Source organism: Pangasianodon hypophthalmus, chromosome 9, assembly GCF_027358585.1.
Source record: "Pangasianodon hypophthalmus isolate fPanHyp1 chromosome 9, fPanHyp1.pri, whole genome shotgun sequence".
NCBI classification, from domain to species: Eukaryota; Metazoa; Chordata; class Actinopteri; order Siluriformes; family Pangasiidae; genus Pangasianodon; species Pangasianodon hypophthalmus.
The window spans coordinates 25,561,461-25,633,549 of NC_069718.1; the positions used below are offsets into that span (position 1 = coordinate 25,561,461).

The 72,089-nt window shown below is 39.1% G+C and overlaps 2 protein-coding genes across 2 annotated transcripts in view; both read right to left on the reverse strand.

The window, feature by feature from the left end:
* Positions 1 to 12,308: 12,308 nt before the first annotated feature.
* Positions 12,309 to 24,136, reverse strand: LOC113529955 (protein FAM180A). The gene is made up of 3 exons (XM_026919575.3): positions 23,909 to 24,136; positions 19,316 to 19,413; positions 12,309 to 15,606 (listed from the first exon to the last, which is right to left on the reverse strand). The coding sequence occupies exons 1-3, from the start codon at positions 23,988 to 23,990 to the stop codon at positions 15,277 to 15,279; spliced, it is 510 nt and encodes a 169-aa protein (XP_026775376.3). The 5' UTR covers positions 23,991 to 24,136; the 3' UTR covers positions 12,309 to 15,276.
* Positions 24,137 to 53,702: 29,566 nt separating this feature from the next.
* Positions 53,703 to 72,089, reverse strand: part of mtpn (myotrophin) — a 26,568-nt gene continuing 8,181 nt past the window's right edge. Inside the window, exons 3-5 of the mRNA XM_026919617.3 lie at positions 61,547 to 61,660; positions 60,968 to 61,051; positions 53,703 to 54,813 (exon numbers count right to left, since the gene is read on the reverse strand). Of these exons, the coding sequence (XP_026775418.1) occupies positions 54,727 to 54,813; positions 60,968 to 61,051; positions 61,547 to 61,660 (285 nt within the window). The 3' untranslated portion in view covers positions 53,703 to 54,726. The remainder of the gene's footprint in view (positions 54,814 to 60,967; positions 61,052 to 61,546; positions 61,661 to 72,089) is intronic.

Sequence of the window (72,089 nt, forward strand, 5' to 3'; positions counted from 1 at the left end):
TATTGTAATATCTCTTTGCACGTTATTCCACACAAGAACTGTGTACTGGTCGGCGCTGCACTGTCCTTTACTGTGCCTATTGTCCTGTTTAGTAATTGTCGTATTGTCTTGCGCTGTTGCACATGTTTACACACGTACACACATTTATGTAGTATCTGTGTATCTCTGTGTAGTCTTATTTAGTTGTGTGTAGTCTCATGTAGCACTGTATTGTTTAAGTAGCACCATGGTCCTGGAGGAACGTTGTTTCGTTTCACTGTGGGGGTTTCTGTTGTGAGTCAAACAAACACAAGGCCCCCATTTTGTACAGCCTGCTATCGAGCTACAGGTTAATGCCACAGTGTGCCACCTCGGTACCCTGACACAAATTCATGCACCTATTGTCCAATCAGGGAGGAGCATGTCCATATCTAATTTACGTTATGGTAGAGATAGAAAATGAGCTTGCAAGAAATGGCACTGGCACTACTTCAAAAGGGCACTGCTGCAGTGAGTGCACCTCAAATGTAACAGGAACCTTTTCTAAATGATTTACGTGTTGTGTAGAGTGAGCGCACTTTGTATTCCCAGTCAGCTCCTGGTTTCTCACGCTGCAGCTGAGCTCGCTTTATATAATTGGGGAATTTATACGGAGGCCAATAGAAGGCATCCTCTCCAGCCATCCTCATACTGCTTATCACTTCCACCTCTCCCCGTCCCAGGAAATCCACGACATTGGAAAAAGGGCGAGTTCATCTTATGTAATGAAGGAAAGATAAAGCATTGTTAATTAGAATGATTTTTTTTTAATGTTGTACATTTAAAAAGACAAACAATTAAAAGTAGAATAACTTCTGATAAATACTAGCTTGAGTTTTAAACCAGCTTAGATTGGCATCTTGTCTGGATAGATGAGTCAAGTCATTGAGATTTATCTGAGTAGATGGTTTGTAGATGGTTAAAGGCCCAGTGTGTAGGATTTAGGGGGATTTATCGGCAGAAATGGAATATCATATTCATAATTATGTTTTCATTAATGTATAATCACCTGAAAATAAGAATCATTGTGTTTTTGTTACCTTAAAATGAGCCCTTTATATCTACAGAGGGAGTGGGTTTTCTTCCACGGAGTCCGGCATGTTGCACTGCCATGTTTCTACAGAAGCTCAGAACAGACAACCCAACACTGGCTCTGAAAAGGGCCTTTGGCATTTTTTGTGTTTTTAGCTGCCACTGTAGGTTCTCTTACACGATCGGAAGGGGAGGCTGAGGCGAGGGAGAGTCAGTGGCAATCTGCAACCTCACCGCTAGATGCCACTAAATCCTACACACTGGTCCTTTAAGTCAGAAATAGGGAGGACATTCAGGACTTAGCTGAGTGTTTCTAAAACAATATAATGTAGAATTAATCCATTTAAATATTTATTCCATATTTATATACAATCTGTGTACGTTGCAGTCATTTCTGTTTCTCAGTCTATTTAATCATTTTATCTTGTTATTTATTTTTCACAAAATCAGGTGAGGTCCAACATACAGTACAACTGAAAACTGAATCACGTAAATAGCTGCTGCTGAAAAAAAGAAAGAAGCAAAATGCTACTTAAACTTAACTTTGTGTGTAAAAGTGGTCGAGTGAAGTGGTTCTGTGTACAGTGGGGCCAGATCCAAAAACCATCTCAGCAGAATGAAAGTTTCCTCTGTGGTGGTGTCATACAAGATGTTCTCAACCAAGCCACTAATCATCATGCAGTTATCTCCCGTCTTACATTTTATTACAGCATTTTCAAGCGTGGCCCTCTTGTATTGTGTGGCTGAAGCAACATCTGGCACTGTTGGTCCATTTGAGTGCTTTCCAGCAAGTTTAAGTTTATCTGGGTGATAAGTTGATTTCTTCTGTGTGGACTGCCTCTCTCAACATTTGTTATTTGCTGGAGAATGTGTTCTGACTTTCTCTTAAGGTGGTCCAGGAAGTTTTCGAAAAGAAATGCAGACACACGATCTAATGGACCAAACCTTCTCACATCATCTGCCACATGACACAGACCGTGACCATTGTACACCATCTCCTCAATTTACATAATCGCAGTAATGGCCACACAGGGTAGGAGAAAACATCAAATAGATACTGATAGACAATGTAAGGAAGTTAAGATAAAGTGGATTTGGGGGGACTCTTTTCAGTACCAGTGGACCAGTGTACAGAAGAAACTGCCTAAACTCAGTAGCTTTCCAGCGGTCTAATTCTGAGAGCGATCTCGGCCTTCCTGCAAACATCCCTGAAAGTTTTTCTGAGATGGCACTGATCTTAAGGGAGCCCAGTCGATATCTTAGGTCCCCTTTGGTCCAAAATGTGAGCATCTTCCTTGTAACACCAAGGCACCAAACTTAATGTGCTGAGGTTTGAGTGACCTCTGTGATGATCTTCATCAAGCAGCTCTGCAAATCATCTGACTCATCTGTTCTCCGGGTAGCACATGTTTCAGGAAAAGTCATTTTTCCCCCACATCGGATCCCTCCTGAATGCAACAATCACATCCACTATAGCCTCCATGCCATTTTGTTTGTTGTATGAATGCCTGTGCTGGAGCATCACAAATGAAGCAATCCAGGGACAAATGAAACTTCTTCTCAGCTACAGTGAGAGGTTCCAGAGCGGAAACCTCTTCAACAAAGTCATGCAGGTATTGATTGGGATCGCGTGGTTTGCTGTTGCCACAAAAGACACCTATCACACATGGATCCCTTTCAAAAGGGAATTTACCCAAACTTGGCCAAAGTTGTTTTGGAGAACTTTTGAATAATGGCAGTCCATCTACGTTCACCTGCAACGTGACTGTATCAGTTTGTGACAGCAGTCCTTCTTTGTTGTGGAGCAAAATCTTCCCCCTGTCCAGTTTCGGCGAGAATCTTCCTGCTGAAACTTGTTTATTGTTTGTGTGTGTGCGCTAGTGATGGGTCGTTCATGAACAATTCGTTCATTTTGAATCTTTTATATGACTCGGGAATAACGAGTCATATTTATACCCTAGAGTATACAACAGAGCAACAACAGAGTTGCTGCACTGTAAAACATGATAGCCTCATTAAGTTATGTGAACTTACTTCTTCTCTTTAACTCCGATTGTCATAACAAGTTTTGGATATTGATCTCAAGTTTATAAGTTTTCTGTATTCATTCTCTAGCTCGCTCTATCACAACCGCTATCTCTCTCTCTCTCTCTCTCTCTCTCTCTCTCTTTACCAAAGCTGCTCTCGTTCTCTGTCTGGCACCAAAAAAACAAACAAAAAACAAACAAACAAAAAAACAAGTGGACAGTAAAGATGAAGATAAAAATGAAAATAGTTATGCTTTTGTCTGAAGCAGCCTCAGCACCCTGCACTACTTATTTTCTTAGTTTTCAGGCGAGAAAAATGTTGTCCCCTTTATGGGCCCTCACCAGTTTTCATCCCTGCATTAAATATTGTAAAGTGTGTTTGACAATGATGTTATTTCAACTTCTAGTACTATTCAAAATGGGGCTGCAAGCAAGGATTAATTTTGTTTTCATTTAATCTGGAGGTTATTGAATAGTTTGTTCTTTAAAAAGTCAGAAAATAGCTCAATCTCAATCGCGGCTTTCTGAAGCCCAAGGTGACACCCTCACATTTCTTATCACCAAGCCCAAAGAGATGAAGTTCACCGTCACATTGAACAAAACAATGTAGCAAATTTTCTTAATTTGGAAGCTCAAACAAGGGAATGTGTGACATTTTTTTTTCTTGAAAATGACTCAATTATTAATATAGTAGCATTTATTGTCTGTCTAACTTATCTATTTGTCCACTAATTTTTCAGATCTAATCCATGATTTTTTAAAATGTTGTAATTGGTTTTTCATTGCCCTTTGTAGAGATGGTTAATAACTTAAATGCAGTTTTGAGTGGAAAGACACTTAAAATATCGTTCACTCTCACTGTCTATATAATAAGACCATGCAGATAGATTTAAGAAAATTTTACTCACCTACATTTTGAGGATATGCAATTCATGTTTTTTTTTTTTCTTGACAGATTTCTTCAAGCATGTTCCTTTCATGAAGTGGAAATGTAAGTTTTGTGCATTCCATACTAATGGCCAAGGAAGAATACTACAGCACTACAAAGAGTGTCATGGGCCTCATCAGAAGTGTTCGGGCCTCATCTGTATTCACAAAGACTGTTTGAAAACGTCTCAAACCCAAGCAGAACTTAAAAATCATTTGAAAGAACATATAAAAGAAGCTTATAAGATTGTAAGCAAATGATCCTGTGATTTGTGTACATTCTCAGAGCCTAGTAACATGAACAAACCCTTCACTCATCTGAAGACTCATCTGAGAAATGGAGAAGTTGTTAAATGTCCCTTTGCAGGTTGCTTTTTCAAGTCTAGTGTGCTGTCGACTTTTACTGCTCATAGAAGTCGCAATCATAAGCCTTCGAAAATTTCAGACCAGAGCTTTTGGCACAGCACACACTTTCTGTGCCTGTAATAGCAGAGGATTTTGTTTCACTGAAGATATACTTGGATCTGATTTTGTATCTGAGGCTGAATCTGGCCTTGAAAATGGAAAGGCCATTCAACATCAATTGGGATATTTCTCCGCATACAAACACTTTTTTTTGTATCAAATTCAGTAGAGGAAATAATGGATGAGTTTTTTGACATTGGAGAATTTGCTCATCAAAATATAAAGACGATCATTATTAATTTTTGAAAGACAGTAATTGCATAGATGATGCCTCTGTTGTAGCTTCACTGACTGATGAATTACAAACTTTAAACCCACTCAAACTGCTCTTGGCACAGAGCGCAGAAGACAGTCATTTTATAGAAAGCACTTTACTGTTATTGAACGAGTTGTGTATGTGTTAAATACGCGAGAAAAAAAGCATACTTTTGTTTATGTTCCTATTTTAGATTTGCTCAGAAAACTGTTGGAAAGAAATGAGATACTTCAGACACTAGAGAGAGCCAGTCACCCTGAAGGTCATTACAGTTTATTTCAAGATGGACAATACTTTAAAGAAAACAAAATTCTCTCTGAAGATTTAGGCATAGCTCTTGGACTATATATATATTGATGATTTTGAACTTTGTAATCCGTTAGGTACTTCAAAAAGAAGCACAAAGTTTGTGGTATATATTGGGTGATTGCCAATTTACCCATAAGACTTTGATCAACATTGTCATCAATTTATCTAGTTGTGTTGTGCAAAACTGTACACATAAAAGAATATGGTTATAGCAAGGTTTAGAGCCTCTGATTGGGGATCTTGAGCTCCTCGAGAGAGAAGGTGTGTTTGTTCAGAGTCTCAGCTCTAATGTTAAAGGGCCAACGTGGATGCACACTCACTTGCTGGATTTCAAGAGTCTTTCAATGTTGACAAGTTTTGCAGATTTAGTTTGGCAAATCGTGTAGATATTCATGGTGTCAGAAGTGGGGTTTTTACGTTGAGAACACCAGAATCGTTTGATGAAGCTGTTAATGTGCTTAAGCAAAGTGATGTGTCTTGTATTGATGGTGTAAAGCAAGACTGTCTCTTAAACAGACTGGCCCACTTTCATGCTGCAAAAGGATTTCCACCTGATTTTCTACACGATGCTTTAGAAGGAACTCTGCATATGCCTCTCAGATATGATTGCTAAGAAGTACTTTACATGGATTGACTTTAATGATAGAATAACAACATTCTCCTTTCAATTCTATGACAAAACTAACAGATCCCAGACAATACAAACAATCTTTAAAAAAAAATGGAGCTATAGGTGGTGATGGACATGAGAACCGGGCATTTCTGAGATTTCTTCCACTGTTGGTTGGCCACCACATTCCAGAGGGTGAAAAAACATGGCATATAATTCTTGAATTAAAAGACATTGTTGAGTTGTTATCCAGCCCCTCATTCACATCAGAAACCCTGTGCTACCTACAAAATCTACAAAATCTGTGCTACCTACAAAATCTCTGACCACCGACAGTTTTCCCTGTACTAATTTGCCCCCTAAACATCATTATCTGGAACATGTATATAGGATAACATATTATCCTATGCTAATAAAAAAAAATTGGTCCCCAAATTGAATTTTGGACAATAAGATTTGAGGCTAAACATTCTTTCTTTAAAAAGGTGGTTCATGATGCTGGTAACTTCAAAAACATTCTACACACTTTGGCCACAAGACATCAACTAATGTTGACATATTATTTGGAGATGCCTAGTTTTTTTAAGCCAAGAATTGAAACTGGGCAGCTGTCTGTTGTATCTGTGGGCATCTTAGATGCTACTATCAGTGTGGCGTTTAAAGGTCTGGACTCTGTTTCACTCACCTCCACTGTTTATTTAAATGGGACAAAATATTCCAAAGGAATGGTGCTCTCAGTTGGGCACACAAGTGAACTACCAGATTTTGAGAGATCTGTTTAGTGGATGGCTGCATAGTTTTCATTTTTGAACTGTTCACAGCTGGCTTCTTGGAGCTTCTTAGGTGTTACCAGCTAGCCAAAAAAGACTCTGCAGTAACTGTGGTTGTCCATCCTGAGCAGCTGTGAACAGTTCAATAATGAAAAATATGCAGCCATCCATTAAACAGATCTCGAGCACTCTCCCAAAATCTGGTAGTTCACTTGTGTGTTAGAATAAGGTATAGTAAACACACCCTTGCTCATTTTTAAAACCTTTTATTTTCACTGTTTTTACTTGTTAACTCACTGCTGCTGTAGTGCAATCACACAACGCATTTACTGCAGACCGTACAGTTCTTTACTCATATAGTACAATTTCATGGGCTTAGGCTATGCTGCTTCTACTGCTTTCAGCTTTTTGTGTGTGTGTGTGTGTGTGTGTGTGTGTGTGTGTGTCACTCTGTTGCAGCTGTTGGTGCCTCCAAGATGCTTCTCAGAGTTATTGTGTCACCCTAGAGAGTGTTCCTGAGTCAGTCAAGGAGATATGTGAAGCACTGCGCACCAATCTGGGCTTGCGAGGGAACTTCATTCTACAGTTTGAAGATCCAGACATTGGAAATGAGCTCTGCAATTTGACAGATGCACTCCTGATGGAGTAGGACTCTCTCTGTGCCTTAAATCAGGCCTACAAGGACTTCTTCTTGCCGTCTCACACACACAAGGCTAAATAACAAGAAGCAGATGTGCTAGAGTTCTGATTGCCAACATAAATGTGTGACTACAGAATATTATGAAAGACTAACTAATGATAGTAAGAAATAACTAATAGATAAATGATTAACATATTAATAAAAGTATGAAATTAAATCATTTATTATAGCTGGACCTGTCTGTAGAGTTGCTGGATGTCTGTCACTGTAAATGATCTACCAACTGATCGAGCAACAGTGAAAGTTTTGTTCACGTTTTCTGATTCAGTTTCTGACTCAACATTAGATACTGCAAGCTTGGGTTCTCCATCTAGTGCTTCATCAGTGGAAAGGCCTGGTCCTTTTGTTATTCCTGATTTCTCCCATGATGCTGAACTTCAGCTGAGTGCAGCAAATGATGCCTATGCCAGGGATGGAACAGTGATGGTCGTCTCCAAGGGCGTTAAGAGAGAAATACTGGACAAACTAGCAGATATGATATCCAAAATCACTCCATATCCAAGTAAGGATCATTCTCAAAAAGTGTAGCTACAGCTCTTGTAGCAAAGCACCTTTGTCTCCGAGAGCCAGCTTCTGCCAAAGGATGGTATTGCTGGTATTCAGCTTGAAATTCAAGATGGACAATTACCATCAGAAGTTGATGGCAGCTGGCTGCCCTGAAGTTCTTGTAAATAAGAGAAAGAGGGGACAGACAAGCAGCATGGTAATGAAGAAGTCAGAGAAGGGAGAGATCCACTCCTTGCCAGATCCACCTGAAGGACACAGTGCAGTTACATCAGAGGAGAATCAGAAGACCATGCTTTTAGAGGTGCAGAATTGTGATCCAGACCTGCAGCTACTGGAAGAACTGATGACTGCAACATTCTCTCAGGGAAGAAAGGAAATCGTTGGTGACGAGCCTCTCATCTCTGTAGTCATGGACAGATGGCCTGCATTTATAATGAGAGACAGGTAACCAGTGCCAACTCAGACATCCACATGATGATAGAGAAACGCTTACTTAAGCATTAATGTTATGAGATAGCGTGTAAACTGCATATGTCATAATCATTCTCATCGGTACTTGATACCACACTACTCTCTCCTCCTCTTTTTATCCCCTCTTATTACCCCTCATCTCTGCTGTCTTATGTTGCAGATAAGTGCAGAGTTCAGCAGAATAGTCACCACGGTGACTGCTGCAGTCATTCCTGGATGGACTAGATGCCTTGGTGCCAAGCCTCTTAAAGCAGGAGGTTGACCCTGCAGTGCCTTCATAAGGAGTTATGAACAAAAATGAACGTACTAACATAAGGATTCTAGTTTAAGCATTGCATTCAATCTTGTTTATAATTGTATGTAGGACACAAATCAGAACAGAAGAACAGCTGCCTTTCTTGGTCTGCCGTGCTTCTTTTCAGAGGATACTTCTGAGATAATCAACATATGTGATGTAAGAAAATATATTTACACTTAAGATGATACTGGATTCACTGGTATTCATTTTAAACTGAATTAAACATTTTCCATATCAATTTTCTTGCCAATATCACAGAACCTTTTTCATTAAAAGCTTAGTACGTAATTCAAATCCTACTATCAGTTCAAAAGGTTTACCATAACTAGTGATGGCTAATTTTTTAAGAGAGTTTATGATAATCCAGATTGCTGAAAGGGCATCTGATTGGAACTGTACTTCAGCAGTAATATAATTATTCACGATGAATACATGATTGATTATCAGGTGTAATTGGTTATACCGCCACAATTTTAAGCCTCTTCTGGTCAGTTTTTTTTTTAGTTTAATCTTTGCTTGCAGCCTGCCCCTCAGCACCTGTGATCTTTAATAAAAAATAAGCAGGCAGTGAGTTCACCCAGCTTAAGGATAGACATAGGAGTTGAAATACTGTAGGTTCAGCATTTGTCTGAGCCAAGATTGTCTACAAGAGGGACAATTGGCCTTTCTAAATTTTTTAAAGGGCAGAGGGGGTCACTGGTCCATCCAGAAGGGACAAATAATTCTGTGAAAACAATACACCTGTTGAATGGTAATGGTACACAATAATATACAAATTATGTGAGCTGATATCGTACATGTTTTTTTTTCTCCTTGCACTCCAACTTTTGAGTAATAAGCTTTGGCACCAACTTGGCACTGGTCCATTTGAACTCTTTCCAAAGTCATTTTAGTGTCCATATCTTGACCAGCTGTATAGCATGTTATTTATTAGAATTACGTGCAATGTTAGGACTAAATCTGTCCATTTGTTTTAGGTTCATGGTGTAACCCTGGATGTTATCATGTAGGGAATGCATACGGGACTTCTCATCGGAAATGAAGGTGTCCTGCACGATGCTTTTCCTCTTGAAATCTTCAATGTGGCCACGGTGGTAGAGGAGACAATTCTTCATGACCTCAGAGATGTGCTCATTGGTTTTGCCATGCTAATGGGCCCCGTCTACTGCCTTAATCTGGAGAACCCTCGCAATATGAAGTACTCATTTGAATTCCTACAGAGTCATCATGAAGATAAAACCTGACCACTGTTCTGCTAAGATACCGGGACTGCTGAGGTGTCGTTTATAGACTGATCTCAAGCCTTAACTCGAGGAAGCTGGAGGAAACTCTTGTGTTGAACATTGCTTCCACAGAGATAGTAATGTATGGACTGAATGTTGAAAAACAGAGGTGAAAAACTATATAGACTTGTTCTGAAAGCAAGTTTGAATGCTGGTACATCTGAAGCCTTTGGAGGACACTTTAGTTACTTGGCCCTGTTCAAAACTGATCTTACAGATCATGCCAAGCGAAACCCAAGTACTGATGAAAATTGTCCGAAGCATAAATGTTTGGATTTGTTTTTATAACAGGTAGTTAATTGTTAGTAAAAATTACTTTGTGAAGTCTTTGCTAAGAGGAAATGTGTTAATGTTAACCTGCAGCATATTGATAACAGTCAATGACCAAGTATCATTCAAACCATTCAAAGGTCAAAAATTTAGGTGAACTTGTTCATATAGAGCACACCTTAAGCTTTAACGAAACTGACAAGCAGTTATGACATTTTGTATCATTGTACACGATCTATCCCTCCTTATCACTCTCTCTGTCTCCTTCTCTCCCACCAGATCTCCCTCTCACTCATTCCATTTCTATTTGTCTTACTTTTTTCTTTCTCCATCTCCCCTTTCTTACTCTTTCTATCGCTCTCACTAATACCATCTCTGTTTGCTTCACTTTTCTCTCTTTCTCCATCTCACTCTTGAGCTCCTTCTTTCACACTCATTCCATCTCCAGTTGCCTCTCTTTCTCCTTCTCCCCTCTCTTACTTTTTCTGTACCTCTCTGTCACTCTTTTCTACCTTTCTTCCAGTTCTGTAAAACACTGGAGAAACCTGGATATTATTTTGATAAAATGGATGTTATTCTTAAACAACTTTTTTTTTTTTTAGAACCGGTTTCCCTACTAGGAATGCATTCCCGAGCCAATGTTAAAGCTTGCGTAATTGTGTAAATTTTATATTTTTGAGCAGTTGTAAGTTGTAAGTTGATTCAGTGTGAATAATTAAACTGGGAAACATGCCATTGTTAGTCAAGATGAGAAATAAATCGAAGTAGAAACAATTTAAAAACATCAGTGCTCTTAACTTAAAATGGCAAGTTAAGATATATATGAATGTGAATATACAGTTAAGACCAGAAGTATTTGGACAATGACAGAGTTTTTGTGATTTTGCCTTTATACACCACCACAATGGATTTGAAATAAAACAATCAAGATGTGATGGACTTTCAGCTTAATTTTAAGAGGTTCCACAAAAACATGGCATTTACCATTTAGGAATTACAGCCATTTTCAACAAAGTGCCTCCATTTTCAGGGGCTCAAAGGTATTTGGACAAAGTGACATAATTGTAAATATAACCATAATTTTAATACTTGGATGAAAATCCTTTGCAGTCAATGACTCAAATCAAAACTCAAATGCTGAGTTTCCTCCCTGGAGATGCTTTGCCAGGTCTTCACTGTAGCCACCTTCAGTTGCTGCTTGTTTGTGGGTCTTTCTGCCTTCAGTCTTGTCTTCAGTAAGTGAAAAGCATGCTCTATTGGGTTGAGATCAGGTAACTGACTTGGCCATTGCAGAATATTCCATTTCTTTACCTTCAAAAAGTCTTGAGTTGCTTTCACAGTATGTTTAGGGTCATTATCCACCTGCACTGTGAAGCGGCGTCCTATCAGTTTTGTAGCATTTGGCTGAATGTGAGCAGAGTATAGCCCTATACACCTCAGAATTCATCTTGCTACTTCTGTCAGCAGTCACATCATCAATAAGCACCAGTGAGCCCGTTCCATTGGCAGCCATACATGCCCATGCCATAACACTGCCTCCACCATGTTTGACACATGATGTGGTATACTTTGGATCATGAGCTGTTCCTTTCTTTCGCCATACTTTTCTCTTCCCATCATTCTGGTACAAGTTAATCTTGGTTTCATCAGTCCAAAGAATCTTATTCCAGAACATGGGAGGCTTTTTTAGATGTTTTCTGGCAAAGTCTAATCTGGCTTTCCTGTTCTTGAATGTTACCAGAGGTTTGCACCTTGTTATAAACCCTCTGTATTTACATTCATGAAGGCGTCTCTTGATTGTAGATTTTGACAGCGACACGCCTACCTTCTCCAGAGTATTCTTCACTTCTGTTGATGTTGTGAAGGGGATTTTCTTCAGCAAGGAAAGGATTCTGCGATCATCCACTTTAGTTGTCTTCCGTGGTCTTCCAGGCCTTTTGATGTTGTTGAGCTCACAACTGCTTTCTTTCTTTTTAAGAATGTACCCAATTGTTGATTTGGCCACACCTAAGGTTTTTGCTGTCTTTCTTATAGATTTATGTTGTTTTTTCATCCTAATGTTGGCCTCCTTCACTTGCATTGAGATCTCCTTGGACTTTGTATTGGTAGCTCCGGTCGAACAGCTGCCAAATGCCAACTCAATACCTGATATCAACTCCAGACCTTTTATCTGCTTCATTTTATTGAAGTAACGAGGGAATGGACCGCACCTGGTCAATTAACTTCTTGTTAGTCAGTTGTCCAAATACCATTGAGCCCCTGAAAATGGAAGTAAAATTGCTTAAAATGGCTGAAATTCCTAAATGGTAAATGCCATGTTTTTGTGGAATCTCTTAAAATAAAGCTGAAAGTCTACACTTCGATCACATCTTGATTGTTTTATTTCAAGTCCATTGTGGTGGTGTATAAAGGCAAAATCACAAAAACACTGTCATTTTCCAAATACTTCCGGACCTGACTGTAGTTGAAGTTATCTTAACTTCAAAGCGTGAGTTATTTTACAGTGAGGAATTATGTGTTTATTTGACCAGATAATGTGAGTTTTCTTGAATTGATCATGTTATATAGTAAGTTGTTTTAACTCAATGTATCAAGTTGAAACAACAAATGATCATTAATTAAACAACTTGTAACACGTAACTTTTTGAGTTGAAACAAAGATTATCTGCAAGTTGAGTTTACTCATGTTTTTAAGGCAGCAAGTGAACTTTCATTTCTAAGTTTAACCAGCTTGAAATGTTTTACAGTGTGGGGACTAAGAGCAAATAAAAAAAGAAGTTTGCATTTATTTAAAATATTCCTTTGGGGTGTCAATAATTGTGGAACATATAGCCCTATTTTTAGAGAGAAAATATTACAATTTAAAAAAAAAATTTTTTTAAGTAGTTCTAGTGAAAATGATTCTTTGGTAGAACAAAGATAAATACTTTCTCTTATTCGAATTAGGTATGTGTTTAATGTTTATTTTATATACAATGATTTTTCTCATTTTTTGTGAAAGGTGCCAATAATGGCTGCTGTGTTATTTGTAACAGTTTCTTATCAGTTTAGATGTTTTGTAATTACAGTTAAAATACAGAAATACCAGATTTATAATAATAATTGATTATAACAACAGAAAAACACACATTTCTTTAAAAAAAATATTACGATAAATCTAGACGTTCTCAAAGATTTGAAAAGCAGTGTACTACTTCTGTCAAAAAATTGATTTCGGAGACAGGAGGAACATTATAACAGCAAAACAAGTGCATTAAGTGATACATGTGCACAAGCAGTGCAATATACTGTATATTATAATGTAATCAAACACGGGAAAAATGATAAAGTGGTTTTTAGCACTGGACAGAGGTGTAGTGTAGAACATCCAAAGCAGAATGCATGCACCATAAGAGGTTTTCTAATGGAATAAATGTGCAGGTTTCGGAGTGTTGTGGTTTAAGTTACTTGTTCTGGATTTTGATGAGAGTGAAAGGAGCTCTAGAGTCCAGAGTCACAGAATCACAAGGGAAAACAGCTGTTTATGAACCTCTGGTGGCTCAGGAGCCTTAAAGTTACTGCTTTCTACCACTTACAGCTAGAAAAGATTGGAGTCACTAATAGGAGTGGGGCAATATGGGAGAAAAAAAAAATCATATTGTGATTCTTGAAGACATTTTTTAGGATACATTTAGGACATATTGTGGTATGTATCACACTATATAGGTTTGTATGGAGCCCATGAAGGGACCTTTGCACACAAAAAAAAAATTTAGTGAAAACAGAAAATGATCTTTTGAAAATTTGTTGAAAATGAGAAAGTAAGTGAAGGAAAAAGAAAGTAGGTGAGCATGCAATAATTAACCTAAAAAACCCATTACACCATGTTCTTTTATTTCAGAAAAAAAAAATAAAATACATGGTGCGATGCTTTTTAGGTAATTACACATGCTCACTTTCTTTTTCTTTCACTTACTTTCAAGTTTTCTTTAAGAAAAGAAAATAATTTTTTTTTTTGCAAGAGCCTGTTAGCAAACTGCTAGCAAAAAAAAATCTTGTTTGACTTGTTTATATCTACAAAAATATTTTTTTATATTTAAAAAGTATCATCTTGTTCATAATAAAATTGTAAAAAAAAATACTGAAAAGGAGAAAAAAGTCTGTAAAAAATGTAAAAATTTTACAAATTTAAAGATTATGTACATCATGTCAGCTTCTTCTAGTCAGTTTGTAATTTTTAAAAAATGTTATGTTATATAAATGTTATATGATGTGAACATTAACTGAAACTCTTGACCGCTGCATGTTTTTGTTCTGCTGCCACATGATTGGCTGATTGGATAACTGCAGAAATGTGCAGCTGTTCCTACTAATGTGGTCAGTGAGTGTAGATCGAGCATCTAATCAAGACATCTGGACATCCAGAGATGAACATTTCAGTAGGTAGAGGATCAAGAGTGTAGATTTCATCTTATTAATTTTCATCTTATTAATAATTGTGTATAAAAAGGAGAAAACAGAATATTGCCATCTAGATTTGCTTAAAAATTTACAAAAGAAAAAACAACAACAATAACTCTCAGTGGAGGAAGTCAGAGTAGGTTGATTCGGTCGAAGTAGTTGATTAATTGTGGAATAAAAGATGTCTTGGGTGGTTATTGTTTTTTTTTTTTGAATCTGTTGCTCCCTAAAGACTTGGTGATGCACAGTTAAGCTTGTTTTTCTCCATCTATGTTCAAACTTACAACCTGCTGCTTTTAGAGTTCAGAATCAGTAAGTAAGTGAGAAGGATAGTGACAAAATGTCCCACTATTAGTTTTTACAGGTTTAGTTAGTAGACTGGTATACAATGTTAGTACAGTATTATAGGGGTATAATATTTTGACATATAATTTTGTACACTCCTGGGGAAAAAAATGGGAATGCCAAAATGGCAAAATATGAAGCTTTTAATGGTCTTAACAACAAATCATTGGTCAGGAAATGAGCAAGAATGAAACGAATAGATAAAGGAAGTTAGTATGCGAGAGCTTTTCCCTTTGATTTCTTTAAATGTTTAAGTCCTGTGGCTCTTGATGGGCTGCATCAGGTGCGGCAGAGAACCAAATAATCACTAATCTTTTAAGAAAAAAAACACCCCAGCAAAAGGAAACCAGCGAATGGAGGCACAGGAGCTCTCAGGAGTGCATCTGTTTCATTCCTGCTCATTTTCTTACCAATGATTTGTTATTAAGACCATTAAAAGCTTCATATTTGCCATTTTGGGCTTGGCCCATTTTTTTTTTTTGCCCAGGAGTGTATTTTAGTGTGCTGTTTCAGAGTGTGACTGTTACTGTGCTGTTTCGAGAGTGTCATCACTCTGCTCCGAGATCTTTTTTAATACTTTTATACAGCTGAAGCAGTGCATCAGCCCACAGCTCCCTCTGATGGCCCATGCTGCTGTGTGCTACTCGCTGAGCCGTGTACACCATAGTAAGCACGGTCCGCTCAAAGTCCTCCTTGCTCAAGTGAGCCCGGCGCTGTTCCAGATTATGGCAGAGGCGGCGGATATCTGACAGCGTTCTCGGGAGAACGTCCTCACACACTACCTCCAGAGGCTGCAGTCTCCGGAGAGAAGCAAGTTCCTCATCAGCCACGCGGAGCACGCTCTTCTCTTCTTCTACATATAGCCCAGACCACACCACCTGACACACACACACACACACACACACAAGAAGACATCAGTTATATAGGGAAGAAGATGGCGCCATCGAGTAAGCAGCACACTTGGATGAGCTCGGAATAATTCAATAATTTAAAAGCCATCAATTTTGGCAAAATCTTATTTGTTTTACAATGAGTCTGCTTGATTATTCCATAAAATCATCTGATAATATGGTCAAAACAAGAAAGAACTCTCCCAAAACTGCCTCCACAGAGAATCAGGATGGTGATGCTAATGCTGAAAGTGCTAGCAAAACTGCTGTTACTGAACCTGCTTTCCTAGAAACAATACAGAAATTGACAAACATCAGTTATCACCTGTCATAACTGCCATTCATAAATGTGTTTCTCCTAATCTCCTTTCCTTTTGTAATTTTGCATAAGATCAATATTTACCAAGTTATTGATATTTACTAGGCAGTGCAGCAGGCATGTGGTTAAACTTAAATTCTTAATCTTTGCATCAAGTTCAGCAGATAAGCATTGATTTTAAGCAGCTCTGCAGTCCTGTGAAGGGAAAAGCCCATGTGTGCTGTACAGTGGCTCATGCAGAACGCAGGTGGTTGCTATGCTACGGATCTGGTGTGAATTATAGATAGTGTCGCGGGTACTATGACAAGTTCACCAGGACTGAATGAAACATAGCAGCGGGCCATACTAGACCAACTCTATATAACAATGTACACTATATGACCAAATGTTTGTGGATCTGACCATAACACCCACATGTGCTTGTTGAACATCTCATTCCAGATTTATTCCCCGTGTGTTTGCTGTTATAATGAGCTCCACTCTTCTGGGAAGCTTTCCACTAGATGTTGGAGCGTGGCTGTGGGGATTTGTGTTCATTCAGCTACAAGAGCATTAGTGAGGTCAGGCGCTGATGTTGGGATGTCGAGGAGGTCTGGGGTTCAGTTGGTGTTCCAGTTCATCCCAAAGGTGTTCAGTGGGGTTGAGGTCAGGGCTCTGTGCAGGACACTCGAGTTCTTCCACTCCAACCTTCACACACCATGTCTTCATGGAGCTCGCTTTGTGCACAGGGGCATTGTCACGCTGGAGCAGGTTTGGACCTCTTAGTTCCAGTTTGGAGAAGAACTACATATGGGTGTGATGGTCAGGTGTCCACATACCTTTGGCCTTATATTGTATATTTACATTACTCCAAAAATGTTGCGGTTATAACAACCTGTCAGACTTAAAGTTAAGATCAGAATAGTTTGTAGTTAATTCTGAGATTTTTTAACTACATCCGGGTAAGCATTGCATCACACAGACTTCAACAAGAATGCTTTATAAAACTGTAAAATTTTTCTAGTATTAGGAATAAAGTAAATAATAATAATTGAATAATAATCTTTTAGCATATTTCAGGGCTTGATGTTATTACATCAACCAGTGCAGTATAACTTTAAGACTATTTCAAATTGCTTATTGATAGAACTACAGAGTAGGACTATTACTGGGTGTTTAAAAAAACAACTATACACCCAAGATGACCTGGACCTTCGGAATCTTCAGAGTCCTCACAATCTATAAACCTCAACAAGTTTGTTTTCTATCTGTTTACATCCACTGCCTGTTTTCATGAAACACATAAACAGTACTGGATGCTGCAGTGAGTAGTCTGCTAAAAAACTAGTTCGCCCGTTGCTTCAACAATCTTTCACATGTTTACAACTTTTCTATCACCATCAACTCCTTTAACAACTAAATGCTTAGACTGTATTTAGGAAAGTTTTATGCGATTTTAATGAAGGTGTCTAATAAATTAACATAACTGTGAAAACATTTAATTAAAAGAGAAGAAACTGCATTTACTGGTGAATCTTTTACTGCACTTCGGTATGCAAACTAATCTATTTGCCTCAAAGAAGTAAGTGGATTTTGCGTGTATATAAAAAACTACATGGCTATGTTTGTTACTCAGATCCTTGCAGCAGTGCTTAGCTCTCCAAACAGCAGTGCCTAGCCCTAACAGGGGAAAAGTTAACTGGCAATGTTTAAAATAGCACTTGATTCAGCACATCCTATTTTTTCTCCACAATGAACTAGACATATCCCTGCAGAAAGCATCGAGAAAAATACTGTTACTACTATAGAGTGCTGAAGAAAGTAAGTGGACAGGACATGAAAAATATTTCTTTTCTTTTTTTATAACATGCATTGTGTGCACAACTTAATGTCAGTCTCTTCACTATGCCCCTATCTCAGTCTGTTCAGAAATAACAGCATGGTGGAATCCAGATACTTTTACTGTGAGCAAAAAAACAAGCCAATGAGAATAAACTTTCATAGCACTGGTGATGGGGATTGAGTTTGACGCAGAATTAGCAACGTTTCTCCTTTGCAGGTATGTAAATGCACTCTCTGTATATAGTTGAACTGGTTGAAAGGCTTTATATAACAAATCAAGTCAATACATTTATTTATTGCTTGGTAAAAACTAGGTAATGTAATGGTAGCTAATTACCATGCAGATAATGATGCTAACTAACACAGGTAGTGATGCTCAGCTGAAAAACTCATGCAAGCTCATTACAAAGACAAACAGGACAGCAAACTGCAAATTAGCGTGAGCTGAATTTCATGTGTTTTTTAGTGATATAACTTGGCTATCAAGGTCGCAGGTCAGGCTAAAATGCTAACGCCATTACCACACTTGATTTATGCTATAACCCACTATCAAATGCATTTTTAGAGTAACTCCATAATAGGCCATTGAGAGTTTACTACACACAGTCATCCAGCATATGGTCTAGCAGCTCAATTTGAGCAGTTTTAGATGTACAGAATCTTTGTTTAACTGTGTTCAAGGAAAGGATTTCTAGCAAAATTCAGCAAAATTTCCAGCCCAACTCAAACCACACACAAAATACCTGAAACAAAAAAATTGGGCAATGGGCATACTTGTTTCACATGCATTTCTGATGAATGGACATTATCCACTCCGTCATCCTCCCTTTCCCTCTCCCATTATTTACTATATCTTACAAAAGAAATGGTTCTGTACATCATAGACACACTGTCTGCACTTACACTTGGCTATTTTGCAGAAATGTATTAGATTTAATACAGATTCCTTGCTATAAACCAGCATCTTGGTGGCTTCAAAGTATGTTTAAACTAGCCCAATCTGGCAACCCTATCATTAACTGTCTTATCCGCTGCTCCTCTTCCACTGAAAAGTGAGTGAGGGGCAGCGAGTATCCTTGTCCCAATGGGCCCCAATGGGCCTCTATTCCCACTTGTTGCAGTTCTCATTTTTGACCACTAGGTGGAATAATAAGTCTGTAGAAGCTAAATGGGGCAGTGAGCTCCTTGCCCTGTGATTGCGTAACATGTAGAAAAGTGAGCAAATCAATGGAAGATTGGCTTATATCTGTTAAATAGAGACACTTTTTTAAATCACTGGTCAATCAAAAGAGGTAATTAGGAATTAAACGGAGTTTAAAATGTATGAAGTTGAGAATAAAAATGAACATTTGTTAAAAGGCTGATATAAATGATGGGCTTATGGTGTGTTTGTGAACGAGCCGCCGCTGAAATACACCCTCGTTATACCCTACTGTTGTCATGCTACAAATGCCGACTCATATCGTCATAGATGTTGTGTGTTGAGTAAAAAAAAAAGTAGTGAAAAACAGGGCATGTCAAACACGTTTGATGGAGAGAGTGCAGGATGAAGAGTACCTCATAGAGCAGGTTGGCGTCCTCCACTGATTTCTGAACTGAGGGATTAAGCAGAGCTGGAGTTCCTCTCTTCACTCTAAAGGCAGATGGGTACAATACTGAGGAGGAGAAGAGAGCAGAAGATCATAAGTCATTACAAGTCTTTCTTCTCTTTCAGCCGAGATACACCTCAAACCTGAACACTTAAACCATCTGCTGCGAGCCGGTGGAATGGCTGCAGGGAATATACATAACAGCTTGTGGTTGGCGGCAACCAGGTTTTACTAGGAGACGCCTCATCTGCTCCCAGGTCACAACATGCTCCTCATGTTTCACAGATGAGTCCACTATAAGATTTCAAAGCAAACAGGCATCTGTGTGGCAGACTTCGAAGAGCTGTGTCTGCTCCTCATCAAAGGCACTGATGTTCCCACAGCTTTAGATGCTAGAACATACATTGTTATATACTTATCTCGAATGGTTTCCTATTCCATATATACAGTACACTAAATAGTGTATAATGTAATGGCTTCTCCACACTGTGTAGTGTATTATACTATCCAATAGAGAGCCATTTATGATTTCTTTTTTTCTGTCAACTGAACAATTAACATTCAAAATATCATTTCCAAATTGAAAGGATTATTAATGAAAGTTATTTGAAAACCAATCTGGTGGCCATTCATTTTCAAACCTTTGTACTTATTTTCCACTTTATTGGTGTTCATGACTGTTTGATCCAATTATGTAATATCAAATCAGTCTTTATGTATTAATCTATTAGTTACACAATATATCTCATGATGCAGTCTTTAACAGGAAGATTGAAAGCAATGCTACAACACTGCTCTAGTCTGAATTGTTACACTTCAGTGATTTAACATCAGCGAATGAAATAAAACTTAGAAATACTTAGTACACGCTAATTATGCTTGCTTTGAACATTCTCACAGACACAAACTTATAAACAAATATTTGACATTCTTGTAACTCAGTGGGCGGTCAGATTCAGCACTATGATTCAGACGCATTATTCACTCCTCTTCCATGCAACAGTGATAGGAAGCCACATAGGCCATTCACCCTGCAACTCTCTTAAAGTCATAAGCAGCATTTTTATGGCTGTTTGTAAATAGTAGTTTTTTTATTTTGAAATAAGTAAACAAGACAATTTTCATTTACAAGACAAGAGCTCTCTATTTTAGGAGCCACAGTGGCTTAATGGTTAGCAAAGCCCTGTGTGCTTGGAGTTTGCATGCTCTCCCTGTGCTTCGGGGGTTTCCTCCGGGTGCTCCGGTTTCCTCCCCAAGTCCAGAGACATGCGTTGTAGGCTGACTGGCATCTCTAAATTGTCCATGGTGTGTGAGTGTGTGTGCGGTTGTGCCCTGTGATGGGTTGGCACCCTGTCCAGGGTGTCCCCTGCCTTCTGCCCTGAGTCACCCTGGGAGAAGATCCAGGCTCCCTGCGACCCTGTGTAGGATAAGTGGTACAGAGAATGGATGGGATGGATGAACCGCTTTATTTTCCCCTGATTTCTGGCTAATTTAATTTAAATCTTGTCAAATTCCCACCCACCAGTTAGGTCTTCCCTATCATACATCACCAGTCTGGGAGGGTGAAGGCTATCACATGCTTCCTCCAAAACATGTGAAGTCAACCAACCAGATCTTTTTAAACTGCTGCGTAAACTGTTGCTTCAGATGGAGGAAAGCTCTCTCCACTGCCTTCTGCATGCATGAGCTCACAGACGCCCATGATTGGCTGGTGTGATTGGCTAGTACACAACCCCTCTCTCTCTCTCTCTCTCTCTCTCTCTCTCTTTCTCTCTCTCTCTGAAAGCATGGCCAGTTTTGCTTTTTTTTTTGCTGTGGCATCATCAGGAGCCAAAGCTTCGCTCTCCAGACACTTGGGGTGAACGCTTTTCTGTTGTGCCACTTGGGGGCCCCAAGACCTCACTATTAAAATGTTCTATCTGAGTAAAGATTGAACTGCAAAGATTTAATGACTTTATAAGACTAATGGTGTCAGTAATGAGTTCTGCCTCACGTGAAAATGAGTATAAGTGTATACCTTAGCGTAATATATAACACCTTGAAATGATGGTTACCGACTCCTGGTTCTTAAGTCCTGTGTAAGTAGTTTTTAAGTTGGGTTTTACTGTAAAGTATGATGGATTACTGATGAATATGAGCTCTTTGGCAAGAGCTCGAGATTGTCTTCACACAAAATTTCCTTTCAGAGTTTAATATCCAGCAAGCAAATCTGTGCCTTACCATGGGTTATTGCCAAATGTCACACTCAGGCCAGCTCATTAAAACTACTTGGAGTGCCAACTCAATGAAGACATGAAGACACTGACACTGTGCCCTAGCAGTGAAATGGATAGAAAGCAGTTCTGTCTAATGTAATGATATATCGTGCTACGTATACAGGGGTCAATCCATAGCCAGTGAATCTCAGCCTGAATGGAGAAGGTTCAGCTGCATTTTAGTGAGCAGCAGCATGCAATGTTGAGTGAAGACAGATTTTTTACTATCGTCACATCTGTATATCAAATACAGTGAATATGAGACAATGATGTACATCAACTACCTAAAGAATAACGTGCAAAACGATAGTTTCTGCAAGGACATGCATTATAAATGGGTTAGCAGCGCTAAGCCTCGCTGACTTTCAAAGATAAAACACGGTGATACCAAAATCAGATTAGTTGCTGTAAACAAATGGTGATTTTTGGAATTTTGTGGAACCAAGCACTACAGCAACACCAATGGTCATAAGAAAAATTATCTTCCAAGAAGTGCAATTCAACCTTTCTAAGTGCAATAAATGTGAATAACTATTGTATTCTACCCCCTATATTACACATACATTGTGCAGTACTTTATACTACACTTACATTTACACCTGTGTACATTTATTTATTTATTTATTTACTTATTTATTTATTTGTTTGTTTGTTTGTTTGATATCTCTCTACAACCTAGCACATGCACTTTTGTACCTCATTATACTTTCTACTTTATTTCTACTGACATTTGAATAAGTTTGTATATTTGAATAAGTCTTTATTTGCATCCTTTATTTATATCTATTGTCTTACCCTTTACTCTAATGGCATCTGCTGGCTTGCTCCAAACAATATCTCATTGGACATGTACAATTACATAAAGGTATGCCTTATCTTATCTTATCTTATCTTATCAGTATGGTATGAAGAAGTGATGCTGGGGCTGACTCTGCATAGCCCAGAGAGCAGATTCATGCAGTTGTGTGAGGTAATGAATGAGAATTAGGTGGATCATTTACTCTATTCATCTTTTTTTCACAAAAAAAAAAAAAAAAAAAATTTGAGGAGAAACTAAAAGTCGATAGAGTAGATACGCACACATTGTCCAATCAAAGGATGGAAGTTACAGAACCGTAAGTTTAGTGTTTTTTTGGTTTGCATGAAACACTTGAAAAAATATATCCATTGATGAGACATAATGACTGTTATATAATGCATTGCTCTGCCCTAATTATCTGAGTTATTGATATTAGATTTCAGCGCTCCCATCTAATAAACCCACGGAACATTTACAGCATCTGGCAGACGCCCTTATCCAGAGCGACTTACAATCATCTCATTTATACAACTGAGCAGTTGAGGGTTAAGGGCCTTGCTCAAGGGCCCAGCAGTGGCAGCTTGGTGGTGCTGGGAGTTGAACTCCCAACCTTCCAATCAGAAATCCTACATCTTAACCACTGAGCTACCACTTCCCACTGGACCAGTACAACAATAAAATTTACAGGACAGTATGTGTAATGGAAATCTGTATTGGTGTGTCCCTATACTGTTACTTTAAACACACACACATTGAGTTATTCATGTCATACACAAACCTGTGTAGGCTGAATAATAAAACTCACTAATAACCTGAAAAAAGAAAAGTATTTACAGATACTTTTTGCACATATATAACAATTCTATAACATTTCTATAACATGTGTGTCCATTTCCAGTTTAGAACCATCAGCACAGCAGTGATGCTTTCCACTGCAATTAAAAAAATGCACACTGCTTTGTTTGTTTATTACCCATTTACATATTTGACAATTCCACAGAAATCAAGTGGTGTTCCACATGCCTCATCCTTCCTACCAACCATTTACAGGCACAGGAGATTAGATTGGCTCAGGACACCGTGGATGTGTTTATGCGGGACGTTGTTTCATTTATTAAAGCAGTCTGGATTCCAAAGAAGCAGCAAGACTTTATTTGTGAGCCAGGCTTAACAAAACAATTCAAAGGTCTGGTCATGATGAAAAGAAAAAAAAGAAAAGAAGCAGCCAGAAGCAGATCTGTTTTCACATCTGATTAAAACCAACAGTGATTTTTTTTTTTCAATTCAGAGTTTCAATATTAAATACCTACAAAACTATTTCCTGTAGACATGATCTACTTTTAATAAGTTGGATGCTCAGACAAATAAAGTCCATGCTCATGCTTGTATATAAAGACACACAAATAGTTAATTCATTTTAGTCACAATATGGTTTTCTGCATTAATCTTATACTTTAGGTTTCTTCTATCATTTGTATTCTTATTAAATCTGTTTATTTGTATTTACCTCTCCTCCAGTGCAGTGCAGCAGAGATTGACAGATGACAGAGGACCAAGGACAAAATCACCAGGGCCAAGGTGGTCTCCATGCTCTCCTTCGTCTCTAAGGTTTTCTCTTACTGTCACTAACTTAGAGCACTAGGGCCTGAACCCAGAATATCAACACTATAATGCCTGCACATTACTCTCTCTCTCTCTCTCTCTCTCACACACACACACACACACACACACTCACACACACTCACACACCAAACTGCTAACTTTATCCTCCTCCTCCTGGCTCACTCTCCTCCTCTCCTCTCTCTCTCGCTCTCTCTTTCTATGTGAAATTTATGTTATGCAGAGATCAGACGGAGGGCGACGTTCATCTGGAAGTCATCATGACATTGAGACGGTCTGCTTACTTTTCTAATTGACTGACAAGGCACATCACAACAATTAACTCCAGGTCTTTTTCTGACTTCAGCCTTGTTACATGTACATTTATCCAAAGTGAAAGTGAAGTACACAAACAAAGTACTTGCTCAAGAGCCCAAGAATCTGCCAACATCTAAACCCCGTGAGCTATCCGACTGCCCCATTATCCATTTCAGTGTTATAATAAAATGCATTAAAGACCAAAATGAGAACGTTTCGATTTTCCATTATATTTTTTTAATGATTTTACCTTCAGCACAACAGAGGCTGCGGTAGCATTCCCCCATTGAGTAACTCCATGCACCTGCCAGAGTCACTGCAACAAATATGATAAAAACATTAGTTGGGTTCCAGATAACTATCACTATTTCCAGCAAACTTGCAGAGGTGAACCACTGTTGGCTTACTGAAGTCTAAGAACAGACAGGGCTTCAAGAATTCAAAGTTCTGTATTTTCATTGGCTCAGTCATAGTGAGAAGGAACTCAGAGTTCCACAGAAACAGGATGTAAAATACACACACACACACACACACACACACACACACACAAAATCAGCAGCAATAACTGAAAATACCTAAGCATATCCTTTGCAGTCAAAGACATACAAAGATAAATCGGCATAAAAACGACTTGGATACTATGATGACGTCTGTTTATTATCCAATCAACAGCTCAGTATGGCACAAGATGACAATAGAACAGTTTGAGGACTCTTAATTCAGAAATAGTCATATGGCAGGTGGTGAATAAATGAATATTAAGAAAGGAAGTGGAGGCACAAACACAGGAAAATAATTGGCCTCTAGTGCCACGCACTTCAGACATGCCTAAGTCAGAATGCAGCATTCGGTCTCTTTCACTTCAAGCTCTAATATTCTGTCATTGGTGCTCAAGCAGAACAGATGTTTGTAAAAAACACTCCAAAAAGCCATATGGGTTGCAAGTGGCACTGGCCTTGTAGTTTGCAACACAAGTGAGGACAAGAGAGGCTCTGTTGGCTCTGAGACCAGTTTTCTACACAATCAGTTCTGATATTTACCCAGAGGAGCCTGGCCAGGTTGTTGGCCCCCACTGCCTGCTGTCATGGAGTAACTGATTTCTAGCACATGGACACCAAACTTCTGGAATTTAGCAAGTAAAATGGTGAAGGGAAGAATCTGTCATTTTTGTGTCTTGTGCAGTTTTCATGGACCCTCAACCAGTGCATGTAGTTGTTCTATGTTCTACTGTAACTCACAGCACATGATGGACTGTTGAATTTCTCCAACTCAGGCAATAACAAAAGGGTACAATCAGACAAACTGGTCTTTTTAGGTAGCCTCGTACTTACTAAGCTCATACAACAAAGGCAGCATCAAGGCACGTCCATTTTTGTTTATTATACTCCACACATGATTTAAGAGCACCTCTCTTCATGACTACCATATACCAAAGCAGACTTCTGTGATTTTCTATGGCAATCTATAAAAGCCTGAAGGAGCACCTGGCGTCTGAGATCACCTACAACTACACCAGAGTACTCTAACCTGAGATCCATGCCACATATTGCTCAGAGTTTATCAAGCACTGTACAACCTGCCTCAGATGTGTAGGGCATACTGATGTGAAAACATGGAACAGAACTGCCTAGAGTTCCTGTCAACATAGATTGGTCTGCACAGCTTGTACTGTGCTCACATTCAGGATAGTCGGCGGGGATGTTTAGTGCCAGATAACTATTTGCTTCCCCACGCTTTCTGCTTCTGTCCATTTTTGCCAACAGGTGGCACTGGTAGCCCACATTTCTGTCTTTTCTCTGGCACCTCGCCACCCCAGCTCTGTTTGCACTGGATTCATTTTTGAGCTCTGCACCGAATATAGAAAAAACTCTCTAATGAAACTATGCAAAGCACTTTCCATGTTGTGTGAATTTAAATGCAGGTGGGCCCCCTTGTAAAGCCCCTCCATGTAATTGCCTGGGTAAACCTCAGATATGTAAATGGTCTTAGATTGCTGGCTTTGTGCGTTTGAATAGCCCTAATTGCTACATCGTGAGGCTGCATATCAAAGCAATGCTTTATCTGCTTTTAAAAGGAAAGAAAGACAGAAACACGGTAAACAGTGTCTAGCCTTCTAACTCTACCTGCAAAAGGGCTTCAGTCCGTGACCCTGAAGTCATGACTAGTCTACAGCTCTCTCTTTCTATAGTTCACACTCTATTTCTGAACCACAAGCTACAATTTCTGTACCCAGTATGGCACAAAGTAAAAAGTCCCTCTGCTGCAGTGTCAGTCTCAGCTGAAGCAGTCTGTAACGGAGATTCCTCATTGCTTGTAGCATTGGCAACTCAGCATAGTTAATTACTGACTGTTAGAGACCAGGGCTGTGACCAGGATCAGGCTTTAGATAAGGTCCACAATGTGAATAATCACAGGTAAATGTGTACTGCACTAATTTCCTGTACCTGTTTCCCACCACTGCTACTGCTACTCCCTTCTTCTTTAAGCATGGAACACAAATTCAATTATATACCCAGTTCTTGTTTGCACATTTTGTATCCCTCTATTTTTCCATTAACATCTAATTATTTAATCAGTTCAAAAGCGTTAATGCATCAGCATCTGGAACATCCTCTAAGCTAAAAACAACATACAGTGAAGGGAAACAAGTATTCAGACACTTTGTTTTTTGTTATTATTATCCTTCCAGTGCATTAATCTTTCAAATTTATACAGATGATGTCTTTTGACTTTGTACTTATAAATATTAACAACAAAATATGTATTCATGAACATAAACTAAGATATTTAAAACAACAACAAACCAAAATTGATAGGGAAAAAAGTATGACAGCTTATACTTTCTTGCAAAGCTGTTGTTGGCAATTACAACTTTGAGACATCTACAGTAAGAAGTAATAAGCTTCATGCAGAATTGTGGCTCAATTTTTATCCCATTCCTCAAATCATCTTCAATTCCCCAAGGTTACAAGGGTCCCTCTGATGGAGTTTCAAAACTCCTCCATAAATTTTCATGGAATTCAAGTTTACATGTAACAGCATGGATGCTGCAGACACAGAGTAACTAATAACCTTATAACCTTAACGAGGTTAATCCAGAAACTCATAGTTGTGAGTTTCAGGGCAGGATGATGAGCTTGTTTGAGGCTTGAACATTTGCTACAGGCATGCATAGACCGTTGCCCTAACTGGAGCATGAGGCCATTAGCAATGCACAAGGTGTGCCTCACAGTCTGTGGAAATACTGCTGGCTATTCAGCACCTTCCTCTGGCACTGCACTGCTGCGGTGAGGAGAGGAGTGAGCGGCAGTGTTAAATTGGCACAAAAAGAAACGGCCACAAGGTTGAGAAGTCAGTTAGAAGAGTGATTTTACTGCATTGGAGTTAGAATGCAGAGTGCAGGAGCTGGCAGTGGGCGTGGTCCAAATGCGAAAACTGTTAGTGGCAATGCAACAGCTCAGTGATGGGCAGAACTTAGGGGAGCTAAGTAGCCCATATCCACCTCACATACAGAGACAGACCCTGATGCATTTTCAGTGGCTCCATCTCATTCTATAAGCCCACTTTAGCAGATACAATGTACATAAAAAGTCTACACACCCTTCATAAAATGGCAGTTTTTGTGAAGTAAAAAAATGAAACTAAGATAAATCATGTCAGATCTTTTCCCAATGAGAAATTGCCAAGTATACAAATAAAGTGAAAAATGATCAGAAACTCTTTTAGGGAAAAAAGAAAAATAGAAAACTTACAATAACCTAGTTGCATAAGTGTGCACACCCCTAAACTAATACTTTGTTGAAGCACCTTTTGATTTTATTACACCACTCAGTCTTTATGGGTAAGAGTCTATCAGTGTGGTACAACTTGACTTGGCAATATTTTCCCACTCTTTCTTGCAAAAACATTCTAGATCCATCAAATTGTAAGAGCATCTCCTGTGCACAGCTCGCTTCAGGTCACCCCACAGATTTTTAGTTGGAATCAGGTCTTAGCTCTGGCTCGGCCATTCAGAAACATTGATCTTCTTATGGTTAAGCCGTTCCTTTGTTGATTTGGATGTATGCTTTGGTTCACTGTCTTGCTGAAAGGTGAAATTTCTTTTCATCTTCAGCTTACTAGCAGACACTTGAATGTTTTGCACTAAAATCAACTGGTATTTGTAGATATTCATGATTCATTCAACCTTGATAAAAGCCTCAGTTCTGGCTGAAGAAAAGCAGCAGTATGATGATGCTGCCACCACCATGCTTCACCATGGGGATGGTGTTCTTTTGGTGATGTGCTTCTTATATACATATCTTACGGAATTATTATACCATTTAGAATTGTTCTCATCAGACCAGAACACATTTTGCCACATGGTTTAGGGTGAATAGTTGAGCTTGGATGTTTTTTGTGTGAAAACCCCATAGCCCAGACATGTAAAGAATACGAGAGATTGCTGTCACATGCAGAGAGTAATCAGTACTTGTCAGATATTCCTGCAGCTCCTTTAATGTTGCTGTAGGTCTCTTGGCAGCTTCCCTGGTTAGTTTTTGTCTTGTCCTTTTGTAATTTTTAGAGGGACGATCTGTTCTTGGTAATATCACTGTGGTGCTCCATTTTCTCCATTTGTTGATGATGGCCTTCACAGTGTTCCATGGTACATCTAATGTTTTGGAAATTCTTTTATACCTCTCCCTCCTGATTGATAACTTTCAACAAGTGAGATACCATACAGGCTTTGTCAGCTCTTTGCGGACCATGGCTTCATCAGTCAGATGAAACCAAGAAGATGTGAAGAAAATCCTACAGAAACAGCTGGTCTTTATTTGGGGTTAATCAGAATATTTTCATCAATGACAGGTGTATGATAATTACTTTTGAACATGAGATTGAATGTAATTGATTCATTCTGAACACAGTCACATTCCAAATTATAAAAGGGTATGCTTACTTATGCAAGCAGGTTATTTTAACTTTTTTATTTTTCCTGTTTTTCCCTAAAATGTTTTTGACCAGAGTCACAAAGAGCATGGCAGAGATATTCTTATTAGGGGGCCAAACACTGAAGGTGCATAGGCACCCTATTGTTATTCTATGTTTTCTTCTTCTTCTTCTTCTTCTACTGGCTAGGGTATCTATAGCAGCCCATAGAACTGTCATGTAAAAAGTTGTGAAATTTGGCACTCTGACTGTGGACGGTCTGAGGAATATTCTGACCAAATTTGGGCCAAGTGCTGCCAACACTCTAGTGCCACCATGGGGTCAAATTTGGGCCTAATTTGGAAGTACATTTATGGCTATAACTTTTGAACCGTGTCTCCAAATTTTAAAAGCTAGGCATCCCTGGATTCCCGGGGCCGCGATTAGTTCAATGCACCATATGACATCAATTTCCACCTAATTAGATTTTCTGCCATCTTGAATTTTGTCAAAAACAGTTTTTTCGCTACTTCATCTGAAAGTCTCCTGAAACTATGGAGAGAAGTGAGGTGGTGGCAAAGAGAGATGAGTTAGGAGGTGAGTACTCAAAAACTTCCAATCCCACTCTGATCCCAGTTGGAGACCAGTTCCAGAAAGCAGAGGTTGCAAAAGTGCAAGACAATTTTACAGATGTCTCCTACCCTGGTGCACTGAACTCACAGAAAACATAAAAACACATAAACACTGCCCCTGGCATAGTTATGAACAGCCAGCCATATTGTACATAAAAATGGTTCAAAACAAACTGGGGTAAATGCTAGTGATGGGAGTAATCGAGGAGTCACACAGTGACAAACAGCCCCATTGTGCTTGTATCCAAGGCAGATGGGGTGGTATGATTCTGCGTGGACTTTTGCAACGTGAATGCTAGCTGTGGTTCATTTTTATTTAACCCTGGGTTTTACGAAGTGCTGCTGGCAGATTCCCTTATCACCAAAGTCCAAGGCTTACTTCACCCTGTTCACCGTTTTCCACTTTGTGTGTCTTCCTTATGGGTTTTTTAGAGCACTGACTACAATACAATAGCCAGTGGATTAGGTGTTATGGCCCCACAGTGCATATGACTTTGCTACTTTAGATGACATAAAAATCTATAGCAGTGACTGCCAGTGGGATCTACAGCATGTAAGAGCAGTCCTAAACTTAAGCCGGTTTTTTCAAAGTGTCCAGTGGTCAAAGAAATGCCAGCGGCCCTTTGTGATTGTTAAAGCAGCTGTCTGTGGAGCCCACCTGCTGCCCTCCGCTGACTTTTCTCTACATTTTGTGTTGAAGAATGAAGCATTAGACAGAGGACTGGAGGCTGTTCTATCCCAGATGGTGGAGGATGAAGCTCGCAGTGTGACATTCACAGTACAGCACCACTGAAAAGGAGTGTTTAACCATCAAGTGGGCAAGTTGTCATTATCTGGTACTACTTTTTGGGGCATCCTTTCACCCTTGGTTAAGGACCATGATCCCCTGCAGTGGCTCCACTGCATGAAGGATGCCAACTTGTGGATCACTCATGGGTTTAAGGCATTATAGCCTTTTAAGCTTGCAGTGGTTCATAGGCCAGGGGGCACAGAGAGTTGTGGATGATTTTCTCTCTCACTGATTGAGAGAGGTTGAGATGGTTGCAGGCCTGTGTTTGGCAGTGGGGGTATGTATCAGGAGGGGATGTGGTTTAGCATGAGTCTGCACTGAGAGGGAAGTGTTTGGGGAAGAGCTAGAGGGATACCTAAGCCCTGGATCTGCTGTGTTCTCTGAGCAACATACTGCTCAGATTGTTACATTACACTTAAAAATAGATATATTCAATATATCAGCATTTTAAGTTTGTAAACCTAAAAAATCCAGAAAGATCCTTACAGGGTTAAGCACACATTTAGAAGACAAACTGCTGAATTGATGGCCAATGAATTATTCTCTCCTTACTGAGAATAACACCAGGTAAGTTTTTGTGGATTTTTTGATCACAGAACCAGAACCTAATCCAATAGTGTTTGAGACATGGACAACTGATAACAGAGTAAACAAACATTTGCTCCCCTATGGCACTCAGTTGGTAAAAACCCACAGTCAACTGAATATGACCTTCACTTAATTAAGCACTTATTCCAGTCATCCTGACATTTGCTAGTTTTTATATAACCATTTGTAAGCAAAGTAATGTGTGTCTGTCTCTGCCAATGTCTTTGAGACTTGTTTACCATAGATTTCCTGGCTCCTAATGCTGCATGCTGTTTGCATTCATTAGCTCCATTAGGGATTTCATTACTGGGGCAATCGAAAAGCGCCTCACACTCTAGCAATTGCACCCACTCATATAGACACAAACAAAACTCCGAATGCAAGCATGGGTACTCTCACTCACAAAGAAACAGTTTAAGGCAAGACCATGATTCCCAATAGTTTTGCCATTTCTGACCACACTGTATATGACTGAACTAATGCTGCAACATCATAATACTGTAGAGATGTTTAAAAACATTTGAACTATTTGAATGTGTGCATCTGGTAAAATACTGTTTGAAGTGAAGTGACTTGTGGTGACCCATACTCGGAATTTGTGCTATGCATTTAACCCATCCAAGTGCACACACACAGTAGTGAACACACACCCGGAGCAGTGGGCAGCCTTTTTTTTTGCTGCGGTGCCCAGGGAGCAGTTGGGGGTTCAGTGCCTTGCTCAAGGGTCTCACCTCAGTCATGGTATTGAGGGTGGAAGAGAGCACTGGTCATTCACTCCCCCCACCTACAATCCCTGCCGGACCTGAGACTCGAACCCACGACCTTCAGGTTCACCTTCGGGTTGCAAGTCCGACTCTCAAGCCATTAGGCCACGACAATGGATAGACAATGGATAGACAATGGATAGACAATGGATAGACAATGGATAGACAATGGATAGAGTTTGGATACTGTTTGTAGGTTCATGGACTGAAATACATTAAGCCTAGCAACAAGCCAATAACGTCCTGGGTTTTGAGTGTGAAAATATTGTTAGTGTTTTCCTGCTTTAATGTGTGCACCTTGACTGAGGAAGAGTTTGTTAATCACCCGATTACTTGGATCAGGTGTGCAAAGCAAATACACAGGACTAGGGCAACTCAGCAACTAGCTCCATCCTGATCCTGTAGCTTTAAATCTGAATCTCTGATGTAGCTTGTGCATATTTTACTTAGTTCTTTGGGGACAACCTGTATAAGAAATTAAGAAGGGCATGTAATTAGGCATGTAATCAACACTGATGAGTACAAAAGTGTACAGTGTAAGCGGCGCAGGCTGGGGAGAGTTGTAGTTCGAGCATTCATGGTTCTATATCCAACATGGCACTTGCTCATACAGCAAACTGCTGAGCTGTTTGCTGTGTAATCAGTACGTTCTGCTGGAGGCCTGACCACTATCTGATGGCTGATAAATCTCTCCTCCTGTGATGCGAAGGGCATGCTCAGGCCTCTCTGAAGTGCAGGAAAAATTGGTGGTAGCTGAGTCATCTGTAGATTTGAGGGTCAGCCACTGTGTTATCTTACCAGAAAGAATGAGTGAGAAAGATATAAATAAAGAGGCCCTGTAGGCTCTCACCTCTCTCTCTCTCACCTCTCTCTCTCTCACCTCTCTCTCACCTCTCTCTCTCTTTCTCTCTCTCTCTCTCCATATATATAGATATGTATGTATGTATATATTAAGTATATATCAATTGTGACCATGAGCTTGGGTAAGGGCTCTGGCCACTGTTCCACACAGTCATTTTTCATTGCTGGTTGGTTTAGACATGAAGAGTGTGTAAATGGAAATATGACAGCGATGGATTTTATAAATTTTTTCATCTTGTTCTATGACTTGGTGCAAGGAAACAGCTGATTAGACTTTATAAAGCACAAACATGAACACACATCTATGATCTATAATTTTACACTTGCTATGAGTGTGAATACCCAGTCAAACACACTCATCTATATAGGTTTTATTATCTTTGTAAAAAAAAACAACCTGACTTTACTATTACCATATAACATATTGTTAATATAATGATGATTTAATATGATGATTTGCCTTCTACCAAACCTCTACCTCTACAAAGCCTTGAGATTTTTAAGAAGTTTATTTTCTCAAATTAAAGCTGCATTTTTGTTAACAAAATGACTTTACTCGTGAAGACCAACCAACTGCAATTATACATTATTCCTATCATTACAGGGATAATTGGCTACTTGTATTCAGTGCTATGACGCACTGCTGGTTTGAAATAGTGCGGCCCTTGCATTTCCGACAGCACTGTTTACATTCATTACTATAATGAGACAGCCTTTCAGGTTTTTCTAACTAGCATTCCTATATTTATATAAGGTGTTTATGCATTATATATAAAATAGGCATTTTCTTAACCACTTACCTGTGTATGAATGAAGTCGCAGACAGTTTGAAGCCTTTCTTATCTGATGAATGTCACTGACGTTCATCTTCAGGAGCTTTTGCACACACTGACTGCAAAATACTGTTATGGTGAGAAGAAGGCTGAGCTGTTTGTGCAAAGGTTTAGTGAAACATTCCCAAACACATATGCACACATATTGGTTCCACTATTGTGTGTATTACATCTAACAACTAAAAGCAAAAGGAAGTATTTTATTTTCCTCCATCCTTATGAGGAAGTTTGATCCTCACAAAGAGCGAAAGATGCCCAGATGAAAAGATGCACAATTAGATCGATACTGGGCTTTGAAAGCTCAAAAAGCTTCGTCACAGTCAAATCAGACTAGCAATGCAAAAGTTACACAGCTCAGCTCTACATGACTGCACTGGAGGATCTGATGAAAGAGTTGCAAAAGCAGTGCAACATCAGTGCACCCAAGGGTTAGTTCTGTCGTCCTCTCGATTCCGAAAACAGAATTACTGCTAGATATTTAATTCAACATGAATATATAATTGCTGTCTTTGTTTCCTGTTTAGAAAAAAAAGAGCCATAATATTATATAGCAAGGGTAGCCTGCTGGTGCAGTGGGTAGCATCGCTGCCTTATAGCTCCAGAGTTTGAGCTTGGGTAACTGTCTGCGTGGAGTTTCTGTGCATATGTTCTTCCTGGGTTTGTGTGGGTTTCCTCCGGTTCTCCAGTTTCCTCCCACTGTTTAAAAACCTGCAGGAAGGTGGCTGGGCTGCGCTGAATTGTCCCCACGGTGCCCTGTGAGGGACTGGCATCCTATCCTAGGGCATGTTTCAATATACAGATGACTTTCATGTGGATCTTCATTATTCATTGCCCACGGTAATGGGGCTTTAAGTGCAAACACTTTCTCAGACCCTGTGAGGAGTTTTGTTAGCAAGGTGTCAGACTCCCACTGCTTGTGCTTAATCAACCACAAGTTCCTGTCTGAAGATGCAGAGTTCTAATTGCACTTGACTAATCATCCTGCTGGTCAACATCCTCATAAACATATACCTTTCACCGCCTATATATAAAAATGTTGTTAATATGCTGAAACTTTGTGTTTGGTCCATAATATTTTGTATTTATAAATATTTAATAGTTATATTGAAAGCATCACAGTGTGGTCCGGCGCTGTCTCAGATCAGAAAGCCCTCCAGCAGGTGGTGAAAACTGCCCAATACATCACTGGTGTCCAGCTACTTTCCATCAAAAACAATCATCACAAACTCTGCTGAGAAGTATAATCAAAGACACCTCTCACCCCAACCATGGTCTGTTTACTGCTCTAGCATCTGGGAAACGCTACAGGGGTCTTCGCTATCGCACTAGCAGACTCAGGAACAGTTTCTTCCCATCAGCTGTCAGCCTTCTGAATTCTGAACTCAGGTGCTGAAGTGTACACTCCTATTCTGACCCATGTTATATATAAAAAAAACTGCACTGTACAATATTAATGCTTAAATACCACCTGCATCTTGTCATTTGGACTACCATGGTAACTTGCGCTTACACCCCTTTACATTACACCTCTGAACTTGCCTCCTTACACATTACTGACTAATTACTACATGCACCTTCTGTATTTGCACTGAGCTGGTCTCTACTTTCTCTACCAGATAAATATATACCTCATATCTCTATATCTCTGTACAATGCACCTTGTATATTTGTACTCCTTGTCATTTGCACTGAGCTGGTCTCTATTTTCTCTACCTCATACCTTGCACTTGTGTCACACACACACACACACACACACACACATATATATACACACACATAATGCTATTTGCACTTGGTTAGATGCTAACTGCATTTCATTGGCTATGTACTTGTACTCTGCACAATAACAATAAAGTTGAATTTAATCTATCTAATCTAATAACAACAATAACAATAATATTTGCAGTAAACTCTAACAGATTTGTCCACAATGCCATTTTTTTGCATCCACCTATAAGTGTTTTCATCCTTGTGAAATAATTGACCGAAAGATCCCCATTATGCCAAACCATTCCATCCATCATATTAGAGCGATCCTCCCTTTTTTCTGGCAATAAGCGATCTAGTCTTAACCCAGTGGTTTGCCGAGTTGCCCTAGTCCTGCGTATTTGCTTTGCGGACCTGAACCAAGTAATCGGGTAATTAATAAACTCTTCCTGAGTCAAGGTGCACATGTTAAAGCAGGAAAACACTAACAATATTTTCACATTCAAAACCCAGGAGGTTATCGGCGTACCTTTGTTGCTAGTAATGTTTGGGCTTCATGTATTTCATTCCATGAACCTACAAACAGTATTTTACCAGATGCACACATTCACATTTTCTATAAAATGTCTTGTTACACACAATAGGTTTGAGTAAATTTACATTTCAAACACTTGAAATTATTTATCACCTGCGTCTTAGACCACGCTCTCAAAGACTCACTTATAAGTGATGCATGCTGGTCTGTGCCATTCATTTGATGAATAATTTCACCCTCTGCACAAATGGCCAACAGCTCTTTCACTGACTCGCTCCAATTTTTTTTTACACAATTCTCCTGTTCTGCTTCTTTGTTGGCTTTAGGCTTTTTCTCCTGTTATCTCTTTCGCAGTGCTGACTTTTATATCACATGGGCCCTCCTGATAATTTTTCTAAGAATTGTACTTGGTCTCTTTCTGCTTGATTGCCGTGTCAAGCTCTTTCTTGCATTCAACTCTTTCTTGCATTCACACTTAACCCCGTCCCTGTTAATGACCACCAAATTCCCGCATAAAAGTGCATGTGTAAAAGAGGCTGAGCATGCACAGAAAATTTCTAAAGCACTTCAGGATTACGAACTACTGCATTGAAAAAAATTGACACTGATGTATTCACAAATTAGAATTTACTGTATTTGCATACTCAGGCACATTTTTTTTTTTTTACCAAAGTTAGTTTACTATTAATTCCACAGAGGGCTAAACAGCTATCTGGCTTTTAATACTTTCATAAATATTTCAAGCCATTGCAGGAGGTTGAAAAGCCAGCGAAATTTGCTGAAACGCTTGATGCCGATTTGCACCATGCTGGTTTGAGGGATGTCAGAGTTAGAGCTCTAGAAAAAATATTAGGTATAGAAAGCTGTAGCTGAGGATTCTTTAAAATAACCTGAGCATGGTTGCGTATTATTAGGAAATGGTGGAATTGATAGAGCGCAAGAATCCCTGCCTGGATTAACTGCCTGAAAATCAAAGCCATAGTAAGCTTCAAACCAGAAAACATTTTAGGAGACATAGTGGCAATGAACATAAGTAAGTACTAAACAAGTACAATGCTTTCCATTGCACTAATCTTAAAAGCCTATCCTTGTGAACTGGAATTCACAGGGAGGAAAACAATAAAAATGGCACTTCGGGAAAAAAAACAAAAAAAACAAAAATAAAACCAAAACATATTGAATGATCTTAATAGAAAAACTGTCCACCTTGAAATCACCAATCATTAACCGCTTACAATCTTCTTTACTGTTGTTATTACATTACATTATTTCTAAACCTGAAAGTAATGTCCTATCTCCAAAGACAGGCTCAGCTCAGGATTGATGGTGATGTCGATTTCCAAAACTTATTCCCTAGCACACTAAAAAGCAATCTAAAGTGAGTAATGCATCAGCGAGTGCATGGAGCATTTGTTCATTTAGATGTGACCCTGAGAAGCTGCTTATGTGATTTTGTGCATGGCATCTCTGTAAACAGAAAAACAAATAAAAAGTCTATCAGGCAGTAAAGAAGTCACTTTCTTTAAGCATGATGAACACTGAGCTGCACTAAAACCACACTCGCCTGAACTGAAGCTCTGTAGCTCAGGCTTTTTTTCTTTTCTTCTCTTTTTTTTTTTAATAAATATGTTCTCTTCTGCCCTTATTTTAACTCATGAGTTGCCCAGCGGATAGTTAGTGTCCCTGATTTGTGCCGAAGCACACCTCAGAGGATCGGGCTAATAAAGCTCGGATGCTAATTGAGAAGTAAACAGAGACAAGCACTCTATGAGCTGCAGGTCTCTAGAGTTATTAGTCTCTTGCATGATGAAAGAGCTACACAAAAACAAATTCCTCCTTCTGGACTATGGGAAACCATAGAGCAGGGGAAAAAAAGAGCTCATAAAAGAACACACACTACTATAAATCGAGCAGTTTTATCCAGAATTTCATTTATACAAGAATAGCCGTATAAACCATATTTAGAGACACAAAACTCTTACACATGCCTTTGTTGGGACTGAAAATTGGAGCCGGATGCAGCTGCAGTAAACTTCTTATTTACAAGGAACAGTCAACGCATTTATTTCACCTTGTTAGTCTGAAGTTAAAACTGATCCCTAAATAATATCTGCAATATAAACAGCATTTTAGTGACCAACTGACTGAAGCATAATGGGATTAAGTCTGCATTTATTCACAGAGGGCAAACTCGCCTCATTCAAAATGAATATATCTCTGTGAGTGAGTTTTCCCAGAGGCTGACTGGATGCCACAGTGCTCACCTTGCTGCTCTTTTCTTCACACACACACACACACACACACACACACCACTCTTTAAATTCTGATTAACATTCTGAATCCATTTGGACCCCGGATATATTAATTCATTGGCCTTTCCTTTAATAAGGGATGATTAGCTTCACAATGACTTTATAATCTCTAGGCTGGTTCTGTCGGGAGCCGTTAATACAGACCCCGCAATCTACAGGCCGCACATCGCGCCATCAAAAGTGTCGGAAAGCCAAGCAACCCCTGTGCCTCTCTGTACCTACTTGTATGGTGTCATCAGCCCTTGATGTCCAGCAGTGATGGCTTTAAGCCACAGGGATAACATGGAAATAATGAAAGCAATAATGAGAAGCCTATGTCATCGTTTCAGGTTATAGCACAGGACAGACTGGTAGAGGAAAAGAAAAAAACAATAGAGATATATTTATATTCTGCTTTGTTTCAGAACTGAAACTGATTTTATTGTTAATTTACTCTCGTACTGAAATATGAGTGCAGACCCTTCAAACATATGAAATGAGAATAAATGTTTCATTTAGTCCACAATTCATATTCTATGCCACCATCCTGTCTCTCTGCTATGAAACTAATCATCAGTTAGCTTCATAGACTCTTAGAGATGAACAGTACAGCTCTATATGAATACTTAACCCCCCTGCAACACATAATAGGCCAATCTGTATCCTGCATAATGACATTAATTAATTAGTATGCTGACTACTGCAATCTTAATATATGCATTTAATGTTAGGATTATTTTTGTCCTTTCTTTTTCAATTTTATAACAAACAGAAAACATGGAAAAGAGAGCAAAGAGGCTCGCTGCCTGATTCAAAAATTTCACCCATAAACTGCGAAAAAAAATTGAATTTCCTGTAATAAGATTACAATAAGCCACATGAGAGTATTAAACGTATTTCTACAAATTTCAATGATTCAATGCAGGATTCTAGCTGCTGCGATCACGGTTTGGGGTGTAATGCCTTAAAAGCTCAACCAAATACTGAGAGGCCAAACCATGCAACGTCTTGTACATGAGCATGAAGATTTTAAAATCAACACAAACCTGACAGGGAGCCGCTGCAAGGACATGAAACCAGGAGTGATGTGATCACGTGTCCTGGACCTAGTCAGGATTCTAGCTGCTGAATTTTTCACATACTGCAGTTTATTTATCGTAGACTTAGAGACTCCAGCAAGGAGCACATTGCAATAATCAATGCGAGAAAAAACAAAAGTATTGATCAGCTTTTCAGCCACAGAGAAAGATAACATAGGGCGCAATCTTGCAATATTTCCTGAATATAGTCTAATGATTTATGTATTTCCTATTATATGATGACAATAAACCAAATATAAGATTATTAAACTTATTTCTAAACATCTTTAATAGTTTCACTATTACTTTAAATGTTCTTGTCTTATTGGCAGATAGGTTTGCTTATTTCTAGAAATAAATGTTTAAAAGGAAAATAGAATCAAGTCAAGTCAAGTGGAGTTTATTGTCATTTCAACCATATACAGCCAGTTAGTACATAAAGTGCACAAGTGCAGACGTGTGCAGACATCACAAGACAGTACAGTGACTACTGGGATAGACAATGGGCACAGTAAGTCCCAGTGCAGCGCCGACCAGTACACAGTTCTTTTAGAAAGTGAATCCAGTGACAATAGTGCAAAGAGTACAAGAGTACAGTACAAGTAGCTGAAATAGTGTAAACATAAGAGTAGCAGCCTATGTACAGTATAATAAATAGTGTAGCAGCATAATGTAATGTGCAAAAACTTGCAAAAAAATGCAGAGAGGATGGAGGATGATCAGTTGTGTGTGTATATATGTATGTATGTGTATGTGTGTGTGTGTGTGTGTGTGTGTTCCTTCAGTCCAGTTTCTGAGTATTGAGGAGTCTGATAGCATGGGGGAAGAAACTATGGCACAGTCTGGTCGTGAGGGCCCGAATGCTTCGGTAACATTTAAATAATTTCTGAATTTTGAATAAGAACATTAAGAATAAGAATAAGAATTTTGAATAAGAACATTTAAAGTAGTAGTAGGAGGAGTAAATCTAGTAAAGATGTTCAGTAATAAGTTTATAATCTTACATTCGGTTTATTGTAATTGTATAACAGGGAGTACTAGATACATATGACTATATTCAAGATATTTTGTTTTACTTGCTGAGATGTAATTTTTTGCAGTGTATAACTGAGCCAGTGAGAAACGTCTCAGGACAAGCCAGATCAGACTTATTTATTTTCCACAGACTTATCTAATTCACCGCAGTCTGTGGGTGTCTCTGGCCACCTGGCATTTCCTCTCATAGGTCAGTGTAGCAGGCATTGAACAGAAAAGCGCACTTCTCTTGCTCTTTCTTTCATTTGCTAATTTTTCAATAACTGCAGCCAATTCTGTGCCATGTGTATCTCTGTTTTTCCGTGTTGTCTATAAGCTCTTTGCGAACAGGCAGTTCAGCATCAGTGTCATACTGTCTTATATCTGTGCATATAGTATGATTTAAATGTTTCCTGGCTTGAGTGCACCCAGATGAACTCCTCGTCTTAATAATCAAGCCCTTGACAAAAACTTAAATTGTGTGTGCAGTGTGGCACTCGTCCGGGGCTCGGAGCGAAGCACAGAGATGATGAAATGCATCAAAAAAAACCCAGCACTTCGTTCATTAACAGATTTGAATAATAATAGTGTGCGGTGTGGCGTGTTCAGTGATAGGCGTCCTTGTAAGGAACAGCCATATGCTATAAACGTATTGGAGCCTGCTTTCCATTTCTAAGTTACTTCATCCAGTATGTTCTCAAGAGAAACACACATGTTAGCAGTTCAGGCTTGGTAAAGGACAATTAGACTCAGACTGAAATGGCTGATGAGTGTGAGGGGGAGATAAATATCTGCTTCTTGTTTTGTCTTTCAGTGTCATCTGCTTTCCAACCCTCTTCTGCTACTGGCTCTTCTTATATCCATTATATCCTTTACTCGTGTCCTCTTCCCTTCTTGCCTTTTCTTTTGGGCAAAATTTGGCTCTCAAATTTAATTACAGACATCATTTTGTAATTCAAGACCTTGGAATCTCACCATTTTTGGCAAAAAAAAGGGGAGGGGGTTTAATGTAACATATGTTATCAACATGCTGCTAATTGCAGTATTTAGCTGAGCTTTTAACCCATTACACCCCAAACCGTGATCTCTGCTCCTCCAGTTCTGGTCTTTTAACTGTCCCTCAGACTCGTTTATGTACTTTGGGTGAATAGAGCATTTTCTTCCTCTGCTCCAAAACTGTGGGACTCGCTACCATCTGATCTTAGAGAAGCCCTGGCTTTTAGTGTATTTAAATCTCCTCTCAAAACTTATTTCTTTAGGATAGCTTTTACTTGATGACTTTAAAAAAAATTATTTTTACTATTATTGTTATTATTAATGAATTGTATTGCGTTATTAGCTGTTTTTGATACAATGCTTATGTACTTTGTTTTATGCTATGCACTTCTAATTTTTTCCTCTATGTAAAATGCCTTGAGAGACCTTTTTTTTATAGTTTTATTATTATTATTATTATTATTAGTAGTAGTAGTAGTAGTACCACCCTCTCTGTGGACTGTTTCATAATAAAGACGAAAAGCTTTTAATCAAAAATGAGTATTTTTTTTAAAAAAAGTTTATAAAAAATACATCTATTGGCACATGCAGAAAAAAAAAACAGGTCCTTCATGGGATTGCAGCTTTCTGAAAGAGTTCTGCTAGGAACCTTTGCTGAAAGGGAATCGCCCGGTTGTAGGGTTCTATACTGAACCTTTCACGGTTCTCCCAAAGCGACAAAAAGAAAAGAATGCTTAAATATATTAGCTTGAACTTTTTTTCCACTAAGAGTATAGATTCGATCATATGAATGAGTTCCTGCTTTAGACACTATTAAAGCTGCTTTATTTTAATTAATGAAATGAAATGATCAGAGTAACATGGTGCTGCCTCAGGCGGTGTTGTTGCTTTAAAGCTCCAGCGTTTGCGCTTGAGCTCTGAGAAGTGTCTCTGCAGAGTTTTACAGCTTTTTTTCCTCCACGTCCCAATAACATGCCGGTAGGTGAATTGAATGATTGAACAGTTTTCTCACAGCATGCCTCAAAACTACTCCCTTCAACAAATTAACTAATAAACTATACAGAGGGTCTTATAGAAACACACTAATCCACAATCAGACATAATTATCTAGTGTCCTAAAGGTTTTGCTATTGATACTACTCAATTCAGAGAGTCCTTAGGATCAGCGCTTGTGTTATGTTTGTGGATGAGAACATGGCTGCATGTATTTAAAAGACATTTAACTTCTGCAGTTGGTAGAAATAATGCCACTGCCCTGAAACCAGACCTTTTGGGGTGGCCAAGTTAGATCCAATGAATTTATTGGAGTGGGAAGCGAGGGTGGGACACAATACTAATCCACATCCATAGAAAATAAAATCTGTGTATGGCCTGAGTAGGATCTCCATTGGACATAGAAGTCTCACACCTAAACAACTTTTATTTTTTTATCTAGCAAGCTACAGTACAAAAAAGTCTTAGCTAACATAACATTAGGCTACATCTTAAGACGTATGCTAGTGTTACGAATTCCATATATCTAGCTAACTGAAAAAAAAATCAGATGTTTTGCTTCCAAGTCATGAACATATAAAAGGTTCGATGAATGTTTGCTCACCCGTATGTTCGTAGAGATCAGTGGGAATAGGGAGTACTTCGCTTCTGCGTGTGTTAGCTAGCTAAACGTGCTTGTTCCTGCATGACGTCACACTTTTTGACAATCCTTCCCATTGATGTACAGTGATGATACATCAAATATTCCAGATAGGTTACATTATTATTCAAACTAGCCTATCACAGTGAGATTTACCAAGTCGTTCAGTTTCAGGTCATGTGACATGTAACTACCTGTCAGTGTAATTGACTGCATTGTCTCCAGCGAAAATTACCGTCACACACCCACACCAGCACAAATGCCTTGCTGGTGAAAAGCTTGTGATCCAGGGCTACGCTGATATAAACCTACAACCTGGAGAGAGGAGAAAAAAAAGCAGAGACCATTTCAAGTGGAGCGTGGTTCACAGTGTGCTCCTGATTGACTCTATTTAAATCCCTGTGAAGGATTAATTGGAGATGTGTGTTCCTGCAGAGACAGAGCAAAGCCAACCTCAGATATAGACCAAAAACAAACCACTACAGTCCTACAATATGAGCAGTAAACTCATATATATATATATATATTACTCAAAATGTTTTAAAAAGAGGCCTTCTGTTTATTATTATGCCAGAAATTACATTTTGGTGTTAGGGGAAGGGGAAGGAAAATTGTCTGCTGGATGCTGATTGCGCTGAAGATTAGATTAATTAGTGGAGCTCCTGAGAGAGGCTGACCATCATGGAGATGACGCAGGAGCTGTAATGTTTACCGATTTCTCCTATTATCTCTGTAGACAAAATCACTGAAGACTGTTAAAAGATGCAGAAGGCAGGAGCCCCTATCTCCAAGTACTGAAATCTAACTCGTGTTGTGATAATAAAATTTACGCCCAAGGTCTCACGTCTCACTAGACTCTCACCAGTTAGCTTTCTTGTTTTTTTTTAAGCACAAAAAAAGTATAATGACTGTATAACAAAGTTATACTTGCTACACTTTATGAAGAATTCAAGACCATTGAGAATGGAGAATAGTTTCCCGAAAAGCAGTGAAGTTTGGGTTTTTCTTTCTGCTCTTAGCCAGAACAAAACAGGGATGGTTTTTTTCCATCCTGCTCCAGTTTGCAATGAGCAGCAGATGTTGGAACAGAAACTCCGTTTTTTTTGTCTGGCTACCAGGACAATAGTAACATCAATTACGGTTATGTTCAATGACAGACGTACTGCATGACTTGCAGTCATCTGAGCACAAGTGAATTCATACGATAAATGCGGTTTAGAGGAGTGACAGGATTAGGTGATAAATAAAAGTGCGTGCTTGATGAGGTGATTGACAGTTTTGGACATGACAGTCGAGCCTCATGAAAGCACACACACTTTCCAACACACTCTGTAGCAAAGCCATGTCTTGCTCTGCTGTAAACTGTTATAAGACCCTCAGTGAGGAGTTCTCTGCAGATTTGCCAGTATGTAGCTCATTTTGAAGTTTAAGCTAGCTCATCGTACTGATATTATAACTAGCACACTAACGTGAATAAATTAAATCACGATATAAACCAAGGCAGCTAACACTAGCTAAATTTCATAACAATTTATCGATTGTATGATCTTAGTGAACAGCCGGAGCATAAAAGAGCACTTCTCCATTCAGATGTGAAACTTACTGCAGGTGCCAGAACGAGATGAACATCACGGAGAGCTGCAATTTTTTTCCCTCAGAAATACTTTGTGTTGAGTGTAAATGTTGACTACTGTTTATATTTTCAGTTGGTACATTACATTAGCTACTTGTACTTACATTACTTTGATTAACATGATGGCTTAGCTAACGTCAGGTGCAAAGTCTCAGTCAGTCATGACTCTCTAAAATGACGATCTAAAATCTTTTCCTGACAACGGTAAAATCAATATACTTACACAAATGATACAACTAGAATTTACCAATTATTAATTATAACAATTATAAACAATTATTAACTAATAATGCTGTACTTGCCACTTTGAGATAGTACTCAATGTGTCATTTTAATTTGCACTTGGTGGCTCCAATTTTGACCTACTGTGCAAACTCAGTCAAAGATGATGACTTTCAATTCAACAGGAATAAATGGTGTGATGATGACCACTCATATGTACACTCCTGGAGAAAAAAAAAGGCCAAATATGAAGCTTTTAATGGTCTTAACAACAAATCATTGGTCAGGAAATGAGCAAGAATGAAACGAATAGATAAAGGAAGTTAGTATGCGAGAGCTTTTCCCTTTAATTTCTTTAAATGTTTAAGTCTTGTGGCTCTTGATGAGCTGCATCAGGTGCGGCAGAGAACCAAATAATCACTAATCTTTTAAGAAAAAAAACATCCCAGAAGATATTTTTGGAAAATGTTGTACACCCATGTGACGTGTTAGTTTGAATTTTACATCAAACATTTTAATCATCATCATGATTTTACCTTTGTGTACAAGAAGACTATAGAAGTGAATTTCCCTGTTTCTAGATTTTCCCCAAACAAACAGTTCACTGCAGCAAAAGGAAACCAGCAAATGGAGGCACAGGAGCTCTCAGGAGTGCATCTGTTTCATTCCTGCTCATTTTCTCACCAGTGGTTTGTTGTTAAGACCATTAAAAGCTTCATATTTGCCTTTATGGGCTTGGTCCATTGAGTGCCCAGGAGTGTACAGTCTTCGGGTAGAAAGCATTAGGAAGGTTATATAGGAGCATTTTGAAGTCAGACACGTTATTTAGTATGTGTGTGTAGCACTTTATTTAAATCCCAAGTCAGCTCTCTGGCCACAAATACATTCGTCTTTTTATTTACAAAGATTGTAAAAATATTGTGATGGAAACTGAGTGAGACATATGGACCATGTGTAGAGAACTCGAACTGGACAGAGTTGAGAAGCTAAAGCGCACAGCTATCGAAGGCAGTATGTATGAATGAAGGATCGATATTGACCTTCGCTCAGGAACTCAAGGCTGTCAGATGTGCTTACTACACTAATAAAGTCTCCATCAAACACCTTGGCAGCTCCCAATCAGGCTGTGGTCCTTGCATGTTTCCGCATGCTGTTTAGGAGTGTTGCTGTGGGGCTGTTATTCCTCTCAACAATCCTTGAACTTTAGAAAGTGCCATAAACGTTTGTGGTTATTGATTAAGCATTGCACCCAAGGGAGCATTTGTAGTGGCAGCTGTAGAGCTGAACTGAGAGTGAAATACACACTCGGGCCACCGCTAATGGACTAATGGATGGACAGTCAGCTAGCACTGATTTTTGTTTTTAATCAATGTAACAGAAAGGTATCACTGAGGCATCATCAGAGCTGTCAGAGAGCTGGTGTTGCTTATCCGATGTGGGTCCCAGCTATTCAATCGCTGACCTGATCCCACAAATTAAAGGCTTGATGGCTAAGATGATGTTTACTGCATACACAATTTAGTGTCTTCTTTGGCAGGGTCGAAAGTTCGGAGGCTTTCATGCAGAAGACTATGTCTATTTTCAATCTAGCAGCTGTTTCTATGTCTCCATCATTTTTTTTTTTCTTTCATAAAAGGCCATGCACTACCTATTGAAAGAAAGTAAATCAATAGAGAGTGGAGAGAAAATCGCAGGAATCTGTCAAACCACATAGGTTGCTGTCTGAAAGGCAGCAGTGAACATACAGGCTGGTTTTTATCACCCAGACATGTTGGTCTTAAAGAGCGCTTGGCCCGAGTTTCAATTACTCCCTGAGGAAAACAAAGAGGTCAAGTGCTAAGCTCACTCCTGAAACGGCAAAGCTTTTCATGTCTGGGGAAGTGTAGGAGGACACGGAGGCTTTTAGCAAGGCACGACTGTATCAATTTAATGTTACAAGAAAAAGTGTACAGGTGGAATTTTCACTAACTCACACTATTCAGCTTTTTTTCCACAGCACTATTATTATTATTATTATTATTATTATTAGTCTGGATCTTGCCAGTTTTGCTCCCACTCCACAGTTAATGCACTTCATTATACTCTACTAGTGAACATTCAGGTTTTTTTCCCCCGTCTGGTCAAAGCGAGATGGCTGTCAGAATTTCCCTTTTATTGCAGACACACTGGGGAAATTCCCCATAAAGTTCTCCACATTACCCAATTAGTATTATCAGTTCCTTATTCTCTCTCTCTCTCTGTCACACACACACACACACATTTATGTTGTAAATGATTGTCCATAATTGTGGATTCATTATTTCATGAGATCAGTGAAAGTCACATTGTCATATCTTTTCTTCCACATTATAAAATCCTGACTGGATTCTTTTTTTTTATGCATAAATTATTTTAAAACATATCCAGATTCTTTCCATTTTAACTTATAACTGCATTAAATCACTTATATTAAAAATTAAGTGGATTGTCCATGTTTAAGAAGAGCATGCATAGAAAAAGGATTAAACCTTTTACATGAAATTTGCTCATGAACAACAACAAAAAAAAACATTCAGGGCTAAAATAACATGTCAATTACCAAAATTAGAGAAAATATCATTTTGTAAATAAAATATAGCAACATCACTAGGGCTGTTACATGATGCAGCTGATTTGTGAAGTTAAAACAATAACAAAAAATCTTTGATTAAAAAAAACACCTAATTAAAAATATAAAAGCTAAGGTGTTTATTGGAGTTCTTTTGACTTAATTTGAGATTTTGTGTAGAATGTTTTTAAAGAGAAACCAGCACTGAGTATGGCAAATAATCCAGAGCGCAGCAGAAATCAGGATCATAATTTCGCTTGATTTACAGTTATGTTATGGTCTCAAGTGATTTACATCTTTTATTTTAATAAAAACAGCCTGACTGGCCCTAAGTGTGGACACTAGTTTGCCTGAACAGATGTCCCAGTGTGTGTGTTTAGTTTTTGTTCTTTTCACAATACATTTATAATCTGGCATAGTCCTCGGCCATTTTCTGTTGCATCTCTGTTGCAGCATCCAATACCTCTCTCTCTCTCTCTCTCTCTCTCTCTCACACACAAGTCCAACCTATAAAGTGGTCTATATATATATATATATATATATTATATATATAAACACACACACACACACACACACACACACACACACACAAACCTTGCCAGCTTACTACTAGCATTAGCGTAAAAACGAGACAGCAAGAGTTCTCCAGGAGGCAAGCACGACTACAAAGACTAATAATAATAATCATCATTTTAATAATTCAGATGCGACACTTCATTAAGCGCAATTTGGAGCTCCTTGTGCAGCATGGAGTCACCGTGGCAACCGCAGGAGACTAGAGAGGGAGAGAGTGTGTGTGTGTGTGTGTGTGTGTGAGTACTAATTAGCACAGCTGGCAATTATATCTGGAATATGGACACTTAGCGGACAGTCTGCCAATCCTCGGTTGTCCACCTGAGTTGGGAGAGAATGAATTACAAATAACATATTTGCATAAGGGTTTAATTCTTTTTTTTTTTTTTTTTTAATTTGAGGAGCTGTTTGACATTTGAGGCATATGTGATAAAATCTCATGCCAAACAGCAGGGGGCAGTAGAAGTAAAGGTAGAGATTCAGGATTCAAAAGTCCACAGCAGAAAGGTAGACAAAACCACACCACCAGAAAACAGTGGCACTGTAGGCTGTAGATTTAATTATTAAACCATGAGAGCAGCACAGAGGGAGGGACTGATAAGGAATCTGTGCAGATACACTGCCTGACTGACTCGCTCGTTTTCCAGCAGCACCACACAAGCAGGCCTAAAAAAAAAAAAAAAAAAATTAAGAAGACAATAAATCACATTTAACAACATTCCCAGCTTTTTTTTTTTCTCCGACTCTGTCAAGCACATTCAGTGGCGCGATGAGGACAATGGAAAAAAGAGTTTGTATTTGCAGAATGTGTGCTATTCAGCAGCGCTTCTTCACATGCCAGCTGGCTCGCTTTAAAGGGTTCGTAATGCGTGTAGGCTGAAGGCTTCGAGAGAAAAACCACAAAATATTTTTATTTCACAATTGTTCAAACAACTGATTTGTGTTTCAGGGGAAACAGAGCACAATTCCCCACATTGTGCTCGTCTTACATTAGAAGACGGTTGGATGGCAATGGCAAGGTGGAATTTTTTCTCTCGCAATATTATTGTCCTGCTAAGTTTTCCTGAGCACAGCCATCTGCCAGTTTTGGCATGAGCTGTAAATTAAAAATGTCCACATTACACTGGATGAAGGCATTAAAAATGTAGATTCAGAAATTCACCATTAAGGTACAAGAGCGTACGAATCGAGCTGATGTGCGTCAGTTCTTTCAGCCATCATTACTGCGAGTAGATGTCAATGACCTGTAGTGATATTAACGCATTATGTTTTCGGGTTTTCTGTCCCTGAGTCTCAATTAGCATTGAGTTCTGCTTGTTTTGGGAATGTTGTCTCTCAAGCATCTTTAAAAAGTCTGGTTTTATTCGTAACATTTAAATAAGGAATGGAGTTTTTGCAGTGCTGTAGGAATAAGAGACAGTGGCTTTATTACGGTTGGTGGTATTCAAAGAATATCTCTCTCTTTAAGTGTTAGAAATTGTTCTGTACTGCTTAGCCTACACAGGGTCATGGGGAGCCTGGAGCCTATCCCAGAAGACATCAGGGACGGGGTGCCAACCCATCACAGGGCACAATCTCACACACACACACACACACACACCCATTCACTCACTACAGACTATTTAGAGATGCCAATCAGCCTACAATGCATGTCTTTGGACTAAGGGAGGAAACCAGAGTACCCAAAGGAAAACCCCCAAGCATGCAATCTTCTCTCTCTCACTCACACACACACACACACACACACACACACACACACACACACACACAGAGAGAGAGAGAGGGTGGAGGCAGGAATTGAACCCCCAACCCTGGAGGTGTGAGGCATACATACTAACCACTAAGCCACCATGCCCTCTAAATAGAATACTACAATAGTATAATATAGTACTACAATACTAACTTATTATATTATATCATAAAAATCTATTATAGTAAAAAAAAAAAAAAAAAAAGATTACATTTTCAACAAGTGTGTTTTAGGAAAGGTCATGGCCCATGACACGACTGCATCCCTGCTATAAAATAAAAGATGCTCTGATTATGTTATGACTTCGATTAATGTCATTCGATTTTTTTAACTTTACCTTTTCACTCGATGACAGGCTGTAAAAATTAAAAATGAAATAAAATTTAAAACCATTTCTTGGTAAAATATTTGCTCTCTCATGACCACAGATTTGAATGCATTCGGATGTATTTAGCACCTCATTCTTGTTGCTAATGTCTATTTCCCCCCCTTTTGTTTTAAACCCCATCTCTTCTCTCACCTGCCTCCTCACTTCTACGCCTCACTCCCCCCCTGCTGATTCCAGGGACGAAATATTATTACCCTGGCAACTCAGAAAACATTATTTATCTGCTGCATTACGGCTGCAAAAACAACCAGAGGCATGATAAATCAATCTGGGAAAGCTGTTTAAAGACTTGCCTCAGCTCATCTGGATAACATAAGCACTGTTGGTTTGCTAAATGTCACTAGACCATTGATCAGAATCTGTTTCTGTGGTCAACTGAAACCAAAATGGATTGTTCTGGCTACAGCCATGCAAGGTGAAAAGCGATGGTCCTGTAAAAAAGGACCTTCAGCACTGCACAATATGATGTTACGATAATAAGGATACAAGGATTCATAGTTACAAAAAAATAAATAAATAAATCGTAGGACAAAAACCTGAATGCCTCTGTTCACGGTCACGAATCTGATAGCGGAAATACAGTCGTGGCCAAAAATTTACATACATCTAGGCTAAATATATTCAATCTCGGTTTTTCACAACTCCACACATTTCATGTTATTGTACGTTTCTTTCGGCAAGTCAGTTAGGGCGTCTAATTTGTTCACATCAGAGTTAATTACAGACGATAAATTAGAGAGAGATTTATTTCAGCTTTAATTCACAACTTCAAAACTTTGGGGTCAAAAGTCTACATACACCAAGCTGGCTGTCTCTTTAAACAGTCTGGAAGATTTCAGAAATTGATGTAATAATTTTTTTTAGAAGTTTCTAAATGTAACCAACATTGTGCATCCACCATTAAGAGAGTCCTATATCACCATGGCCTGAAAGACTGTTCTGCAAGAAGGAAACCCCTGCTCCAAGACTTCAAGTTCGCAGGTGATCAGCAGCCTTTTGGAGGAATGTTCTCTGTTCAGATAAAACAAAATGTGAACTGTTTGTCCATAATGATCAGCGCTATGTATGAAGGAAAAAGGATGACGCTTTTAATCTGAAGAACACCCTGCCAGCTGTGAAGCATGGGGGTGGCAGCATCATGTTGTGGGGGTGTTTTGCTGGAAAAGGGACTGGTGGTGCACTTCAGAAAGTAGATGGCATCATGAGGATGTAGGATTATGCAGAAGTATTGAAGTAACACCTCAAAATGTCAGCTAGGAAGTAGAACTTGGTCGTAACTGGGTTTTCCAGAAGGATAATGATCCTAAAAAAAACATCCAGAGTTGTAACAAAATGGCTTAAAGACAACAAAGTGAAAGTTTGTACAAGAAGAGTTTCCAGTTCAAACAATTAAAAAGCAACGACCCACTTCTGACTCAGTGAAAAGCCGATCTAGTAAATAAGAGCAGAAGTAAATCTATCTCTCAGCTATTAATTTCAACATGATCTGGAAATGAAAATAAAGTACAGATCCTAATTGACTCAACAGGGGAAATTTAAGGTAAGATGAAATGGACAGAGTTGTCAAAAACCGAGTTTGAATGTCTTTAGTCCAAGTTTATGTAAACATTTGGCCTCCAAAGCATTCTGCCTGATGCATATTAACACACATTCACACACTTCACAGGCCACATCATCATGATTTGAAGATGGACATTCATTTGACTTAAACATCACTGATACTCTGAGGTGAACTGAAATGGGGACTTCTGAGGTTATTGAACATACACTGCTCACAGGAGCTGATCGTGAAAATCAGATGTCCGTACAATTAATAATAAAAAGACGGACATTTTTCCCTTTCTGAGAAATGCAACGAGGAATTAGATTTTGAAATACGGTCAGGATGCAAGGCTTAAAAACATCTAATAAAACCACTTTCATTAAGCATGTTTAGTTTATATTAATTGAACGTGCCAAAATTTCTCGAGGGCTTTGAAAGTCCCACATTAATTATATGACAGTGACAGCTAGAATACAGTATTATTCATGAGCACGCAGAGCAGAACTGTTTAGCTACTTGCCTTTGAGAACTACTACCAATTCAACATTCTTCTGAAATCCCATTAGAGGGGGGAAAAGGCTCATTAGTCTTCAGGGTTCTCACTGAATTTTATCTCTGGACAAATTTCACGTTCTCTTCAGCTGGACCGATAGATTAAACAGTCATTTGATCTGAAATTCTGCAAATGCCAAAACAAGCTAAGTATGTTTATAACACTCATGGTAATGTCTTTGCTTTTCTAATGAAGAGATTAGAAGCATGATATTGTGCAAAATTCTCCACAAATTTTTTTTTAACCCTCTCCTTTTTGCCTGATATGATTTTTAAAAACTGCAGGTATACAGTTAAAAAAAAAAAAAAGAAAAAAAAAAGGTAATACTTTATACAGGTATAGTTAACGGTAAAGGAATTTCAGACTCCCTGGTATGTCCTGTTATGATTAAACCCTTTTGATGACACAGGAACTAGAGTTGAGATTTCCTTATAATATTTTCTCATCATTCTCTCACACTGTCCCTCTTTTCTTTCACTATTCTTTTTCTTTCACTTCTCACATCTTCTCTGTCCTATGACAGTCTGGATGAACTCCAGACATCTATTTATATTATTACTGCACCCCATGAACTCTCTTCACAGGCAGCTCATATTAAATAAGGGGTTCCCAAACTAGGGGGTCACAAAAGAAATTCATCGATAAATTCTCCTCCTTGAAGAGACATGTTCAAAAAGGCCACAAATAATTAAATAGGGTACATGCTATTTTAGTCTTTTTCGCTATCCTGACACTGCATTAGTGTAGTTCAGCAATAAAAACTGACCAATTTCTCTGCTAAACAAATTAGTGTTGTGTCTCAAATCACAAATCATTGTGTCTCAAGATCTAGATCATTATTGTGTACCAACACTAACCGGTTTTCATATTACAGTTAGTGTTTGAATTTTAAAATCCTCTGAAGTCGCCTTCAAACCTATTGAAAGCTCGGTTTTGAGCACCAGGCTTGCTAGATCAGTAAATAATTTGCATGTAACGTCAGAGTTTTCGATTTGAGATGCGGCTCATGACAACAATCACGACGATGACGCAAAGTTTTAAGAGAGACAGAGCTCATCAGTGTTTTTAACGTCGCTGCGCAGAAAATCGCTAAACATTTTACAAGTTACAACTTAGAAACCGGATGGACAGCGACGTTTTGGCTCTGAGAAGACATCTAGTGGAGGCTGCTTTTAAATCTTCTGGATGTTCGGCCACATCACACCACCCTGGTGTGGATTATTTTCCTGTAACCACACAACACTTCCCACTGGACTGGTAAGTCAGTGCAAGGAATAGAGTTTAGTTTTTTTTAGTCACTTACATTACACATACGTGTAATACACTGACGTCATAAAATGTTCAAATCAAATACTACAGTAGTCTGTCTAATCGGGATTTAAAAAAAAATATATATATATGTTAGGCTTGTGATTGCTGAAAGTTCATGTCCATTTGTGATCATTTGCCCAAAAAAGTTTGGAAAGCCCTGTATTCCATAAATAAATAGAGAGACAAAAAGCAATGTGTTCAAATTAAAACTTTTATTCATTTTTCTTTCACCAACCTTTCTCACAATGAAGCCAGATAGAAAGCATTAATCTGTTCTTTTTTTGTTTTGTTTCATGATTGAATTTGTGACGTCAAAGAAAACCAAAACAAAAACAAAACCAGAAAGCGAGCGAGCGAGAGAAAGCGCAGTGTTTTTTCAGCGTGTAGGAGCAGAGGCATTAGCATGCAGTCGGGTAAGCAGAAGAGTCCATCCTCATCAGTGACACAAGTGCTTGTCTGGTTCTACTCTCTCTCAGCAGAAAACTTGGAGCCTTTATTATTTTTTTTCTTATTAAGCCATAGTTTCAAGAGTAAAAACATAACTGAGCAGACAAAAGGTGAAGTGCAGGCTGACATGACACGGTTTCAATACCTTTTTTTATTCATTATTATTTGTAAGCTATTGTTAGAAGAGCTTGTCAAGACTGCTCTGTGGGAATGTAACAAACAGGAAGTAGTTTGTGTTGTTTTTCCACTGGGAGAGGGTTAATTATTTATTTGCCACTCCACTAGTCCCATACGCCACCCCTGATCACATATGGAACTAGGCATTAGACATCAAATTCTTCTTCTCTAAATTTAAAAACCAGCCTCTTACAGTCTTACAGTACAAAACACATTTACATCATTATTCTCTGCTGATTCTTTGGCTGGGGATCATCTGCAAGATGTGAAAGCTTTGTTCTGTAAATAAGTGCTCGAAGTGTGTGTTTAGTGGTACACAGGGGTGGAGATAAACAGCTTCCTCCCAGCCAGTGGTCCGTGTGGATGGCACGACTGATTGAGAGGTCCGCTAATTCGAATATGCTAGCAGAGTAATCATATACCCACTCCCCCAAAATATTAATAAAAAAAAATGTGGAACACAAAAAGAAAACCCAGAAGACGACGAGGCAGCCACCGGGCAGAGGCGAAGACGTGTGCATGAGTGTGTGATCTGTCTGGTGGCAGCCAAGTGTCTGTTTGCACCTCAGAGCTGCAGGCCTGTGGGCTGAGCCTCACTTCAGCAGGGCTTTTATGGCATCGCTCTCTGCTGCCTCGAACGCACTCAGCCCGTCTGGTCCCTTCCTCTCCTTATCAGCACCCTGTACACACAACAAACAACACACACACACTCATTTTCTCACTTTCACACCACACTCAAATAACGTGGCCTGCTGCACGCATCTCAGCTACCAGCGACATCATCATCATCATCATCATCATGACGACGCAAGCCTTTGTTTCTGTGGTATTACTCATACTCGGCTTGATGTTATCATCTCGACACGATATTACACTGCTACGAGATCCAGTGATGTTTACTTCCGTGATATTACATTACTAGGCCTGCAAACCTTTACGCATTTAGAGCAGGAGCTCCACAATTTAACATCAGCGTACGCTAGCATGAGTTAAATACACTACTAGAGGTAATAACGGTAAATGGAGAACGTTTTGAGTTCATTAATGTGAAACAGAACCCATCAGTGTACGTCCACTTAGCTACCATTAGACAATTATACATTTAACATCAGTTAACTATATTTATTAGGGATGCCACTGAAATATTTTGTCCTAAAATGGTCAAAAATGGCTCTTTTGTCTTTTTTTTCCCCCAAGCAGAAAGAGTAAAAAGGATGAAAAGTTTGACCTGCAAAAATTTTATAATTCTATATTAGTGTCAAACTGTACACTTTACAAATAATGTTAACGGTGATGATAATAATAAAGTAGTTAAATACGCTGGGTGTTTTTTTTTTTTCCCCCGACTGGCGAAGATTAATGCAATGAATGTCTTCAAACATTTTAAGCAGCAGCAGATTCACGGAAAATGTGGAGCAGGTGGACATTAAACTTTGTAAAAGGATTATACTGAAAATGTACTGTTTTTTTTTTTGGTACTGTTTACTGAGCATTACTGTGGAAACACCTGAACATCCACCATCTAACTGAGTTTTCATGATAGTCGCAATCAGGAAACAAAAAAAAATCAATACTGCATAAGCCTAGTACAGAAGCAACAAAATGAGAAGAACACAGAAAGAACTGCAGGAAACACAAAAGAGAAGCAAAAGATCTATAGGAAGTGGTAATGTAACACAGCCCCTAGTCTCTAGGGTTGCATGGAGAATCTAGAAGGACCAAGGAAACAGTGGTTCCAGACAACAGCTGGATAAAGAGAGATAGAAAGAGCGAGAGATAGACAGACGGAGACGGGAAGGGAGCACTGCAAACATGCCCGCAATGATCTGTCTGTCCATGACGTCTTCATGATGACGTACTGACGGAAGAAAACACGCTATGCATAATGTAAGAGGAGTCCAAGGTGTGTTAAGCGTTTCCACTCGTCTACTCTATCACGCTATAGGAAAACATCTTGCATGGCTTTCTTAACCATCTTATTTAGGCGCATTCTCACATCGCAAACCTATACAGTGTAATCAAAGAGGGGGCTGGTAAAGAATAGAAATACACAATCACTGTCCACTTTAACAGGAACACCTGTACATTCAACGTGCGGTTATCTAATCAGCCAATCATGTGGCAGCATCGCGATGTTCACATCAGAATGGGAAAGAAGTCTGATCTCTGTGACTTCAACCGTGTCATGGCTGTTGGTACCAGATGGGCTGGTCTGAGTATTTCAGAAACTAAAGATCTCCTGGGATTTTCACACACAACCGTCTCTAGAGTTTACACAGAATGGTGCGAAAAACAAAACATCATCCTGTGTGTGGAGGGTCTGCAGGCTGAAACACCTTGTTCATGAGAGAGATTAACTCATATAATCACTCTTTACATCCGTGGTGAGCAGAAAAGCATGTCAGAATGTACAACACATCAAACCCTGACATGGATGGGCTACAACTTCAGGTTCCACTCCTGTCAGCCAAGAACAGGAATCTGAGGCTATCATGGGTACAGACTCACTGAACCAGGAGCGCTGAAGATTAGAAAACAAAATCACCTGGTCTTATTCCAGTCTCTTGTTTCCAGATTCTTGTTCTTGGCTGACAGGAGTGGAACCTGATGTGGTCTTCTGCTTTTGTAGCCCATCCATGTCAAGATTTGACGTGCTGATGCTTTTCTGCTCACCACGGTTGTAAAGAGTGATTATTTGAGTTACTGTATCCTTCCTGTCAGCTCAGACCGGTCTGGTCATTCTCCTCTGATCTCTCTCATCAAGGTGTTTCAGGTTGCAGACCCTCCATCTCACAGGATGTTTTTTGTTTTTCGCACCATTCTGTGTAAACTCTAGAGACTGTCGTGTGTGAAATTCCCAGGAGATCAGCAGTTTCTGAAAAACTCAAACCAGCCCATCTGGTACCAACAATCACAGATCACACTTTTTCTTCATTCTGATGATTGATGTGAACATTAACTGAAAGCTCTTGACCTGTATCTGCATGATTTTAAGCTTTGTGCTTCTGCCACATGCTTGGCTGATTAGATGACTGCATAAATGAGCAGGTGTTCCTATTATAGTGACCAGTGTGTCTATGTGCAAAAGGAGTGGGAAAGTTCACACATACGGCCTAGTTAAACATTAATTGGTTAAAATCGGACATTAAAATGGTGTCGTCTCTCCTGAATTACTTGGCAGAGATGATTTCTCGTGAAATGAATATCAAAATGCAACGGAATGAGATTAAAACCTAATAAAGGATCGCTGCACTTGCTTGATTGTTTTTACTTTCAGACTTAATGGTTGATATGAACTGCAATACAGAATGACAGAAATAAGTTACAGATACCGAGCTCTGCATACTCATGACTTCAAGAAACACTGCTCTAAGCACCATTTCCTACTTCTGAAATCAAATACCTTTTGGGTATTCCAGAGTGGAAGAATAATTGACATTTTTAAATAGAGTTATATTACTTTTTGTTCTAGTAAACCCCTTGAAGCCTACAGAAAGGCAAAGCAGGAACATCCAGTCTTTCTCTAGGCTTCTAGGGTTTTAACCAGAAATCATGCAGGTCATTTTTGACCAATTTATTTATTTATTTATTTTTTTATCCTGTGCAGCAGTGTTTGGGTTTTTTTACTACCCCAAGTTGAGATGGTAGCCAGATGTATTCAACATTTTACCACATGAGCCCCACTTTCCAGCTTTTAAAGCACCTCCAAACCAGACTACCTCCTCCCCCCACGGCAAAAAAAACATATCAAATTACTGTATAATATTAACTTAAAATAAATAACAAATATACTTAAATAGATAATTAATGATAGCTAAGATGGACATACACTCCTGGGGGGAAAAAAAAAATGGTTCAAGCCCAAGATGGCAAAATATTAATGGTCTTAACAACAAATCATTGGTCAGGAGTGTACATTGGTAGATTTGATTTCACAGTAATTGGCATATTCTTGTGTTGCGTTGTTAAAATGCAAAGCACATACTCAAAATACGTAATGATTGTCAGGTCATTTAATTATTTTAACCCGCGGTGAACAAATTGAATATCTCTGTGCCAGGCTGAATAATTTAAATATTCTACAGAATGTAAAGCTTCTAAAGAGTAAAGTGTATCTATCAAAGAAATAATTCAGCATATTAAATCTAATCACTATCATTACTGGCATCTGGTATGTGTGTGTATCATGTAATTACCAGAGACAGTAATTTAACCATGAACATTAAAAAAAAAAAAAAAAAAAAAACCTTTAGTGTTAGAGTGTAATGTTTGTAATATTGCTGTGATCATATGAGATAGTTGCATATTTTTATCATTTATTGATGGAGCTCAACTACTATTCATAGGCTTCAACAGAATTTCCGTTTTTATTTTATTTTATTTTTTAAGGTACAGGAAGTAAAAAACCAAACACATAACGCAGTGGATAAAGATTAGGCTGACAAATGCTGGACTTTGCTTTAATTACCCTTGTAAATACATATATGAGCAACAACAGGCATGACTGTGCATAATCTTCGCAAATGTACGGCTCTGTGCAAAAGTCTTAGGCATCCCTTTTTTTTTTTTTTTTTTTTTAGTACAAACTTTGTTATAGATGTTTATTTTCCGACTTCTACATTATTGATTCAGTACAAAAACATTTTAGATTCCAAACATTAGTTTTCCAGCACAAAATGAAACGTTACAGAAAAATGTTTGTATGTCAGTAAAGAAAGCAGCAGATTCCATAAGAGACACTTTTCAGATAAAAACAGAATGAAGGCTGCTGGGTTTCGCTGCAGAAATAAGAAGCGAGTCGACAGTCAAAGTCTCCAGAAGAACTGTGGCTGCTTCTGCAAGATGCTCAGTAACACTTCCAGCTCATTTCCTTATAAAACTGCACACACTGCACCTGAGATACTGTTTTTATTTTTAAAGTGAAGGATCGTCACACCAAATACTGTCTTTGTTCCATTTATTACTGTTCACTGCTCTTTATAGTATTTTTTTTTAATGTAGAAACATTTAATTTCATTATTTTTGAAGGCATCTTTACTCTACAGCATTTCTTTGCATGTGCCTAAGACTTTTGCACAGTACTGTACACCTCCAGAGTGCCGTTAAATACCTAACGCCAACTCTGCGTATTTAACATTTACATACCGGCCATCTAAATAAATGTGTTTTAGTTAGTTTAAACTGTAACTAATATATGTAAAAATATAACATATCAAGTTCATCTGAGTCTATAGCTCCTGCTGAAGTGATCGATGGTAGACAATTAGACAAGCAATGTTTTTATTAGCAGTTTTCTCTTCTGAAAAGTGACTGAGACAACACAAAATTCTGTCGTCTCCAAAATATTCCCCTTCTCTAAAGCAGTGTGAAAAACTGCAGAAAATGCAGAAAGTAAAGTGAGAAATATTAAAAGCTAACACAAACCCATTCACCTAGTTGTACATTATCTGTGTTCAGTCAGATAATGTTCTGGAAAGTACCAAATTCAGTCCTGTCAACTCCGGACCAGCGCAGGACAGCAAACAGCATTTAATAACTTTATTACCACTGTAATGCAAATGATTTGTAAAGTGTTAGATTTGACACTTCACTGAGGGCCTATTTAGTCTTTTATTATTATTTTTTGGCCAAAAAAGAGCTGTTAGTGACTATTTTAGCTGAAGTTTTTCAGTGGCAGCCCTAATAAACGCAGTGATCTTTTAATATATCCTTTATTTTCACTGATGTGACCGTGATCTACGCAATTACCCACAATGCAACACGTTTGTAACTATGCTGCCATTTTCGATTCCCAAGCTAAAGACCTAATGGATTGGTCCTGTCATGGAGCTAGGGCCTTCTTACCTGAAATTCAAAATATTTCATTTAATTTCTTTTTAAAAATCTTTTTAAATGTATTAAAACAACATAAATACTCAATAGAAATGCCCTTCATTCAACTCATTCGCCCCAAAGGACAATTTACCTACTCGTACACGTAACAGCAAGATTCATCAAAGTTGTATATTTCATATCTCAAGTCTGATTAATCCTCCATATCTATAGAGTTGTGAGGAGGAAAGATTTAATCAGTGCGTAATGACACTAAGCTGGGTGAGGTAATGTAATCAAGGATCGGTAGGTCGGAATTCACCTCGTAAATTCTTACTGACGTCATTTTACTTTATCATGAGAGTTTAAAAAAAAAAAAACACAAACCCAATAATGAAAGAGCAGAATGTTTTGAACAGACAGTTGAATCTTAACCTGTTTTGTTCACCTGATCGACTGGAACATGTGGTATATACCACAGATTGGCATATTTACACTACACAGTGTTCCGTTCTTTGCACAGAGATATGAGGGATACTAGTCTAATGTTAGCTAAGTCAGACATCGATAGACTTTTTTTTTTTTTTTTTTTTAAACATTAATGAAGTCAGAACGTTCTCCATTTACTTTGATTGAAAGCGAGGATGCGTCTTTCACACGAGAAAGGAGACGAAAGATTAGATGCGAGACGTTCTACTAATCATTTCAGATTCACATGTGGATCAGTTTATCCACCATTTTTAGTATTGTTGTTTATGTGTGTTTTTGACAGATTTTTGACACGTAGCATAGCATACGATGGTAAAGCGCGAAGCTCCTATGCAAAATGAATGAAGGCTGGCTGCTCTAAAAACAACCGCATACAATAGGCTTCTGTCTTTCTCCAAATATTCTTTTTAACACAAACAGGCTGTTCGGTTGGCAACAGCAGGATCTGCGTGTCCTGTTATAATGTCATAGAACCTTAGGTAGAGCCCTGATACAGAGCTGTGTGAATCCGTGTGTGAATCTGTGTCTCTGTACCTTCTCTAGTAAGATTTTGACGCAGGCGAGGTGACCCTCATAAGTGGCAGACAGCAATGGAGTGATGCCATGTTTGTCTGGAGCCTGAGGGATAGAAAAAAAAGAAAAGAGAGGACAGGGGTGTCAGTTTTAGTGCACAGGAAGTTACTGCTGGATTTATTAAACTACATCAGACTGCTAAGTTTCATCTTTAGCATGAAGATAAACACTGCACCACATCCAGTGGAGTCATGAAAGGATGACATGATGAAAGGATTTATGCATCATGATAGAAATATAACACCAGCACACCACTGAACAATAAATAACCAGGAACGTGTGTGTTTTAAACACGCAGAGTCGCTCCTTCTGCCTGAGACACAAAAGCTCTTTGCTCGGAAGTTCAGAAAAGAGAAGCAAGCAAACAATCTGTGTCGAAGAAATAAGGCACAAAGGCTCATCGAGTAGTCACCTACTCATAACCAAAATCGACGCACAATTGTAATTTAACTCATAATTTAACTCATAATTAGATTAGTTGTGGTGGGAGAAATGTGATAAGAATATCATGAGAACTGTACAGCGTTAATGTGAGCTTACATTCACATCTGCTCCTTTAGACAACAGGAACTCCACCATCTCAGCCTGGCCGCAGTCCGCAGCGTAGTGCAGGGGCTTTCTACCGCCCTCCAGCGTCCGGTTCACATCCTCATCCTGCAACACACACACACACACACACTTTGTTCAGGGTTCAGTTCTTAAGGTTTCCACTTACATACCTTTATACCATTCGCGGAGAGAAAATCAATACACCCCTCTACAATGTTTAAACTTTTTCCTATGAAATTGACAGAGAGGAAATGTCAACACACACACACACACACACACACACACACACACACACACACACACACACACACACAGAGAGGAGCAGCACCTCAAAAACTGATCAATGCATACTGCTGACCTCATCACCCCCATTCCTCTCCCATAATGCTGCTCTCCATTCCTTCATCCATCACTTGGAATTGTGTCCACTCGAGCCAGCCTCTGAACTCCATACATATACATTACTACTGAATAAATGTTAAAGTGCTTTATCCATATTATTTATATATATATATATACACACACACACACATATATGTCTGTGTGTTTCTTTCTCCATTTTTTTTTTTTTAGCTGGGGTCTCGATCTGTACTTCCTTTCTGCTCACATAGGTCCTTATGTATTGTTCTATTCCTTCTGCGGTAACTCGAGCTTCTGGTTAGTTAGTAAGGAGGAACTTTACACACCCATAGTCCCTCTCACGTACTCACACCGCAGACTCTCTCTCTCTCTCTCTCTCTCTCTCTCTCTCTCTCTCTCTCTCTCTCTCTCTCTCTCTCTCTCTCTCTCTCTCTCTCTCTCTCTCTCTCTCTCTCTCTCTCTCTCTCTCTCTCTCTCTCTGAGCCACTGCAAAGACTCGCATACATACATGTGCACATACAAACCACAGATGCTCTCTCCCACAGCACGCACGCACGCACGCACGCACGCACGCACGCACGCACGCACGCACGCACGCACGCACGCACGCACGCACACACGCACGCACGCACACACGCACACACACACACACACACACACACACACACACACACACACACAAAACGCTACACTGACCTTCAACCCAGTACTCATGGCAGGGTTTATCCTCCTATAGAGAAGTCACAGGTTGGTGTCTGTCACAAATTGTGCACTGGAGCACTTATGCACAATTTTTGCACAAAACCAAAAGTCACTGGTAATTCTGCAACTGCAAAACTGACGTCCATGTGATTCGGTGTTATATTATAATCAGCACACTGCCTCAAAATCTTCTGCGCAGAGACACTGACCATCAGCAAACAGGTAAAATCTATTTCACTTTGCACCAAAGCACATCGGGATATTTTCAGAATGATTTCTGGCAAGTGAGTTTTAAGTATCGGGCCGATACCAGCACAAAATGGTGGACTAGATATCAGGGGGGAGGGAAAAGGGAAAAGAGAAAAAAAAAAAAAAAACATGGCAGATGTCAGACCTTGTAACAAACAGCAAAGATTGGAAATGAATTTTGAAAAGAAATAAATTTTTAGAACTGGAAATGTTTACATATAAAGAAACTTGACTAGTTTTTCTTTTGTTAGGATTGATTTTATTATATTTATACTTTAGACTGCATTATATTTATTATATTTGCCATATAAGTGGTTTTTCTCCGAGTTGACTGAAGTGCTTCAGCTTTAATAAATAATTTTTTATTAATAATAAATAAAAAATGTAGTTTGTAAATCGTCTTCAGTCAGTCATGTCCATAAATATTTGGTCAAGTTTATTGTTATTTGATCCATCTACAACAGTATATTGGAGTTAATAATAAATATGAGCTCAAACTGCAGACTTTCAGCTTTTTTTTGAGGACATCCAAATTGGGTGAAAGGTGTAGGAACTTTTTAAGGGACCACATAATTTTAATTGGACAATTGGCTGCTCAGCTGTTCCATGGCCAGGTGTGTGTTATTCCCTCATTATTTCACTTACAGGTAAGCAGATAAGGTCTAGAGTTGATTAAGTGAGGCATCAGGTGTGGCCAAATCAACTATGTGTTACATTCTTAAAAAGAAAGAACCATAGAAAACAGCTGTGGTGGATGACAGAAGAATTCTTTCCCTGGTGAAGAAAAACCCGTCTACGACAGTCGGCTAGATGAAGAACACCCTCCAGGAGGTAGGTGTATCTGTGTCAAAGTCAACAATCAAGAGAAGAGTTCACCAGAGTACAAAGGGTTTACCACAAGATGTACAACATTAGTAAACCTCAAAAACAAGAAGACCAGATTAGAGTTTGCCAAAAACATTTTTAAAAAAAGCCCTTACAATTCTGGAACAACTTGAGACAAGAGAAGAGTATGGAGAAGGAAAGGAACTGCGCATGATCTAAAGCGTATCACCTCATGTTATGGCGTGGGCGTGTGACTGCCAGTGGAACGGTTTCTCTTGTATTTGTTGATGATGTGACTGCTGACAAAAGCAGCAGGATGAGTTCTGAAGTGTACGTGGCTGTATTATCTGCTCACATTCAGCCAAATGCGTCAAAGGTCATTAGACGGCGCTTCACGTTGCAGATGGACAGTGACCTGAAGCTTACTTCAAAAACAAATCCAAGACTTTAAGGCAGAGAAGTGGAATGTTCTGTAATGGCCAAGTCAATCAGCTGAGCTGAGTCCAACTGAGTCACATTTCACTTGAAGACAAAACAGTCCAAGAACAAGCAGGAAGTGAAGACAGCTGCAGTTAAGACCAGGCAGATCATCACCAGAGAAGAAACCCAGTGTCTGGTGATGTCTATGGGCTCAAAACTTCAGTCATTAACTCCAAAGGATTTACTACAATGATTATTAAAAATGACTTTAATTTATGATTGTTAGTTTGTCTAATTATTTCCGGTCCTGTAAAAAGTGGGGGACGACATATAAAATTGCTATAATTCCTCCACCTTTCACTCAACTTGGATGTAAAACCCCTCAAATTAAAGCTGAAAGCGACACTTTAATTTCAACTCCAGTATACTGTGGTAGACAGCTAAAACAGCACTAACTTCGTCAATGTCCTAATATTTACGGACCTGACTGTATATGTGCGGTTTGCACTGGCATGCAATTAATGTTTCCAGGTAGCATTTAACGCATGAATGCTGACAGCATTTGTGGCGCCCAGTGGCTTACGTTGTCCATTTTATTTTCAGCGGCAACAACAACAGGAAGAGGGCGAGAGAAAATTTGTTCTCTGCAGCCCCCTTACAGCAACAGTGCAGACCACTGCTCCAAAAAAAGCTGTAACCGCAGAAGAGCTGCACAAAACTGGCAGTAAGATGGTGTCGACTTAAAAGAACACACTGATACAATTAAGATCGGTATCAGAAAAACAGCTACACTGATTACAACTGACAAATTGGTGGGAAAGATCCACATTATAATGTAGATTTTGGTGCAAAACAGGGCAATACATTGCAAATCCCGTTTAATGGAGCGCCACTCTTTAATCTGGCTGTTTTAAATGTTTTAATACTGGCAATAAGCTGCCTAACTATATGAAAGTTTGTTTTTTTCAACACACTAAGGTTACACAAGAAATTTCAACCTTACTTGTTCTTTTTTTTAAATCAACAACTGTACAGGTTGGGCTTGTGCGATAAAAGAATTTTATTGTCCCCACACAATATTACGCTGACAATTATTCTGATTATATTATCAGACTGGCCAACCTTTACACATTTTGCGTAGGAGCTCTGCTATTTAATATCGGAGTATGCTAGTGCATGTTATCACTCAAAAATACACCCAATAAAATGGGAGGGGAGCCAATTGGCAAATTAACCCGGAAGGCTTGTGTGGGTGTTCTGAACTCCCTATTGCAGTAATGTGAAGTCGGATGAAAGGTCTCAACAAGCAGCACACTACAGCACTATCAAAAGAAATTCAGGAAGAAATGAGAAGGACAAAGTTATTGAAATAGATCGGTCTGGAAAGGGTGTCTAGGCCATTTCTAAGGCTCTGGGACTCCAGCAAACCACAGTGAGAGGCATTATCTCCGAATGGAGACAACTTGGAACAATGGTGACTCTTCCCAGAGGTGGCCAGCCTACCAAAATTCCTCCAAGAGCACATCGACGACTCAATTAGGTAGTGACAAAAGAACCCACAAGAACATCTAATGAACTGCAGGCCTCACATAAGGTCAGGATTTATGATTCCCCCATTAGAAAGAGACAAAAAATTATTTCCATGAGACAGTTTCAAGGCGCAAATAAATAAATAAATAAATAAATCACTGCCAAGAGGAACATAAAGGCATAAATCTCATGTTTGCCAAAAAACACCTTCATGACTTGCAACACCTTGCTGACGTTCTGTTCTCAGAAGACATGGGTCTCATTACATCTGGCATAAAGCTAACACACCACAATAGGGCCTTTCGCACTGCGGGAACCTTTTCATAGTACCTGAACTAATTGTGGAACTACCCACTTTTTGGCGTTTTCGCACCTCCGGAACTGGGTGTGATTTTAGTACCGGACTGCCTTTTCCGAGAACCAAATTAGCTCCTACTCCGGAGCAGGGTCTAACCAGCACAACTGGTACTATCCGTGATGTAAGGAGACGTTGATTGGCCAACGTGTACGGAAACGCCCTCACCCGCCATGATTTAAAACGCCGTGTAAACATACTGTAGTGTCGACTTATTTCACAAGTATGCTGAACAGCGATAGATGGATGCGAGACACGACAGAAACACAGCTCCGATCACAGCGTCCTCCATCCTCCGGTTGTTTACGTTGTTCTTCTTTGTTTCCATTGTTGAACGCCGCGCACAAATGACGTCGCTGTCGACCGGCTTACGTCACTTCCTAGTGCCCGCTGTCGGTGCGAATGCAACCCTTTAAACGGTACTGGGAAATAGTTCGCGCAAAATCGCCCAGTACTTTAGTCCTGTAAATTTAGTTCTGGAACTAAAGCGGTGCGAAAGGCCCTAATAAGACCATCTTCAACAGAGAAACACGGTGGTGGTAGTGTGACGGTGAACATGCGGCGAGCACGTCGAGAGAACGCACGTCCGGAGAACACGCGGCAGGAGAATGCACGTTGGTAGAACACGCAGCGAGCACGGCGGGAGAACACGCAGCAGGAGAACGCACGTTGGGAGAACACACGGCGAGCACGGCGGGAGAACGCACGTTGGGAGAACACGCGGCAGGAGAATGCACGTTGGGAGAACACACGGCGAGCACGGCGGGAGAACGCACGTCCGGAGAACACGCGGCAGGAGAATGCACGTTGGTAGAACACGCGGCGAGCACGTTGGGAGAACGCACGGCGGGAGAACGCACGGCGGGAGAACGCACGGCGGGAGAACACACGGCGAGCACGGCGGGAGAACGCACGTCCGGAGAACACGCGGCAGGAGAATGCACGTTGGGAGAACACGCGGCGAGCACGTCAAGAGAACACGCAGCGTGTATATTAAAAGAAAACAGTGTGTGCATGTTGCAGTGCACTCGCAGTGAATAGTATCAAGTCTGCGGTGTGGTTTTGCGACAGTGGACCTGCTCTTGATGGATGATCTTCAGTTACGCGTGTTGGCTGCTGTCAGTTCTCATTAGAGCAACTGAGGCTACAAACAGAAAGAGAACAGAGTAAAGCCCCTGTTATTCATCAACACTCAGCTCAGGCCCCAAACCTGCATTAACAGCAAAAAAGGGAACTTGAGCCACTACCACACTGCGCATTCACTAAAAACAGAACCTGAAGACAAGATAAGCAGGAAGTTTAGAACACATACAGTCAGAATGCTAACTTCTGCTATGATAGAACCGATAGAAAAATCATAACTCCACCACTAGATCAGTTAGCAGCTCTCAGTCAAACATGCCTGTGAGCTCTGACTGCTTTGTAGTTTAATGGCAATCTGCTAATATCTGAACTGTTCTGTTATCACTTCCACTGCATGTAAAATGGCTAAACACAAATTTGCATTTGTTCCATCAAAGTGATCCATCAATGGTTGCATCATTATTATAATTAAAAGGTTCAAAAGTTTACTGATCGCCATTTTCTACTGACGCAGGGTCCACAAATAGCCTGGTTGAGTCATTTTCAGAAAGGGACCTGTGTTTCCAACAGCTTGAGTACTGATTGATTTAAAAAGTTGCAAGCTGGACCTGGAACTTTTTCCACAAGCTGCCTGGCAATATTAATCATCCCAATGTAATCCCAAATACAGAATCCCATCTTTCCTTAAAACGTTCCATACTTTCCGAAACGTTCCATGAAGAATTTCATGGAAAGAATGGTAGCACGGTTTGCATTTTTTTTTACTGTAGCTATAATATGAAATTCATCACTGAAATGTGTGTATGCACATAAGAGAGAAACTTCTTCAAAAACACTTTCAGCAATAATAACAAGGACACAAAGCCTCGTTTAGCAGAAAGCTGTCATTGTTCAAACTGAAACCTGAAATGATTAAAACCTGTCATTGTTCAAATGTAGAAGCTGATCTTGCTTTTAACAGTAATGATGTAATGAAAAGAAAAAGTATTATAAATTACAGTACAGTACCCCACCCCAGTTTTAGGGAAAAGAGCAGCTCCAGTGGCGGTGGTTAAAGGTTTGTAGTAAAGAATAGAAGAAGTAGAAGAAGGTCACATGTATATTACAGTGCAGTGGAACTCTTCTTTCTTCGTATATCTCAGCTTGTTAGGAAACTGGCGTCAGAGTGCAACGTCCCTGGAGCAGAGAGGGTTAAGGGCCTTGCTGGGGCTTAAACCCCAGACCTTCTGATCAGTAACCCAGAGCCTTAACCGTTGAGCCACCACTGCCCTTTTATATATTCTGAGATAGTCTGAGAAGAACTGGAGGATAACGAAACTCTTCACTGAGGTTAATATTTTATGGTTCCCTGCATTAGTCGAAGATTAGTCATGGCGTAATGGTTGTAGATTCAGACTTGTAACCTGAAGGTGAACCTGAAGGTCGTGGGTTCGAGTCTCAGGTCCGGCAGGGATTGTAGGTGGGGGAGTGAATGACCAGCGCTCTCTTCCACCCTCAATACCACGACTGAGGTGAGACTCTTGAGCAAGGCACCAAACCCCCAACTGCTCCCTGAATTCCTAGTTCTCAAAAGTTATTAATTTGCATGAATTTAATTCATTGTTTTAGCCATTATTTATAAGATAAGCAGCGTTTACTCTAGACTCTGCATAATTTGTCTGATTCCTGTCCTTTTACTGAGAAAACATGATTCTAAGCTAAGGTAGCTAACACCACAAACAAAAGCATAACGCTCTGCAGACTCAGCGTAGAGTAAAGCTGAACGATACAGGCTGCTGTTTTAACGTTCACATCGCAATAGTCACATTGCACCGAAATATTCTGTTGCGTAAGAGAAAAAACTAGCAATAACGCTAGCAATTTTCATAACTAATCTTGAAGAGAAAATATTTAGTCTATGTAAAAACTACCTGAAATTGAACAGAATTTAATCTAATTTAATGAGTTTATTCTTACTGGATTAGCATGAACTGCGATTCCCTTATAAAAAAATTAAATAAAATCTATACTGCAGCAGTATTAAACACTTCCCTCAGGTGGGTAAAAAGGGCCACTATCAGGACTATCAGGTGGGTTTAGATCCAGGTGGAGTCGTTTGCTCCAGAGGCCAACCTGACTACAGCTTCTTAGATCTTCATTGGGCTGCAAAAAATCGTATTAAACTCATGATCTTGATTCGTTTCTCAATGCAATTTGATGGAGTCACTGTTTCCCCTTATCACCAGGAAGTAAAAGGAAAGAAACAATGTTGGAAAGTAGGCTTGTGCAATACTGATATTTCCCTGCTCACAATTTTCAATTTCAGAGCTTTGTCATAAAACACTGTAATTGTCTAGAGCTGATGGTAAATGTACTCAAGAAAACAACGATTTCCACCGTTTCAGGTTTAAGAAGAGAAGCTGAATGAGCTGGATGCTGGATTTTTAAGTGATTCTATGCGATAAACTGTTAAAGAATAAACATAACATTACATTTCAATGTAATCCTTTTATAAATCAGTCGTCTAAATGTCACGTGGTCGACATTTTCTCTGTTGATGCTGATCAGTGTTTAATGCACCGGTCAAAAAATAAATAAATAAATAAAACAGCATATTTAATCACTTCCTAACTATCATCATCATTAACATCATTTGTAAAGTGTTAGATTTGATACTTCCTTGTAGACCTGTTTAATCCGAAAGAACCGTTTTTGGTCGAAATGTTTCGGTAAGATCCCAAATGAAAACAGTAAACTGATGTTAAAAATATATTTGTTTAATGTTAGTCAAGTCAAACATACACTCGATCGATTTAACTGCACATTAATGAGATCAAAACGTTCTCCATTTACTGTGACAGAAAGTGAGAGCGCATGAGATGGGGTTAAGGGGGCGGGGCTTCCAGGAAGTCTCTGTTAATACTGAATACTGAGTTCAAAAAGACTGCGCAAAAAAAATTTCCAGATTCACGTGTTGATCGCCTCATTTCTCGCTTTATTGGGGAGAACAAGATTGCTCTTCTGGCGTATTTTTGAGTGCTGTCACGATTAAAATTGAGGACCCGATTTAAAAAAAAAAAAAACCTCCTCGATTACAATTTATCGTTTCGAGTATTTGCAGGGCACAGACGAGGGTCCGTGCAACAAACGACAAAGAACGTCAGCTGTGTTGGAGCTCTTTACATGCGATGTGAAAAACAATGTTGTTGCCACTTAAACACCCGTCAGAGCGCACAGTTTAATAGAAAGTAGACAGAAATGATCATTTATTTCTGACTAAATGTGGAATAAAGATGTGAATACATCAATACTTTTCCAGATGTGCACCGCATGTTCATCGCATGTTTCGTAATAAGGTCATATTTGAGTTTGCACGTTTCCGCGGTTACTCAAACAAATCAAGGAATTATAATCGCTGTATCAAATATCGAGTGACAGAACCTTTTGAATTATATATAGTTTGGTGAGATTAAATAATTGTCTTAAGTGAACTTATTGTTCATGCAAAATGCTATTTTTATTGTGATTTTTAAAAAAAAAATCTCAATACTTGATTAAACGTCCAAATAATCATCAGATTACTCAATTACTCAATGACAGCCCTAACTGTGATGTTAAATTGTGGAGCTCCTAAATAAAATGTGTAACGTTTAGCAGGTCTGATAATATAATATAATATAATATAATATAATATAATCAGAGGAAACGTCACTGGATGTCGCCTCAGTGTAGGTAGAGTATCGTGTAGGAATGATAATATCGTTATATCGCCATGTCTACTGTGACTGAATTTCAACTAAACACCTGCTGGAAGTGAAAAAGGAAAAAAAATAAATGCTGATTTCATTTAAACAAAGAGTTAATATTATGCACTTAGCATTCATTTTTCTAGCACTAAACAAACAGGTAAACAAAAGAAACAGATGAACAGATGAATGAATGAATAAATGAAAGGGCCGTGTTGTATTTTGCTGTCTCACGCTACACTTGAAAGTCACACACACAGATCTTGGTGCTGCTACTGGCAGAAAAACAGAAATCTGCCATGACTAATTGTTTGCTCAAACGTTAATCTTGCTCGTGTCTCGTGGCGAGGGTTTCCGGGTTGTTGTTTTTTTTTTAAACGCTGGGAGGACACGCTGCTAACGGCCCCCTCATCTGATTAAAGTCTTGCACTAAACTGTGTTTATTTTGTTCAAGATATTGGCTATTACAGCAGGAATGTGCCAGTGATGGGGTTGGGCGATATGACGGAAATATCATACCACGATCTGTAGGCTTGCTCACAAAAAAAAAAATTGTTTGATGATGCTTTACTTAATGTCTACAAAATAATCGTAACGATAATATAAAAACAAATTGAAAACATTTAACACTGAAAAGGACAAACAAGTTTAAGTACAAATTTTTACCACCAAACATTAACAGTTTTTTAATTATTATAGAAGAAACAAATAAATTAAAAATGTACTAAAAAATATCACAATATCTCAGAAAAGTGTATTGCGGTATCATTTATCATGGTATTGATGTTGTATCTTTATATTGCTGCAGCCCGAGCTACAGTGATCTGCTACACTAATGGGAACATATCACTGTCAGGAGGCATTTATTTAAGTTTGATGGAAGGAGTCTCCAGTGTCAGCACTTTGTAACGGTCACTGTGCTTTGTAAAGTTTTCCAGCACAGAAAGGTCTTCGGGACACAGGAGTTTACGCTTTCAGATTTCAGTAAAATGACAAGCTGCGCGTTTTTCAGAGAGAGAGAGAGAGAGAGAGAGAGAGAGAGAGAGAGAGAGAGACAGACAGCGAGAGAGAGAGAAACAGAGAGACAGTGAGACAGACACAGACAGAGAGAGAGAGAGAGAGAGAGAGAGAGAGAGAGAGAGAAACAGAGAGACAGACAGAGAGAGAGACAGACAGAGAGAGAGACAGACAGAGAGAGAGACAGACAGAGAAACAGAGAGAGAGAGAGAGAGAGAGAGAGAGAGACCGGATGGTGAATGACTGTTTATCGTGGCTATAGCGTAGG

What these genes read in the sequence shown, in the direction of transcription:
- LOC113529955 (XM_026919575.3), bottom strand. Translation starts at nt 23,990, where the DNA reads ATGGAGACCACCTTGGCCCTGGTGATTTTGTCCTTGGTCCTCTGTCAT. An exon ending in TGCACTGCACTGGAGGAGAG is followed by an intron (nt 19,414 to 23,908) that starts GTAAATACAAAT and finishes TCTCCTCCTCAG; the next exon opens with TATTGTACCCATCTGCCTTT. An exon ending in ACGCCAACCTGCTCTATGAG is followed by an intron (nt 15,607 to 19,315) that starts GTACTCTTCATC and finishes TGTGTGTGTCAG; the next exon opens with GTGGTGTGGTCTGGGCTATA.